Source organism: Triticum urartu, chromosome 2 (assembly GCF_003073215.2).
Source record: "Triticum urartu cultivar G1812 chromosome 2, Tu2.1, whole genome shotgun sequence".
In the NCBI taxonomy this organism is placed as follows: Eukaryota; Viridiplantae; Streptophyta; class Magnoliopsida; order Poales; family Poaceae; genus Triticum; species Triticum urartu.
Window position 1 is genome coordinate 3,285,070 of NC_053023.1, and position 72,089 is coordinate 3,357,158.

At 44.2% G+C, this 72,089-nt stretch overlaps 1 protein-coding gene and 2 pseudogenes across 1 annotated transcript; 2 read left to right on the top strand and 1 right to left on the bottom strand.

Annotated features, from left to right (window-relative positions):
* Window positions 1–16,644: 16,644 nt before the first annotated feature.
* Window positions 16,645–19,947, top strand: LOC125534520 (annotated as a pseudogene).
* Window positions 19,948–33,376: 13,429 nt separating this feature from the next.
* On the bottom strand, window positions 33,377–34,278 carry LOC125534538 (annotated as a pseudogene).
* A 34,368-nt stretch (window positions 34,279–68,646) lies between these two features.
* Window positions 68,647–70,547, top strand: LOC125534964 (oryzalexin E synthase-like). Its single transcript, XM_048698024.1, has 2 exons — window positions 68,647–69,573; window positions 69,655–70,547. The coding sequence occupies exons 1-2, from the start codon at window positions 69,220–69,222 to the stop codon at window positions 69,880–69,882; spliced, it is 582 nt and encodes a 193-aa protein (XP_048553981.1). The 5' UTR covers window positions 68,647–69,219; the 3' UTR covers window positions 69,883–70,547.
* Window positions 70,548–72,089: the final 1,542 nt, after the last annotated feature.

Consider the following 72,089-nt stretch of genomic DNA (forward strand, 5'->3'; position numbering starts at 1 on the left):
CGCATTGGAGAAGTCTACCGCAAGGATCTCAAAGATACTATCTACCAGATTTGTGGGCGCCGAGATGAACACTGGGAGATGATCAGCACCAGGAATGATAGATCAATCGCAGCTTTTATCCAGGAATTAAACCAGCACATTCGACGCCAGGAGAACCAGATGTGTGCCGACATGATAGATCTGAAGAAGGCTAAGACTAGAATCAAGGAACTGGAGGAAGAACTCAAGGCTACACGTGAAGATTATGAAGAAGAAATTGAAGTATTGGTGGAGAAGAATGACGACCTGATCAAGAAGATTGGAATATTTATGGGAGGCCCGACACCAGTAGATGAAGACGAAGAACCCAAGGAAATTAACCCAGAAGACTACATCATCATCGATGGCACCGACTCGGAACCAGACAGTAGCGATGATGACTATGTTGATGAAGCTGGAGCAGATATCATGGAGTCAACGACCGAAGAATATTTCTAGTAGACCACCTCCTCAGTAGTAGTAGTCCACCATGTAAATAAAGTAGCCCGAGCACTTTTGCGATAGTTAGATCGATTGTATGCCCTTTGTTTGATTGAATGAAGTGAATTGTTTGCTTTGGCCTCATGTGCATATGGGTAGTGTTTTCTCTTTAGACCCCCTCTATTCTTACATCTCATCTTTTCTAAACCCTCAGATGCCTCTGAGACATGACCCCGGATTTGCATTTCCACCGGAGCTCACCCAGTTGATCCAGCAGCAGAACACATTGATGCAGTTGCTAGTCCAGAATCAGAATCAGGGGAACAACAACAACAACCCACCACCACCACCACCACCTGTTGACCACTTAGCCCGTTTTCTTAGGCTGAATCCGCCGGTGTTTTCCAGTAGCACCGAGCCGATAGTAGCAGATGATTGGCTCCGCAAGACAACTAGGGAGTTGACCACAACAGGATGCACAGATGCGGAGAAGGTGAAGTTTGTCGCACATCATCTAGAAGGACCCGCAGCATCATGGTGGGAGAATTTCACAGCCACTTTCCCAGTCGACACTGTCACATGGGACCAGTTTCAGCAGGCTTTCCGTACTGCCCATGTTTCAGCAGGAGCTATGGCCATGAAGAAGCGTGAGTTTCGTAACTTGTGCCAAGGAGGACGGACAGTTGGCCAGTATGTGGAGGAATTTAGTAAGTTAGCACGTTATGCCCCAGATGACGTCGCTACGGATGCAGCTAAGCAAGAGAAGTTTCTAGAAGGACTGAATGATGAGTTGAGCATGCAGTTGATGGTAGCCACCTTCAACAACTACCAGGAGTTGGTAGATCATGCTCTTATGATTGAAGGGAAGCAGTAGCAAATTGAGAATCGCAAGAGGAAGTATGGACAAGGAAAGTACAATTCAGGAGCTCAGCAGAAGCCACGTTTTACCCCTAGACCAGGAGGACATTTTCAGCATACCCATGGAGGAGGTAGCTCGCACAATCACAATGGCACCAAGAATGGTAATGGCAATGGAGGAAGCAACGGCCAGAACCGCACAAACCCCTCAACCCCAGGCAAAAAGGACCTAAGCCAAGTCACTTGCTATAAGTGTTCGAAGACCGGACATTATGCCAATGAATGTCCTGAAGGCCAAAATGGCAATGGAAGTTCTGGGAAGAAGATGAACCCTTTCAACAAGGGACAGGTGAACCACGTTAGCGTGGAGGAGGTTGAAGCTCAGCCCGATGCAGTAATAGGTAAGTTTTTGGTTAATTCATTTACTGCACTAGTTCTTTTGTGGATAAGTATAACCTATCAACCCAAGCCCTTAGGTCACCCATGTTAGTAACCTCGCCCGGAGCAGAGTATGTGGCTAGTCTATGGTGTGATCGGTTACCATTAAGGATTGGTAACTATGTTTTTCCCTCAGACCTAATAGTATTGGAATCTCAAGGATTGGATGTGATATTAGGCATGGATTGGTTATCAAAGTATGAAGGGAATATTGAGTGTGCTAGTAAGTCAATTTTGCTTACTACCCTAGAAGGGAGAAGGATCAAGTATGTATCCCGGCATGTACCAAATAGGACTCAAGTAAATTGCCTAACAGGAGTTGTGCAGGAGGAAGTACCAGTGGTAAGAGATTTCCCTGATGTATTTCCAGAAGAGTTGCCAGGCATGCCACCGGATAGAGATATTGAGTTTTTGATTGAGCTATTGCCAGGCACAGGGCCAATATCAAAGAGACCATATAGGATGCCAGCAAAAGATTTGGTGGAAATTAAGAAGCAGATTAAGGAATTACTGGATAAGGGATATATTCGCCCAGGTTCTTCACCTTGGGGATCGCCAGTGCTTCTAGTGGAGAAGAAGGATGGATCATTAAGGATGGTTGTTGATTATCGAGGATTGAATGAAGTAACGATCAAGAACAAGTACCCACTACCAATTATCAACGATCTGTTTGATCGATGGCAAGGAGCTAAGGTATTTTCCAAGATCGATCTGCGATCAGGATACCACCAGTTGAAGATTCGATAACAGGATATTCCGAAGACAGATTTTACTACCAGATATGGGCTGTATGAGTATACCGTTATGTCATTTGGACTGACTAACGCACCTGCCTATTTTATGAACATGATGAACAAAGTGTTTATGGAGTTCTTGGATAAGTTTGTCGTAGTGTTCATTGATGATATCCTGGTTTATTCGAAGAATGAAGAGGAACATAAGGAGCATTTGCGTTTGGTACTTGGAAAACTCAAAGAACATCAACTATATGCCAAGTTCAGCAAATGTGAGTTTTGGTTAAAGGAAGTAGGATTCCTCGGACATGTTATATCTGGTGAAGGTATAGCAGTAGATCCCGCTAAAGTTGAAACCGTGACCACGTGGGAAGCCCCAACAACAGTTGGAGAGATCCGGAGTTTTCTTGGACTCGCAGGATACTACCGGAGATTTATTGAGAATTTCTCAAAGATTGCAAAGCCTATGAATGAGTTGTTGAAGAAGGATACCAAGTTCATATGGACAGAGGAGTGTGAGGCTAGTTTCCAGGAGTTGAAGAAACGTTTGGTTACCTCACCAGTGTTGATTTTGCCAGACCAGACCAAAGATTATGAGGTGTACTGCGATGCTTCACGTCGAGGACTTGGAGCAGTGCTTATGCAGGAAGGGAGAGTTGTTTCATATGCCTCAAGACAACTGAAGCCTCATGAGTTGAATTATGCCACACATGATTTGGAGTTAGCAGCCATAGTGCATGCGTTGAAAACATGGAGACATTTTCTCATTGGTAATCATTGTGAGGTGTACACGGATCATAAGAGTTTGAAGTACATTTTCACCAGAAGGAGTTGAATCTCAGACAAAGGAGATGGTTGGAGCTTATCAAGGATTATGATATGAAATTGCATTATCACCCCGGAAAGGCTAATGTAGTAGCTGACGCATTAAGCCGCAAGAGCCATGTCAATACATTAATGACGGGAGAAATACCCAAGGAGTTAGCAGAAAATCTTCGTGAACTATGTTTGGAAATAGTTCCGAGAGGCTATGTAGCAGCATTGGAGATTCAGTCAACTTTGATGGATAGAATCAGAGAAGCTCAGAAAGCTGACAAAGAGATTGCCGCTATAAAGGAGAAACTGAGCAAAGGAAAAGCTAAAGGATTTCGTGAGGATGAGCACGACACCCTATGGTTTGAAGACCGTGTTTACGTGCCCAATGACCCGGAGATCAGGAAGTTGATCTGCAAGAGGCACATGATCACCATATTCGATTCACCCAGGAAATACCAAGATGTATTTGGATTTGAAGGATATTTTCTGGTGGACCGGAATGAAGAAAGGATATTGCGGAGTATGTAGCAGTTTGTGATGTATGCCAGAGAGTAAAGGCAGAGCATCAGAAGCCAGCAGGATTGTTACAACCATTGCCGATACCCGAATGGAAGTGGGATAAGCTAGGCATGGATTTTATCACGGGATTGCCCAGGACTCGTTCAGGCTATGACTCAATTTGGGTTGTAGTTGATCGATTGACGAAAGTAGCTCATTTCATCCCAGTAAAGACCACTTACACTAGTGCTAAGTTGGCAAAGATATACATGACCAGGATCGTATGTCTGCATGGAGTTCCAAGGAGTATCGTATCAGATAGAGGAACCCAGTTTACCTCAAAGTTCTGGAAGTAGTTGCACGAAACTTTGGGTACCAGGCTAGAGTTCAGTACAGTTTTTCATCCACAGACAAATGGACAGACCGAGAGGGTAAATCAGATTTTGGAGGATGTGCTTAGAGCTTGTGCGCTAGATTATGGATCAAGTTGGGACGACAATTTTCCATATGCAGAGTTCTCTTACAACAACAGTTACCAAACCAGTTTAAAGATGGCCCCTTTCGAAGCCTTGTACGGAAGGAGGTGCAGGACACCGTTGTCATGGGACGAAGTTGGAGACCGTCAGTTGTTTGGTCCTGACTTGATTAAAGAGTCTGAACAGAAGGTGAAGTTGATTCGCGATAGGCTCAAGGTAGCCCAGTTCAGACAGAAGAGTTATGCGGATACTAAACGCAAGGAGATAGTTTATGAAGTTGGAGATAGAGCTTATCTTCGAGTATCTCCACTTCGAGGAACAAAGCGTTTTGGAGTTAAAGGGGAGTTAGCACCACGATTTGTAGGACCATATCGAGTATTGGAACATATGGGGGAAGTAGCCTACAAGTTGGAATTGCCCGAAGGATTGTCAGGAGTTCATGATGTGTTCCACGTTTCTCAGCTGAAGAAGTGTCACGCAGAGATGGCTGACATACCATTGAGAGATACAGTGCCTTTGGAAACTATTCAGTTGGATAACGATTTGACCTACGAGGAGAAGCCAGTTAGGATCCTCGAGTTTGCCAACCGAGTTACTGGCAGCAAGGTTATCAAGTTTTGCAAAGTTCAGTGGAGCCACCACTCAGAGGATGAAGCCACCTGGGAGCGAGAGGAAGATTTGTTCAAGGACCACCCTCACCTATTTTCTAGCCAACCCGAATCTCGAGGGCGAGATTCATCTTAAGGGGGGTAGGTTTGTAACATCCCAAATTTTCAATTTGGAATGTTATACATTAGATCATCAATACATATCATATTTCTTTTGCATTTTGGTTGATCCTAGAAATTCTACGCAACTCAATGACCCACGGAGAGAGTTGGGGATTTCGATATTTTCATATTTGAGTTCTCTCAAATTTTGAGAATAGGATCACTTGATTTTATTTATTTCATCATCAATTATTTCTATTACAAAAATATGAGAGAGGGAATAAAATGACTTTCCCAAAATAAAGAAATATTGAGGATTTAATAATAAAATCAAATAAGATTTTATTTCGGAGTTTTTCGGTGTTTTATTTGAAATTAGGAAATATGCGGTATTTTTTCAAAATTGCATTTAGGTCCCAAATAAATGTTCACCTTGTGAGGCTTGATTTTAAAAGCCCGTGAAAATTTATTTCGGAAATTTTGGAGTCCGTTTAGTATTTTCTTTTTCTTTTCTTCCGAGCGGAATTTAAAAAAAATGCGCCGCGCCCCGATTGGGCCAAGGCCCAGCCGACGGCCCACCCCGCCGCCTGCGTCTCCCTCCAGGAGACCGGAGCCGCGCCGCCGCCCAAGCCCGGCTCGGGGCCGCCGCCGTGCCCCCTCCCTCATGGCAGCACCCCCTCCCTCTCGTAAATACCGAGCCGCCCCGCCGCCCCTCACCTCACCCCGCCCCGCCGCCCACCAAGCCGCACGCCGCCGCCGCCGCTCTCGCCATTGCCGCTGCTGCGCTGCCCCGCCACCCCGCATAGCCGCCGCTGGAGCCCCGCCCCGCCCGCCGGAGTACCTCGCCGGAGGTATAGCCGCCGCCATTCGTCGTTCGGTTTTTTTTAAAAAACCGCCTCGGTTTTTTTTTCGAAACCCTAGATCGGTTTAATTTTTTTCACTGGTTTATTTAACTAGTGAACGTTCACCGATTCGTTCGTTTTAACGAACGCGTTCATCGTTTAGTTTCAGATAACGAACGTTCTTTCGTTAATCTGTTCTACGTTTTTCTTTTCTCGGATTAAATCCGCGATTTTTCTGATCGCGATTTCTGATCCGATTTTCGTTTTAGTTTAACTTTTTGCTCGTTTATCGGAATCAGGCGATTCAAGCGCCTAGGGATTCGTCTCGAAACCCTCTATCCGTTTAACCAACCTAAACAAGATTTTTCTACTGTAAAATTTGCCCTAGATCCAGATTGCTAGAACGAAGTTGTTTTCTTTCGCCATTTGTCTTTCGTTGCTTCGTTCGATTTGATTCTTTTGCCAACCGGAGTTCTTAAGTTGAACCTTCTGGTTAGATCTCTTATTTGAGTTTTACCTATGCATTAGAGGAGTACTTATTGTATGCTCGTTTGTTTTTTGCGATAGAATATCCGGAGTGCGCCGCCTGTTACTTCGAATCGCTAGGTTTCCCGGATCATCAGCAAGGCAAGTAACACTTTGATCATACCTTCTCTACTACCCAGTTTTATTGCATTAGATCAATCCACACACATTGCATGATTAGGATCTAATTAAATTGTGGGATGGGAAGTAGATGAGGTAGTACCTATTACCAGTTTATTTTCAAACCTTTGGGAGTTACTTCTACGTTTGCTTATCATGCCATGCTATGCTAGTAGACGTGGATTGGGTGAGTGAAATCCATTGACAGGTGTGAGATTGTTAATTAGTGGATTATCTAAGGTGGCAACTTAACACACATCTGGGTAGATTGAGGCACCTGGGTATTCCAGGACTTGCCTGTTTTTTTTGGACCGCCACCCAGGCTCAAAGGGATCATAAGACTATTCATACTAGAAACTTCCATGTGCAGCCAGAAGCTATTATGGGATCTAACATAGTTGACTAAGTTGTGTGAACTCTTACAGTGGTAGACTAGCAGATGTAGGGGATGTAGGTGGTATGGTCTACCCGATCGTAAGGTGCTAGCGCTTCTGAAAGACTATGTCTCGGTCATCCGTCTTCTTAAACACCCTGTAGTGCGAGAAACCAAACGGAGGCGATCGAGTCTTGTGGAGAAAAGTGCGCAAACCTCTACAGAGTGTAACAAACTAATCATGATTAGTCGTGTCCTTGGTTATGGACATCTTGAGTATCTAGTACTTGGATTATCATGTGAATCTCAACATTTTACTCTAAATTAATTTTGTTGGGTTATGTTTAATGATGATGCTTAATTGGGATTGAGAATGCTGTCAACCATTCTCAATGTTTAACAACTACCATGATAGTTAAATAAAATTATTCCTTTGAAGTAGGGAAAAATTGGCTTTACGCAAAAACTGTAACCATAGAGCTTTCCACCAGCCAAATATGCATATAGTATAGCTGTTGCATTCCATTACTCTCTATGTGTTACCTTGCCAGCATATTCCATGTGCTGACCCATTTTCGGGCTGCAATGTTAATGTTGCAGACTTTTCAGACGATGATTAAGGAGTTTTAGGTCGTGGTTATATACTCAGTGATGCCGTTGGAGTTGATGGACTCACTTATCTTCCAAGCCTTCCGCTGTTATTGTTATTAGATGGCCTTAAGCCATATTTATTGTAATAAGTTCTCTTTTGAGACACTTGATGTAATAAGTGTGTGATTGCTACTCTGCTATAAATCCTCCGAGTACTGTGTGGTGTCAGCATTACTGATGCAGGGATGACACTGTGGCACAGAGATCAGACTGTTTGAGATTTGGTCGCTACACTTATCCGCTATTTTAAACCAAGCTGTAAACTAGCGTTAAGTTTGTAAGTAAATGCATAATTAATAATTAGTCAAAGATTATTTCGCAACACAAACACGACCACACCCATCTAGTACCCATCAGAAGCTCGTTTTCTATTCTCAACCATAAAGTTGACCAAGGAAAATTTCGAATACATTCCAATCGATGACGCATTGCCGTGTGAGTTAGTAGAAAATCGTATGTTTGCTCCTTGTGCGAGCTAATTAGCCATCACTATATTATACTCCCCCCATTCCACAATGTAGTGCTTCCTCTATCCACGTGCTCCAACTTTGACCGTAAATTTAACTACCAAGACGGATTGCGGCGGGAGCAAAAATTATATCAGTAAATTCGTATTCGAAAGAAGTTTTCAATTATATAATTTTTTTCTCCCGCCGCAGTTGGTCTCGTTGGTTAAATTTATGATCAAAGTTGGACCTCACGAAGCGCGGGCGCACTATATTTTGGAATGGAGGGAGTATGTTATATGGCTGCTGCTAATAGCCGCCCCTACGTCATATAATATAAAACATTTGTTCTGAGGATTGCCAACAAGAGTCACTATGTTATATGTTATAAGGCGGCTAATAGCCGCCGCTATGTTATATATTAACAGGGACCATTATGTTATATGTTATAAGACGTCTAGTAGCCACCCCGATGTTATATTTTATAATGGTCAATTTGCACATGTTGATCATTTCTTGTTTGACCGTTGTTGAGAAAAAATTTACACTAGAACTTCTCCCTGGGTTTGTTGGGGGAGATTTTAGGATGGCTACGCTATAGGGGTGATCAGAAAATTGTTTCCCTGCAGTATGGGGTGGCAGCAATTTGGTAGACTCTTTGAAATATCAGGATTAAGTTGATATTTCACAAGTGTTACATCGCCCCAAAGATATTGTTTCTATGGAACAACAATGGATTGTATTATGGGATCATAGTACTAAACAACTCTTTGAAGCTTTCATGAGGCAATGTAAGCATGTGTTGAGGCATTTGAAGTACCAGCCACTATAGAAAAAAAATTCAATTTTTTGCCTAGTGTACAACTATTTACCAGTTGTTTTCCAGGGGTCCCCAGCAAAGTTGCCGAGTACCATATAAAAACACACGGCAAATAACAAAGACATGGTTGTTGGGGAACGTAGTAATTTCAAAAAAATTCCTACGCACACGCAAGATCATGGTGATGCATAGCAACAAGAGGGAAGAGTATCGTCCACGTACCCTCGTAGACCGTAAGCGGAAGCGTTATGAGAACGCGGTTGATGTAGTCGAACGTCTTCATGATCCGACCGATCCAAGTACCGAATGCACGGCACCTCCGAGTTCAGCACACGTTCAACTCGATGACGTCCCACGAACTCCGATCCAGCAGAGCTTCACCGGAGAGTTCCGTCAGCACGATGGCGTGATGACGGTGATGATGTTGCTACCGACGCAGGGCTTCGCCTAAGCACCGCTACGATATGATCGAGGTGGATTATGGTGGAGAGGGCACCGCACACGGCTAAGGGATCAATGATCAACTTGTGTGTCTTTGGGGTGCCCCCTCCCTTTCCTATTCCAAGAAGGAGAAGGGTGAAGGAGGAGGTGGAGAGAAGGAAGGAGAGGGGGGCCGCCGCCCCTTCCCATTGTCCAATTCGGATTGCGGCAAGGGGGGCCATGCGCCACCTCCTGGCTGCCTTCTATCTTCTCCACTAAGGCCCATAAGGCGCAATAGCTTCCCGGGGGGGAGGGGGTTTCCGGTAACCCCCGGTACTCCGGTATATGCCCGAAACCTCCCGAAACCCTTCCGGTGTCCAAACATAGTCATCCATATCGATCTTTACGTCTCGACCATTTCGAGACTCCTCGTCATGTCCGTGATCATATCTAGGACTCTAAACTACCTTCGGTACATCAAAACACAAAAACTCATAATACCGATCATCACGAAACTTGAAGCGTGCGGACCCTACGGGTTCGACAACTATGTAGACATGACTGATACACGTCTCCAGTCAATAACCAATAGTGGAACCTGGATGTTTATATTGGCTCCCACATATTCTACGAAGATCTTTATCGGTCAAACCGCATAACAACATACGTTGTTCCCTTTGTCATCGGTATGTTACTTGCCCGATATTCGATCGTCGGTATCTCAATACCTAGTTCAATCTCATTACCGGCAAGTCTCTTTACTTGTTCCGTAATACATCATTCTGTAACTAAATCATTAGTTACAATGATTGCAAGGCTTATAGTGATGTGTATTACCGAGTGGGCCCAGAGATACCTCTCCGACAATCGGAATGACAAATCCTAATCTTGATCTATGCCAACTCAACAAGTACCATCAGAGACACCTGTAGAGCATCTTTATAATCATCCAGTTACGTTGTGACGTTTGGTGGCACACAAAGTGTTCCTCCGGTAATCGGGAGTTGCATAATCTCATAGTCATAGGAACATGTATAAGTCATGAAGAAAGCAATAGCAGTAAACTAAAACGATCAAGGGCTAAGCTAATGAAATGGGTCGAGTCAATCACATCATTCTCCTAATGATGTGATCCCGTTAATCAAATGACAACTCATGTCTATGGTTAGGAAACTTAACGATCTTTGATTAATGAGCTAGTCAATTAGAGGCATACTAGTGACACTCTATTTGTCTATGTATTCACACATGTACTAAGTTTCCGGTTAATACAATTCTAGCATGAATAATAAACATTTATCATGATATGAGGAAATAAATAATAACTTTATTATTGCCTCTAGGGCATATTTCCTTCAGTCACCCACTTGCACTAGAGTCAATAATCCAGATTACACAGTAATGATTCTAACACCCATGGAGCCTTGGTGCTGATCATGTTTTGCTCGTAAGAGAGGCTTAGTCAACGGGTCTGCAACATTCAGATCCGTATGTATGTTGCAAATCTCTATGTCTCCCACCTGGACTTGGTCGTGGATGGAATTGAAGCATTTCTTGATGTGCTTGGTTCCCTTGTGAAATCTGGATTCCTTTGCCAAGGCAATTGCACCAGTATTGTCATAAAAGATTTTCATTGGACCCAATGCACTAGGTATGACACCTAGATCGGATATGAACTCCTTCATCCAGACTCCTTCATCCGCTGCTTCCGAAGCAGCAATGTACTCCGTTTCACACGTAGATCCCGCCACGACGCTTTGTTTAGAACTGCTCCAACTGACAGCTCCACCGTTCAATATAAACACGTATCTGGTTTGCGATTTAGAATCGTCCAGATCAGTGTCAAAGCTTGCATCAACGTAACCATTTACGATGAGCTCTTTGTCACCTCCATAAACGAGAAACATATCCTTAGTCCTTTTCAGGTATTTCAGGATGTTCTTGACCGCTGTCCAGTGATCCACTCCTGGATTACTTTGATACCTCCCTACTAAACTAATAGCAAGGCACACATCAGGTCTAGTACACGGTATTGCGTACATGATAGAGCCTATGGCTGAAGCATAGGGAACATCTTTCATTTTCTCTATCTTCTGCAGTGGTCGGGCATTGATTTTTTTACTCAACTTCACACCTTCTAACACAGGCAAGAATCCTTTGTTTGCCTGATCCATTTTGAACTTCTTCAAAACTTTGTCAAGGTATGTGCTTTGTGAAAGTCCAATTAAGCATCTTGATCTATCTCTATAGATCTTGATGCCCAATATGTAAGCAGCTTCACCGATGTCTTTCATTGAAAAACTCTTATTCAAATATCCTTTTATGCTATCCAGAAATTCTATATCATTTCCAATCAACAATATGTCATCCACATATAATATTAGAAATGCTACAGAGCTCCCACTCACTTTCTTGTAAATACAGACTTCTCCAAAAGTCTGTATAAAACCATATGTTTTGATCACACTATCAAAACGTTTATTCCAACTCCGAGAGGCTTCCACCAGTCCATAAATGGATCGCTAGAGCTTGCACACTTTGTTAGCACCCTTTGGATCGATAAAACCTTCAGGTTGCATCATATACAACTCTTCTTCCAGAAATCCATTCAGGAATGCAGTCTTTACATCCATCTGCCAAATTTCATAAACATAAAAATGCGGCAATAGCTAACATGATTCGGACGGACTTAAGCATCGCTATGGGTGAGAAGGTCTCATCGTAGTCAACTCCTTGAACTTGTCGAAAACCTTTCGCAACAAGTCGAGCTTTGTAGACAGTAACGTTACCATCAGCGTCTGTCTTCTTCTTGAAGATCCATTTATTCTCGATGGCTTGCCGATCATCGGGCAAGTCAACCAAAGTCCACACTTTGTTCTCATACATGGATCCCATCTCAGATTTCATGGCCTTGAGCCATTTTACGGAATCTGGGCTCATCATCGCTTCCTCATAGTTCGTAGGTTCGTCATGGTCTAGTAACATGACCTCCAAAACAGGATTACCGTACCACTCTGGTGCGGATCTTACTCTGATTGACCTACGAGGTTCGGTAGTAACTTGATCTGAAGTTTCATGATCATCATCATTAGCTTCCTCACTAATTGGTGTAGATGTCACAGGAACTGGTTTCTGTGATGAACTACTTTCCAACAAGGGAGCAGGTACAGTTACCTCATCAAATTCTACTTTCCTCCCACTCACTTCTTTCGAGAGAAACTCCTTCTCTAGAAAGGATCCATTCTTAGCAACAAAAGTCTTGCCTTCGGATCTGTGATAGAAGGTGTACCCAATTGTCTCTTTTGGGTATCCTATGAAGACACATTTCTCCGATTTGGGTTCGAGCTTATCAGGTCGAAGTTTTTTCACATAAGCATCGCAACCCCAAACTTTAATAAACGACAACTTTGGTTTCTTGCCAAACAACAGTTCATAAGGAGTCGTCTCAACGAATTTAGATGGTGCCCTATTTAACATGAATGCAGCCGACTCTAAAGCATAACCCCAAAACGATAGCGCTAAATCTGTAAGAGACATCATAGATTGCACCATATCTAGTAAAGTGCGATTACGACGTTCGGACACACCATTACGCTGTGGTGTTCCAGGTGGCGTGAGTTGCGAAACTATTCCGCATTGTTTTAAATGAAGACTAAACTCGTAACTCAAATATTCTCCTCCACGACCAGATCGTAGAAACTTTATTTTCTTGTTATGATGATTTTCCACTTCCCTCTGAAATTCTTTGAACTTTTCAAATGTTTCAGACTTATGTTTCATCAAGTAGATATACCCATGCATATCTGCTTAAATCATCTGTGAAGGTGAGAAAATAACGATATCCGCCGCGAGCCTCAATATTCATCGGGCCACATACATCAGTATGTATGATTTCCAACAAATCTGTTGCTCGCTCCATAGTTCGGAGAACGGCGTTTTAGTCATCTTGCCCATGAGGCATGGTTCGCAAGTACCAAGTGATTCATAATCAAGTGATTCCAAAAGTCCATCAGAATGGAGTTTCTTCATGCGCTTTATACCAATATGACCTAAACGACAGTGCCACAAATAAGTTGCACTATCATTATCAACTCTGCATCTTTTAGCTTCAATACTATGAATATGTGTATCTCCACTATCGAGATTCAAAAAGAATAGACCAGTCTTTTAAGGGTGCATGACCATAAAAGATATTACTCATATAAATAGAACAACCATTATTCTCTGATTTAAACGAATAACCGTCTCGCATCAAACAAGATCCATATATAATGTTCATGCTCAACGCTGGCACCAAATAACAATTATTCAGGTCTAATACTAATCCCAAAGTTAGATGTAGAGGTAGCGTGCCGACTGCGATCACATCGACTTTGGAACCATTTCCCAGGAGCATCGTCACCTCGTCCTTTGCAAATCTTCGCTTAATCCGTAGTCCATGTTTTGACTTGCAAATATTAGCAACAGAACTAGTATCAAATACACAGGCACTACCGTGAAGCTCTCCCGTGATCAAGAGTTCCGGCTTCACGGGAGGAGGAGAGGGCCGGCCAGGTGAGAGGCGCGCCCAAGGGGGGGGGCAATCCTACTCCAAGTAGGTTTGCCCCCTCCCTTTCCTATTCCAAGTAGGTTTGTCCAATTCGGATTGGGGCAAGGGGGGCTGCCCGCCACCTCCTGGCTGCCCTTTGTCTTCTCCACTAAGGCCCATAAGGCCCAATAGCTTCCCGGGGGGGGGGGGGGGTCCGGTAACCCCCGGTACTCCGGTATATGCCTGAAACCTCCCGGAACCCTTCCGATGTCCAAAGATAGTCATCCAATATATCGATCTTTACGTCTCGACCATTTCGAGACTCCTCGTCATGTCCGTGATCATATCCGAGACTCCGAACTACCTTCGGTACATCAAAACACAAAAACTCATAATACCGATCGTCACCAAACTTTAAGCGTGCGGACCCTACGAGTTCAAGAACTATGTAGACATGACCGAGACACGTCTCCGGTCAATAACCAATAGCGGAACCTGAATGTTCATATTGGCTCCCACATATTCTACGAAGATCTTTATCAGTCAAACCACGTAACAACATACGTTGTTCCCTTTGTCATCGGTATGTTACTTGCCCGATATTCGATCATCGGTATCTCAATACCTAGTTCAATCTCGTTACCGGCAAGTCTCTTTATTCGTTCCGTAATACATCTTCCCACAACTAACTCATTAGTTACAATGCTTGCAAGGCTTATAGTGATGTGTATTACCGAGTAGGCCTAGAGATACCTCTCCGACAATCGGAGTGACAAATCCTAATCTCGATCTATGACTCAATAAGTACCATCGGAGACACCTGTAGAGCACCTTTATAATCACCCAGTTACGTTGTGATGTTTGGTAGCAGACAAAGTGTTCCTCCGGTAATCGGGAGTTGCATAATGTCATAGTCATATGAACATGTATAAGTCATGAAGAAAGCAATAGCAGTAAACTAAAATGATCAAGTGCTAAGCTAACGAAATGGTTCAAGTCAATCACATCATTCTCCTAATGATGTGATCCCGTTAATCAAATGACAACACATGTCTATGGTTAGGAAACTTAACCATCTTTGATTAATGAGCTAGTCAAGTAGAGGCATACTAGTGACACTCTGTTTGTCTATGTATTCACACATGCACTAAGTTTCCGGTTAATACAATTCTAGCATGAATAATAAACATTTATCATGATATGAGGAAATAAATAATAACTTTATTATTGCCTCTAGGGCATATTTCCTTCAATGGTATAGCTCTATCTTTGTTGAGGGCCAACAAAAATAACTCGACAAACGCACCACACTCGGCAACATTGGAATAAGGCACTCATCAATCACAAGGTGCTTGTCAAACAGGTTGCCACTTGTCCAACCTCGATACACTTGACAGAGCCGTTATGGCGGGGCCTGTTTGCCGAGTTCCCTGGGTTAGGTATGATATTCTCTTGGACATGTTCTTTGGTTATCTGGTTTTTTTTCTTGGATATGATATTGTGTGAGATATGATTTTGTGGTGTTTCTAGTTTTGGGGTGTTTCTGGTAAGAATGATAACACGCAGTATTCCTGCTGTCAGGGTAATAACATATGAGGCTATTGATCCTACAATACTTCAGCATGACAACAATATAACCGACAGACTAATTAAGGCATAGCCTAGTGGTGGAAAGGGCCTGATGCATTCCCACTCTCTCATATGGGCATCCCTTACAGTCTTTCTGTAAAAAAAAGACTGCAATGCAACCGAATCAAGCATGTCATAGGGGTAAAAGAAAAGACCCGGTGGTTGCTGACAATGCGAAGATAACAGGAAGTGCCACGATGGAGGCATGGTGATACTGAGATAGCTTGCTACATGGTTACACCTTCAAGCGAACACAGGGTTTTAAAGTGGAATTGTACTGCATGAAGTTATTTGCACAAAAATACAACTGGATAAAGAACACCAACTTTCCAGAGGCTTTATCATCATCTATTTATTCTGAGGGAACTAATTTAACTTGTCTGGAGCTACCTAGCTAGGCGGGGGAATGAGTGACCTAATGATCTTAGCTTGGCCCTGTAATTAGCTAATTGTATCCCATATTAAACGCTTAAGCAGCCGGCCTTCATTTGACTTGGTGGTCAATCCATGTACGTACACCTACTCCACGTGATATAATACCATCACGTAATCAATGGCATCATCACTATCTAACATATGGTTTCACTCTCACCAAAAGGTGGCATCATATATAAAATAGTACTCCCTCCGTTGCAAAATAAGTGGCTCAACTTTGTATTAACTTTAGGGAGTACATATAATATAAATAAAATAACAAAGATAAATTAAGACAACCCTATCTGTTGTGTTCACCCCTACACATTGGTTGGTCCATATAGATTCATAGCCAACTGCAGCATGGTCTCCAGCGATCTTTGAGAGTGTGGTCTGCAGCAATCTTCGAAAGAGAATATGGCGAGCGAAGTATTAATATTGTAGTATATGATTATCTATTGACGAAATAGCAATGAGATAGATTTAGCAGAACCATAATCTAAAGAGGCATGCACAGAATAAATTTAAGCATCATGATTTGAACTCTAGCGTGTCAAATCATGCACCCACAATTTCGCCATTGCACCCAGAGCAATCTTCTTCAGCCATAGTATGTCACCATCCATGACTAGTCTTCCATTGTCCTTTTTTCTCCAGGAGTAGAAAAAAATTGTGGGCATTGTAATCTAGTCTCTGGGCAAGGTGGTTTTGCAAAGTCGTACTTGTGCATGTTTACTAGCCGAGCATTAAAAAAACAATTCATGTTGTTTGAATATATTTGTGCTGCTCTGAGCCCTGCACTGATCCCTTCACGTGCTTTCACTATATAAAGAATGGGATCAGTACATTCATAGCCATAGACCCAGTGACAAATCCTAGCCGTGCAAATGGCAACCAAAAACTCTATACCTCCTCTGGTACAGGACGACGTGCACAAGCCCCGGCCTTACCCGGCAAGCCAATGGGGCGATTTCTTCCTCGACTACAAGCCATGTACCCCACAACAGGTAAGAGTTCCATACCACATGTATTTCCTAAAGACACTCCGCAACAACCTATGTCCTTTTCATCTCATCAATCAGCAATGTGTCTCTGCAGTATCGGTCCATGGAGGGCACGGCTGAAGCTAAAAAGGAAGAGGTGAGGCAAATCATAATAGACACTGCCAAATGCTCTGACCTACCTCAGAAGCTGGAGCTTGTCGACATGTTGCAGCGTATTGGGGTTGACTATCACTATGGAAAAGAGATTAATGAACTTTTGTCTGATATACATGATGGAAATATTGAACTTTTGGACCTCCGTACAGCTTCCCTGCAGTTTTACTTGCTCAGGAAACATGGTTACTGTGTATCTTCTGGTACGTACACTTCTACGGGTAAATGTTGTGGTACAAAAAAAATTATATTTGCAGATATGAGTTATGGTATTACGAATTGAACTCGTGCAATGGTAAATATATTGTTTGCAAACATCTATTATTTATTTATTTACCTGAATATCTGGATGTAAATATATATGCAGATGTGTTTTCCAAGTTTATAGACGACGATGGAAATATTGGAAGCACTGATGCTACATCTTTGTTGGGCCTCTACAATGCTGCATATCTCAGAACCCATGGAGAAAAGATACTTGGCGTTGCCATGAGTTCCACAAAGAAGATCCTAAAATCATTGTTAACAATTTGGACCTGACCATTGCAGAAGAAATTAGACACAGCCTGGAAACTCCACTTTTCAGGGGGACTAACAGAGTTGAAACAAAGCGCTACATCTCGGCCTACGAAAAAAATTCTACAAGAAATGAGACCATACTTGAGTTTGCAAAGCTGGACTACAACCTCGTGCAAGGTCTGTACTGCGACGAGCTGAAAGATCTTACCATGTAAGGATCTCCAGTACTTTTAACACCTTTAGATATTATGAATTAACTATTATTAGTTGGAGACATATTCACATGTTCTTTTACAGACGGTGGAACGGATTTGACATCCAAACTCATCTAACTTGGGCGCGCAATCGAATGGTTGAGATTCACTTTTGGATGATGGGAGTTCTCTTTGAGCCTCGTTATTCATACCCAAGAATCGTGCTAACAAAGCTGTTTACGCTTGTCTCAATTTTTGACGACTTCTATGACAATTATAGCACCACAGAAGAAAGCAACATGTTCACTGCAGCAATAAACAGGTTGACTTTTGCCACGACACTTTCCATTCTATTTTCATTAGATCACTTGTAACTAATTTTAAGCACACCATATGTAAGCATATATGTACTGTAATTGGCTTCAAAACAACAGGTGGGACGAGCATGCAGTTGAGAAAGCCCCAGCATACATGAGGCCTTTCTACAAGGGTACAGTTGCTTCCATAAATCAGATTGAAGAGGATCTGAAGCTTCAGAAAAACAAACATGCTGAATTGGTGAAAAACTGGTAATTACATATCATATCTCTAGTATACTTGACTAAAATTTTATGTGAGAAAAAATTAGTAAATATCTTCCACAATTAAAATCTAGCCATCAATAAAAAAATCGCATCTCAAGAATACTATGTTTCAAGCAAGTACAAACTGTTAGTCATGTTGGTCATTATTGATGGGGAAATAATATTGATGAGGCAATGAATTGCACATGCTAGATCTTCACCTCCACTTAGGATGCATACCTTATGAACTACTCAACTCAAGCCACTTCCCAAAAGAAAAGAAAAAAGCAATCCCTTTCCTCCTCATTACCACATTCTCTTCCTAAATTGTACTACACCCATATTCAGCAACGACATGCAGGCCCCACAAACCCACTGGCCAGCTGTTGTCTGGTTCCTAACCTCTCACCACTTTCACTTTCCATAGTCCCAACAAGTCCCCCAACCAGTGGTGCTTGGGGCCAACCAGATTCGAACAACTATGGAGGTTGTGCCGGATGTCGCTGAGCTCTTGGGCCTTGGGCCTGTTGTCTGTAGCAACGCGTAGGAGGAGCTGGCCTTGTCAGAGAAGTTGCTAACCAGCATGGATCGATGTCTCTTTTGGAGTCCGATAGAGGGATTAATGTGTCAATGGCAACTTTTGAATGTTGCAGTTGTCCGTTTTCTTTTTGTTGTGATCAGATGTGGATGATTCTCATGAGATTATTTTGCTGCCTTTTTGTTGGATGCCATAAATGGTTTTGGTTCTTACAAGTACAGAATGAAATTATGTGAGATCATAAGTCATGCATATACCCATAAGTTACACATTTTTGCATTAATCTATCCATGCAAACCATGTCACCTCATGATGTCATGCACATTAGTCAAATAGTTACATTTTTTCATTAAGTTTTTTGTGGTCATGATCGGTATATGTGTTGGACGCTTGCAAAAAATATATGTAAGTCATGTTTCAATTTTTTGTTCAAAGATTGTTCACATTAAGTTCAATTTATGATTCAACATAAGAAAAAAAAATGTTAGAGTTGTGGTATCGACTGGCGTGGGAAAGACCATAAAAGGATATTAAAGATAACTGAAATACATACTGAGATTAGAATTTTCTGTGGATTTTTGTAGTTTATTGATGCGGCAAACTGCTACCACGCGGAGGTGAAATGGCGGGATGAGAAGTATGTTCCAGCGAACCTCGAAGAGCACCTAAAAATCTCTGCGCCAAGCACTATATGTATGCAAATATCAAACACTGCGTTCCTATTAATGGGAGACATCACGTCAAGTGAGACTATACAATGGGTTTGGGCATACCCAACAATCATCAGAGCCGTCTGCATCATCGCCCGTGTGATGAATGACATTGTGTCCCACGAGGTAAATAATTTCTCTGGCAAACGTGATAGCAGTTTTGCACTATAAATATAATATTTGACCTTACAAAAAATTATTTTCTATCATTAAAGCGGGAACAAGCTTCGCAGCATATGGTATCCACCGTGCAGACCTGCATGAATGAAAACGGGTGCACGGTAGAGGAGGCAAATGAAAAGCTTAATGAAGTAGTGGAGCAAGCTTGGATGGACATATGTGAGAGCTGCATCCAGCCGATGGTTTATCCATTGGCATTCTTGTCAAGAGTGGCCAATCTCGCCCGGGTGACGGATTTCCTATACAAGCACGATGACGGATACACCCTCGGCTATTCAGTCAAAGGGACATTGGATTCAGTAGTATATGTGTACCCAATGGATGCTTGATTAATTCAAACATATATGGTAGCAGATTATCGTGGCCTTTAACTCTTTATATATAAACAATACATGATACTCTATATATTACCATATGTAGTGTTTGTATCATAGCAATAATGCACTGTTTGATGATTGTGTGTAATGCCTGTAAGCACTAAGCTATTTCTATGGTGTTTTCAAATAAATGTTATGTTGTGACTTAAGATTTGTGGGAATGGGCATTACTATACTATAATAAGTGCAAGGAATAAACGGTGAAGAGTGAAACAAGGATAAATTTGGAATGGATGTGTGGGCTTTGGGAGAGCCCTTTTATATACACCTCCATCCCTAGCCGCCGCCATCATCATCATATCCAATCATCACTAGTAGAAAACGGGCCTATTGTCCCCGTTCGTAAGGGCCTTTTGTCCCGGTTCCTGAACCGGGACTAAAGGGTCGGTACTAATGCCCTGTCCCTTTAGTCCTGGTTCAATCCAGAACCGGGACAGATGGGCCTCCACGTGGGCTGTGCGCGGAGCCCAGGCAGGAGGGCCTTTGGTCCCGGTTGGTGGCACCAACCGGGACCAATAGGCATCCACGCGTCAGCATTTCTGTGGCTGGGGTTTTTTTTGAAGGGGGGGGGGGTTGGGGGTTTAGGAGGGTTAATTTAGGTGTTTGATATATTGTGTTAGCTAGCTATAATTAATAGAGAGAAGTGTCCTCTCTTATATCCGTGCTTGGTCGACGCTACGTACTATACATATGTCCTCTCTTATAGAGAGGACTAGACACGCTAGCTAGCTAGTAAGCAAGCGAAGAAAACAGAAGATCGTCATGAACATATATGCATACAGAGAGAAGTGATATCGACCATCTCTCCTTCACCGAGAGATTGGTCAAACAACAAGTTCTCGTATATCTATCCGACACTACCGGCTACATATATACAATAATTATCTCTTACAAATATAATCTCCTAACATACGGACGCATGGTCCACATAGTATTCTCCGTCTTCAGCGATCACGTGGTCAAGAAAGAATGCCGCTAATTCCTCTTGAATTGCTCGCATGCGAGCTGGTGCTAGGAGTTCATCCCGCTTCCGAAACATCTAATTTGAAGAAGGGGGTCAATACATATATATATGAATGAATGAAACTCAACACAAATGATGGTAATAAAATAAAATTGTGAATGTTGTTATTTACGCACTTCATATTGTTCGTCAGAGTAGCCCCGCTCACAGGTCGTGTGGCGGATGGACTCGCAAACGTAGTATCCACAAAAATCATTCCCTTGTTCCTGCCACAACCACTTTACAAGAAATAGAGGTCAATCAAACTGATAAGCAAGAATGCCAAATGGTATTGATGAAACTAGCGCTTGAATCATTAGGAGATGCGCGGAACATGATACTATAGTACTTACTTTCGGGTGTCTAAATTGAAGCTTCTTCGGCAGTCCCGGAGCTTTTTTGGTGAATTTTCTCCAAACCCTACCAGACAAAGAAAACAATTACTTGATATATCAGGAAATGAACAAAGTTGCTGATATGGCGGATAATGATCGATTTAACTTACTTCTCGAGCATTTGAGTCATGTCCGCATAGTCCTGGGGATCTTTTCGTCTCGAGTCTAAGACGGTTACTAGTTCCTGCTCAAGCTTAATCTCTAGGAGAATATAGTGGAAACTCCACAGGCATGCATAACTCATCAATTACATTATTATAACCTTGACTAATATATGAGGGAAACCGAATATGCACAAGACAGTAACACTCACTTGAATTTGTAAGGAAATAGTATTATATCTTTGTTTTCATTTATTACCAATGATCGTAGCAAGTTGGCCTTGGTATCTGCGGCATGAAATTTAACCTGAGTTGCATCTATGAGATTTGTGTTAATGAACCCAATATCACCGATTTGTCTTTTCTTCAATTCAACGATCTTCAATCTGCATAATATAGTGAGGATAATTATAAATACATGCAATGAAAGAGCTGAGCTATATAGAGAGACTTAATGACAGAAGTAGTACTATTTACAGACAGTAGCAGGTGACCGTTGCTTTATCGAGGGCCAATTGATTGAAAAACTGAAAGAACTCCTTAGGGAAACCGAATATGCACAAGACAGTAACACTCACTTGAATTTGTAAGGAAATAGTATTATATCTTTGTTTTCATTTATTACCAATGATCGTAGCAAGTTGGCCTTGGTATCTGCGGCATGAAATTTAACCTGAGTTGCATCTATGAGATTTGTGTTAATGAACCCAATATCACCGATTTGTCTTTTCTTCAATTCAACGATCTTCAATCTGCATAATATAGTGAGGATAATTATAAATACATGCAATGAAAGAGCTGAGCTATATAGAGAGACTTAATGACAGAAGTAGTACTATTTACAGACAGTAGCAGGTGACCGTTGCTTTATCGAGGGCCAATTGATTGAAAAACTGAAAGAACTCCTTAAATGGAACAGGCAACAGTTCAATTCCAACGAGGTCATGCTCCTTTTTAACTCTCACATACAAAATCTTTCTTCTCCTCTTTTTTTTCTTCTTCCTCTTCTTTTTTTATCCTCTTCTTCCTCTCATGTTCGACGACCCTCAACGACCCTCGTTTCCGATAAAAAAAGAGGAGGAAGAAGAAAAAAAAAAGAGGAGAAGAAAGAATAGAGGAGAAGAATCTCTTCTTTTTTATCCTCTTCTTCCTCTCATGCTCGACGACCCTCGACCCCTCGGCGACCCTAGACCCCCTCTCGACCCTCGACCCTCGGCGACCGTCAACCCCCTCTCGACCCTCATATATAAAACCTTTTCTTCCTTCTTCTTCCTTCTATTCCTTCTTCCTAAATATATAAAACTTTTTTTAAATGAAACTAACCTAAAATGTATATATAGATAAAACTTTTCTAATTAAAAATCTAACTTTTGCATATATGTATTTTTAAAACATCATTACAATTGAAAAAATACATACATATATACATATATGAACATACATAAAAAAACATATATGAACACACATAAAAAAACATATATCTAAAAAATACATACATACATATATATATGAAAATCTAAAAACATGTAAAAAGCATGTATAATTAAAAAAATGCACGACGGCGGCGGGGGCGGCAGACGCGCGGTGCTCACAGAGGCGGCGACGCGTCGGGGCAGGGGACAGCCGGCCAGGCGCGGGCGACGGCCGGCGAGGGCGCGGGCGACGGCCGGCGAGGGCGCGGGCAACGGCGACGACGGGCGCGGGCGACGGCCGGCGAGGGCGCGGGCGACGGCGACGACGGGCGCGGGCGACGAGGGCGCGGGCGAGGGCGCGGGCGACGGCGACGACGGGCGCGGGCGACGGCGACGAACGGGCGCGGGCGACGGCGACGACGGGCGCGGGCAACGGCGACGGCGGTTGCGGCGGTTGGCGTCGGGGCAGCCTGGCGGCGTCGAGGAGGTCGGCGTCGTCGGGGGTAACTGGCGAGGGAAATCTGAAAATTTTCCCAAGTGTTGCTTATATAGCAAAGGCATTGGTCCCGGTTCGTGGCTCAAACCGGGACCAATGCCCCCTTTAGTCCCGGTTGGTGCCACCAACCGGGACCAAAGGCCTTGTGCTGCCCCGCGCCAAAACTTTAGTCCCACCTCGCTACCTGAGAGAGCTCGAGAGTGGTTTATAAGCGCTACTGCGCCTTCCCTCTCGAGCTCCTCTCAAATGCATGCTTTTGGGCCTAACCCTGCGATGTGTGCCTGTGGGCCTACTGGGCCTCCTGCGGGCCTGAATCCTGGCCCATGGTAGGGTTTCTAGTCATATTCAGGCCGTGGGGGCCAGTAGGTGGCACTTTTTTTTTCTTTGTTGCTTTATTGATTTTATTTTGTTTCTACTTACAACAAAATACTTATTGTTGCTATTTTTCAGTTTTTTTGTTTTGTTTTCTACATTATTTATTTTCTTTTGTTTTTTGCTTTATTTTTTAATTCTTTTTTGCTTTTAGTTTTAGAAAAATTATGAACTTTCTGTTAGTGCCATTAGTTTTCAAATTTGAAACACTTTTTTTCTTTTTTTTCTTTGTTGCTTTATTTATTTTATTTTATTTCTACTTACAAAAAAATACTTATTGTTGCTATTTTTCCAGTTTTTTTTGTTTTGTTTTATGCATTATTTATTTTCTTTTGTTTTTTGCTTTATTTTTTAATTCTTTTTGCTTTTAGTTTTAGAAAAAATATAAACTTTCCGTTAGTGCCATTAGTTTTCAAATTTGAAAACATTTTTTTAGTTTTTTTGTTTTCTTTGTTGCTTTATTTATTTTATTTTGTTTCTATTTACAAAAAAAATACTTATTGTTGCTATTTTTATTTTTTTTCCAGATTTTTTGTTTTGTTCTCTGCATTATTTATTTTCTTTTGTTTTTTCCTTTATTTTTTATTTCTTTTTGCTTTTATGTCAGCAAAATTATAAACTTTCTGCTAGTGCCATTAGTTTTAGAAAAATTATAAACTTTCTGTTAGTGCCATTGGTTTTCAAATTTGAATTCTTTGAAATTTTTGTGAATCACAAGTTTGTGATTAACTTTACTAAAAAAATGAACATAGATGCACCTATAGAGAAAATTCGACCTAAATTCATAGTTTTCAAATGAACTCTGAAAAAGTTGGCATAGCATACTCGTGTGTTACAAAGTTGGCATGGTATCATCATAATAGTTGCGGGAGAAAGTCTTCACTTTTTCTTCGCTTGTTTCATTTGCTTATTGCGCCGTAACCATGGATAATCTTCGTCGTTTATCAGGATGCTTGGGTCAGCTTGGGCATTGAAGGGAGGAATTTCATGAAACTTTTCATAATCTTTAGACATGTCTGTCTTGCCCTCCACTCCCAGGATGTCCCTTTTTCCTGAAAGAACTATGTGGCGCTTTGGCTCATCATATGATGTATTCGCTTCCTTATTTTTTCTTTTTCTCGGTTTGGTAGACATGTCCTTCACATAGATAACCTGTGCCACATCATTGGCTAGGGCGAACGGTTCGTCAGTGTACCCAAGATTTTTCAGATCCACTGTTGTCATTCCGTACTGTGGGTCTACCTGTACCCCGCCTCCTGACAGATTGACCCATTTGCACTTAAACAAAGGGACCTTAAAATCATGTCCGTAGTCAAGTTCTCATATGTCCACTATGTAACCATAATATGTGTCCTTTCCGCTCTCGGTTGCTGCATCAAAGCGGACACCGCTGTTTTGGTTGGTGCTCTTTTGATCTTGGGCGATCATGTAAAATGTATTCCCATTTATCTCGTATCCTTTGTAAGTCAATACAGTCAAAGATGGTCCCCTGGACAACACGTACAGCTCATCACAAACAATGTTGTCACCTTTGAGACGTGTTTCCAACCAACTGCTGAAAGTCCTGATGTGTTCACATGTAATCCAGTCGTCGCACTGCTCCGGGTGTTTGGAGCGCAGGCTGTTCTTGTGTTCATCGACATACGGGGTCACCAAGGTAGAGTTCTGTAGAACTGTGTAGTGTGCTTGAGACCAAGAATATCCGTCCCTGCATATTATTGAGTCACTTCCAAAAGTGCCTTTTCCAGTCAGTCTCCCCTCATACCGCGATTTAGGGAGACCTATCTTCTTAAGGCCGGGAATGAAGTCAACACAAAACCCGATAACATCCTCTGTTTGATGGCCCATGAAGATGCTTCCTTCTGGCCTAGCGCGGTTACGGACATATTTTTTTAGGACTCCCATGAACCACTCAAAGGGGAACATATTGTGTAGAAATATGGGCCCCAGAATGACAATCTCGTCGACTAGATGAACTAGGACGTGCGTCATGATATTGAAGAAGGATGGTGGGAACACCAGCTCGAAACTGACAAGACATTGCGCCACATCACTCCTTAGCCTTGGTACGATTTCTGGATCGATCACCTTCTGAGTGATTGCATTGAGGAATGCACATAGCTTCACAATGGCTAATCGGACGTTTTCCGGTAGAAGCCCCCTCAATGCAACCGGAAGCAGTTGCGTCATAATCACGTGGCAATCATGAGACTTTAGGTTCTGAAACTTTTTCTCTGGCATATTTATTATTTCCTTTATATTCGACGAGAAGCCAGTCGTGACCTTCATACTGAGCATGCATTCAAAGAAGATTTCTTTCTCTTCTTTCGTAAGAGCGTAGCTGGCAGGACCTTTATACTGCTTCGGAGGCATGCCGTCTTTTTCGTGCAAACGTTGCAGGTCCTCCCGTGCCTCAGGTGTATCTTTTGTCTTCTCATACACGCCCAAGAAGCCTAGCAGGTTCACGCAAAGGTTCTTCGTCACGTGCATCACGTCGATTGAAGAGCGGACCTCTAGGTCTTTCCAGTAGGGTAGGTCCCAAAATATAGATTTCTTCTTCCACATGGGTGTGTGTCCCTCAGCGTCATTCGGAACAGCTAGTCCGCCGGGATCCTTTCCAAAGATTACGTGTAAATCATTGACCATAGCAAGTACGTGATCACCGGTACGCATGGTGGGCTTCTTCCGGTGATCTGCCTCGCCTTTGGTATGCTTGCCTTTCTTTCGACATTGATGGTTGGTCGGAAGAAATCGACGATGGCCCAGGTACACATTCTTCCTGCATTTGTTTAGGTATATACTTTCAGTGTCATCTAAACAGTGCGTGCATGCGTGGTATCCTTTGTTTGTCTGTCCTGAAAGGTTACTAAGAGCGGCCCAATCGTTGATGGTCACGAACAACAACGCCTTTAGGTTAAATTCCTCCTGTCTGTGCTCATCCCACGTACGTACACCGTTTTCATTCCACAGCTGTAAAAGTTCTTCAACTAATGGCCTTAGGTACACATCAATGTCGTTGCCGGATTGCTTAGGGCCTTGGATGAGAACTGGCATCATAATGAACTTCCGCTTCATGCACATCCAAGGAGGAAGGTTATACATACATAGAGTCACGGGCCAGGTGCTGTGATTGCTGCTCTGCTCCCCGAAAGGGTTAATGCCATCCGCGCTTAAAGCAAACCATACGTTCCTTGGGTCCTTTCCAAACTCATCCCAGTACTTTCTCTCGATTTTTCTCCACTGCGACCCGTCAGCGGGTGCTCTCAACTTCCCGTCTTTCTTACGGTCCTCACTGTGCCATCGCATCAACTTGGCATGCTCTTCGTTTCTGAACAGACGTTTCAACCGTGGTATTATAGGAGCATACCACATTACCTTTGCAGGAACCCTCTTCCTGGGGGGCTCGCCGTCAACATCACCAGGGTCATCTTGTCTGATATTATACCGCAATGCACTGCATACCGGGCATGCGTTCAGATCCTTGTATGCACCGTGGTAGAGGATGCAGTCATTGGGGCATGCATGTATCTTCTCCACCTCCAATCCTAGAGGGCATACGACCTTCTTTGCTGCGTATGTACTGTCGGGCAATTCGTTATTTTCAGTAACTTCTCAAATCCTTTGTCAGGCACAGCATTCTCTACCTTCCACTGCAGCAATTCCAGTACGGTACCGAGCTTTGTGTTGCCATCTTCGCAAATGGGGTACAACCCTTTTTTTGTGATCCTCTAACATGCGATCAAACTTCAGCTTCTTCTTTTGACTTTCGCATTGCGTCCTTGCATCGACAATGACCCGGTGGAGATCATAATCATCGGGCACATCGTCTGGTTCCTCTTGATCTTCAGCAGCTTCACCCATTGCAGCATTATTGGGCACATCGTCTGGTTCCTCTTAATCTTCACCAGCTCCCCCCGTTGCAGCATCACCATATTCAGGGGGCACATAGTTGTCATCGTACTCTTCTTCTTCGTCGTCTTCCATCATAACCCCTATTTCTCTGTGCCTCATCCAAACATTATAGTGTGGCATGAAACCCTTGTAAAGCAGGTGGGAGTGAAGGATTTTCTGGTTAGAGTAAGACCTCGTATTCCCACATTCAGTGCATGGACAACACATAAAACCATTCTGCTTGTTTGCCTCAGCCGCATCGAGAAACTCATGCACGCCCTTAATGTACTCGGAGGTGTGTCTGTCACCGTACATCCATTGCCGGTTCATCTGCGTGCATTATATATAATTAAGTGTCCAAATTAATAGAAGTTCATCATCACATTAAAACCAAAATACATACATAGTTCTCATCTAACAACATATAGCTCTCCAGAGCATCTAATTAATTAAACCATACATTGAAACTATGTAAAACATTTCAATGCGAAAACAAATGCGATCATAATCGCAACCGAGGTAACAATTGATCCAACGGCATAATGATACCAAGCCTCGGTATGAATGGCATATTTTCTAATCTTTCTAATCTTCAAGCGCATTGCATCCATCTTGATCTTGTGATCATCGACGACATCCGCAACATGCAACTCCAATATCATCTTCTCCTCCTCAATTATTTTTATTTTTTCCTTCAACAAATTGTTTTCTTCTTCAACTTAATTTAACCTCTCGACAATAGGGTCGGGTGGAATTTCCGATTCACATACATCCTACATAAATAAAATCTATGTCACGTTGGTCGGCATAATTTTCATAAACAATAAATGAAGCAATAGTTATAAAGATAATATATATACCACATCCGAATCATAGACAGGACGAGGGCCGACGGGGGCGGATACCAAAACCATCGCACTATATAAGATGCAATAAGAAAAGTAAGAAAATAATACAAGTATCTATATAAACATACAAGTAAGAATATTTTTTCCTTTCAGAAAGAAGATAAGAACAAGAGGCTCACCACGGTGGTGCCGGCGATGAGCTCGGCGCGGGTGATCGACGGCGGTGAAGACGGGGACGGGGCGTGACGGACCGCTAAACCTAGACAAATATTGAGGAAAATGGAGTTTGGAGGTCGAGTTTGGAGAGGAGAAAGCTTAAGTAGTGTGGCTCGGGCATTCCATCGAACACTTTGTGTGCATAGGAGGTGAGCTAGAGCACCACCAACCCTCTCCCCCTCGGCCAGAAAAAATAGAGCAGTGTGCTCTGCTCTTACGCGAGGGGGTATATATAGGCACCTCATTGGTCCCGGTTGGTGGCATGAACCGGGACCAAAGGGGAGCCTTTGGTCCCGGTTCAAGCCACCAACCGGGACCAATGGTGGTGGGCCAGGAGCGAGGCCCATTGGTCCTGATTCGTCCCACCAACAGGGACCAAAAGGTCCAGACGAACCGAGACCAATGGCCCACGTGGCCCGGCCGGCCCCCTGGGCTTACGAACCGGGTCCAATGCCCCCATTGGTTCCGGTTCTGGACTGAACCAGGACTAATGGGCTGACCCGGCCTGAACCTTTGCCCCCTTTTCTACTAGTGCATTCACAATCCATCTCTCCATCTCCAGCCACGGTCCATACCAAGATGCACCTGGGGGTTGTAAAGCCCCACCTCTATCGTTCCAACCTTGAAGAAAGGCCGGGAAGGAAGCCACCGGGGGAGCAACCCTCGCCTGTGGATGTCCATGGGCCACCGCCTCTACTGCCGCACCATCACCAACATCGCCGCCATCACCACCACTGTCGATGAGGTCCCATGTCACATCTCCGATAGGAAGATTCAGGGTGATCCATTCGATATGATTTATATGAAGTTGCAACCTGTTCATACTTGAACAAGATTGGATTGTATTCACGTTGGGAGAAGTAAAAAAAATTGCCGGACTCACAGGGTGAAGGAATGAATGCACGACAAGAAGAGGAAACAACCACATTGATGCATGGCTGCAGGAACCAGTAAAAGACGATGAATTAAATATTTGTCAAACTAACTTGCAGCAAAATAATGGGGAGCACAAAGAACAACACCCGCCTCCCACTCCCAATAGTAATCTTTTGCACACAATTAGTAAGTAGAAGACCATATAGTTATGGCACATCAAGATGAGATCTGGGTTCGCATTTGTAACGACACTGCAAATAAAGTTTGCAGAACACTTACAAATTTCGTGTGGAAGATCACATAGTTATACATTTCTCTGAATGCAACGAAGAAATCCAAGAAAATAGCACCACCTTTGGCAGATGTAGAAGATGACATAGTTACATGCTTATCTGGATGCAAAGAAATAAAGAAATCTCCAGCCAACCTTTGCATCATGGAAACGAATTAAGCTCTGTTCCTGAAATAGAAATTAAGCTCTGTTTTCCGGTGGAGTAACAACACTCAGGAAAACAAATAGTTTAAAGAACAGTAGCGGAGACCTTGGGCGGATGTTCAACTGGTATGACTGAAAAGCAGAAGCATTTGTGAAACAGCAAGTGGCTTCCCACATGCCCTCAATGATCTTCTCATCACCTCTTACGAATCATCCAGGATTATGATGACTCTGTGGTGAAGGAAGAATGAGTAAGTGAACAAAATTTATGTCCTGCCAGTCTATATCTTGGGCACAGCGGACACGGGGCCTCACAAAGCACCAGTAAACGAAATGTAATCCCTCTCAGGGTCAGAATACTATGCAATAGACTAATATTGAATGGAACAAAATACTAACCATCTGCCTAACTAGAAGCAGGATACACTTTTGCTAGCCTTAGGATGGATCCAGCAACCATATCGCATATGTATCTGCATAACCATTGCCCAGTGAACTTGTTGCAAGGCAATTCGTCGCCCGCACTTACCACCTCAATTATGAAACATTTTCAAGTCAGTTAACCTAAATTCTGAAACGTTTTCAAGCAAGCAAGCTACTGTAGCTCGGCCTACTCACCTCAAGTGAAATGAACCTTGTGCCCTGTTTTAGGCACACCAATTGCTGGAGTCATTGAGTAAGTGTATGACAGTCCCTGCGTGTTGTTCTTGGCGGCAACCATGAGTAACATGTTCCTTTCGGTACCCTCAGTTGATCAGCATCATCTAAACCTTCTCCAATCACTCACATATGCAAAATTCGACCACGTATTCCAATTATACATGATGTATCTCTACTCAGGCAGACAAGCATAGTCCCCTTACCCTGCTTGCATCATGACCTACACGGAGTAGTTGCTTATTAGTCAATGCAAAAAGGCATCATCTTTCCATCCAGTTAAAATTAACCAGATCTGAATATTTAGACCGAGAGTGGTTTTTTTACACCCCAGCTCGGTGCCTTCAAGGAGATTCGTCTACAAAATGGAGCAACATCATAGTTGAAATTGGCTACCAAGCATGTCTGCCTGAAATAGGTAAAATCCAATCAAAGCGAGACGTACTTACAGTTGCATCACTAGTTAGGCAACTTTCGCATCTAAACAGTTGGGGACACCAAGAACAAAGTAGTGCTCGATAAATGGAGGCTTTCTGAATATCTTAAGATGCATTGCGTATGGTTGGTGACCAAAAACACAATCCGACAGTGTTTACTAGACCAACGATAGCAAACAAACAGAATCAGACAGTATGTGTCTATCTAAAGAAGGAGATCAAAAAGATTGAGCACTGAAAACTGTTGCGGCTCAAAAACATGTCTTTTCTCACTTTATTACTTTTATTCAATAAGGAGACAAACTGTTTAAGAGACGATACAACATGGCTAACTAACTCATGCATGCAATACAACGACGTAAACATGATCGACTTGGCCGCATGCAATGTGGACTCAGCATGCTTCTGGACGTACGTACAGATAATGAAATACTCCCTTCGTTCCTAAATATAAGTCTTTTTAGAGATTCCACTATGGACTACATACGGAGCAAAACGAGTGAATCTACACTCTAAAATATGTCTATATACATCCGTATATAGTTTGCTTTGGACACGCCAGAGAAGAACAAGAAACCTACAAGCAGCTATTTGGCTGTGAAATAGGCACACTACCCTTCACGTACCTAGGGATTCCGATTCATCACCGTAAGCTCACAAATAAAGAATGGAAATGTATCGAGGATCGGTTTGAAAAGAGGCTAAGTTGCTGGAAGGGCAAACTTTTGTCTTATGGAGGAAGATTGGTGCTTATTAATTTTGTACTCACAAATATGCCCATGTTCCTCCTCTCTTTCTTTGAAGTACCGGTTGGGGTACGGAAAAGATTGGACTTTTATCGATCTAGATTCTTCTGGCAAATTGATGAGAACAAAAATAAGTATCATTTGGCAAAGTGGGATGTAATTTGTAGACCAAAGGACCAGGGAGGATTGGGAATTGAAAACTTAGAGGTGAAAAATAGGTGCTTACTAAGCAAATGGCTGTACCGATTATGCACAGAAAGTGACGGAGTTTGGGCTCAGTTATTGCGTAACAAATATCTCTATGCCAAAACACTAGCCCAGGTTACGGCAAAAGCGACTGACTCACCATTCTGGAAAGGGATTATGAGGACGAAAGTGGTGTTCTTTAACAGGATTAAATTTATCATCGGGAATGGACGGGATACTCGATTTTGGGAGGATACTTGGTTAGGAGATTCACCGCTGGCCTTACAGTATCCTTCCCTTTACAACATTGCGCAACGGAAATCTCTTTCCGTTGCTACAGTGCTGGGTACTATCCCGCTTAACATACAGTTTAGACGGTCTGTTATTGGCAACCGTTGGACTAGGTGGATACATCTTGTGCGTAGGTTAATGGAGGTTAACCATTCAGATGTACCAGACACTTTGCAATGGAAGCTTTCCAGCTCAGGGGTCTTCTCGGTTAAATCCATGTACATGGATTTGATTAATACCGGGACCATCCCGAGGACGGTTCATATTTGGAAAGTTAAGGTGCCCTTGAAGATAAAAGTTTTTATGTGGTTTGTGCATAAGGGTGTCCTCCACCTCGCACGACATCACATTTGTTTGATAACTGGTTGACTGGAGTGGAGCCAAAGTCCGCGGCACATATCCGAGTGGGAGCATGTGCATTACTTTGGTCTTTATGGAATTCTCGCAATGACGTTACATTTAACAGACAAACCATTACCAACTTTTTGCAGGTCATCTTCAGAGCGTCTACTTGGATCCGTACGTGGTCATTACTCAGACGTGCGGACCACAGGGAGCATATGGATATTGGGTGCAGCCGATGGGAGATGGTTGAACGGGATACTTACAACCGGTTTGGATGGCGGTTCAATAATAGGATAGACGTTTAGTCTCCTAGTCTTTCTGGCGCCGGTTGGGATTTTCATTTTTGGCCGCTTGTGGCTTTTCTTGGCTTAGTACGACCTTTGTTTATTTTTGAGACCTCTGTTTGGAACCTTTGAGATACTTTTTAATAAATGGCTGTGTGCATCAAGAGATGCAGAGGCCGGGGGTATACCTCCTTTTCAAAGAAAAAAATCCGTATGTAGTTTGTAGTGAAATCTCTAAAAAGACCTGTATTCGGGAACAGAGGAAGTACAGATCATGCCACCCAGCCGGCCGGTGGTAGAAGCTATGAAAACAGCAGTGAAAGAAACACGCATGGCACGATATGGAGAGGAATTCAAAGCGAAAAAACAAAACACCAATGGTCTTGGCCTCACTCCTCTAGTCCGGCTCCTGCAGAAGGAGAAGCAGTAGGACGAGGTGTTCCTGTCAGCAGGAAGGCCTTGTACGTCACCTTGCGGACAAGCTCCGGCCCTCCCCATTCTTCCTCTGGCTCCTTGACCACGCGTTCGTCCAGCAGGTCCACGCCATCCTGCTGCCTGGCTCTCGCCACCGCCCCGGTGGACCTAAGCATGCCGATGAGCCCCGCGAATGACTTCTCCTGCTCCATGTCGAAGCCGGCCGGCTGGCCCTATCTCCCGAGGCCGATGTGCGCGAATGGGAACGGCAGGTTCCGGTACCCTTCGATGAGGTACCATGATCTGGGATCCCGGTAAGGCAGGGTGGTACGGAAGAAGCGCGACAGCATGTCCTCCACGGGGATCACGTGGTAGTTGTAGCCCCGTGGTAGATGCCACGGCGTAAAACGCCGGGAGATCGAACCAGTGCACCGCCTGAGCCACTGTGATGAGGTCCACGCTACCCTCGCCCCCGAGGGCAGCCACGAGCTCCTCCTCCGGCGTTGTGTCGGCCGTGTGGGGGTACCGGACCTTGGGATGTGGAACGGCGTGCCGCAGCTGGTCCGCGCTCGCGTCCGTCGCTAGAACCCTGTCATAGTGCTCTGCAACCTGCGAGACATGCATGCATGCATCGCCCTAATTTGTCACCCTAGTCTAGACATGCATCAACATGATAGCTAGTGGCGTCTACCAAATGGCGATAGTAGCACACAGAGAATTAGCTTACACCGATGGCGGCCTGGCCATTGCCAGTGCCAACATCCCAGGCGAAGCGGTGACCATCGGTGAGAGCCGCGAGCTTGGCAAACAGATCCTTAGGGTAGACCGGCTCTGCCGCAGCGTAGACGGCAGCCTGCTCGCTGAACAACTCAGCCATCAGATCTCCACCAACCGACTTGTTCTAGCTGATCTGCGAGATCTAATAAGGATATATAGGTGGATATATAGGAGCAATAATTAGTTTGGTGATAATTAAGCAGGATAGGCCAAGGCTAACTGACCGGATCCCATGGGGAACTTTGCACTACAGGAAAATCAGTGTTTATCGACTGCGAGTACCGTTTCACGGGCTCACGACACACCATCCCTTTGCCGAGAACTGAACTCGCAATAGCGCGCATTCGATAGAAACTTCCTTTCGCCGAGAGCTGTAAAAACAGTAGTCGGTAAAAAGTAAAACACTCGGGTAATACATTGTTTGCCGATCGAGAGCCCGTCCCATGGATGCGCTTCAGAAAGATACATCAACAACTAGGGAGGGAAGAAACGCATTGGATACTCTGGTCTCGAGTAGTAGTTGGCTCATTGCTAGTACTCTCATCGAGCTGGGCCGGATGCATTGATTGACTGTGATGATCGTTGAGTGTTTGCGGGCTACAGCATTACACGGCCGGGCCGGGGCGCAGGGAAGATGCTATATACTGACTGGGATGGAAAATCCGAATATGTGCCTAGCGTGTGAGGCGACTAGGGGCGGGCCGCCTCTCCTATCCGGCGATGGCCGGCAAGTTGGAGGCAGGTTCTGGGCATTGGCGGACGCCGAGGAGGAGGATGCGGACGGGGATGCGGACGGCGATCCGCCATCGCCGCCGACGCCAACTCCCTCCGACCACCTTAATGACTGGTTCAATGCCGGTTATTTGGAAGAGGAGGTAGCATCATCCATCCGCGGAGTCTTGCCCCTTCATGATCCGGCAAGGAACGGGCTTCTCGAGGGCGACGAACGGGAGATGGTTCGACGCATAGTTCATCGGAGATTGTCGACGGCGGCGATCAAACCTTGGACGGGTCGTTTGCCGAAGGTTAGTCTCCCTGATCTCACTGTTTTCGATCTTATTAGGCCGGAGTCTTGGATCGTGGTTAATCGCAAGAAAAAAAGTCACCGGAATCCAGCCAGATCAGCACCGGCGGTGCGTGCGGCCGTCCCGCCGGTTCCTCCGGGTCTCGGGATCGCTGCATCCCGTAAACAGCGTTTGAACTCGATCTTAGGCCGTGAGGGGCCGAGCGAGTGCGAGCTTGGGCTGAGTTCGGTTGGGCCGGAGTTAGCTGGGTATGAGGCCCATGCTAACCCGGTGCCAAATCAGCAGGAGCTGGGTGGCGATCTGGGCATCACGGCTGGGCTGGTCGGGCTAGTCTCACCTGGGTATGTGGCCCAGGTGGAGCCGGTTTTGACTGTGGCTGTGGACGACGGGGCGACGGTTCCATCCTTTCGTCGTCCCTCGACTCTGCCGGCTAGGGTTCTGCGTCGACGTAGCCAGAACCTGCGTGCGGCAGGGAGTGGGAGAGCGCGGCGCATTCCGCCGCTCGGGCTGATGACGGGTCGCGGGGGAGCTCCGCCGCCAGGGAAAAACGCTGAGGCCGGCCGGGTCCAATCCGCGACGCCGCAGGGGGCCGGTGCTGGCCGTGGTGCCGTGCCGTCGCCAGCCTCCGGGGTTGGGATTGGCCGGGGGCTGCCACCTGCTCCCAACCTTCCTGCTGGCAGAGGGGTACCTGCGAGTGGCTCGGCTTAGGGCCGGAGTGGAGGGGGCACCGGAGCCCGACCACCGATCCCGGTCCCTGCAGGGTCGCGGCCCCCGGCGCCGGCTGCGGCTGGGGTGGCCATGGCGGGCCGTGGCGGTCAGGTTCCTCGGCCGCCCACCCCGGTTCCTGTGGGTCTCCGGCCTCCCGCGCCGGGGGCTGTTGGCCGTGGCGGTGCGGTGCCGAGGACACCTGCAACCGGGCTATCAATCGGGCAGATACCTAGGCCGGCTCTGCCGCCTCACGTCATTGCAAAGCCACCGCCGAATAGGGTCGGGCTGGTGCAAACGCAACAACCTCCGCCGCCTCAAGCTTCTGCCGCGCCCGAGGGACAGTGGGGTGATGATGGTTTCGATGCATATGGCGCTGGTAAACACCGTGGATCCTTGTCCGCGGGCGGTGGTCGGGGCTACGCTTGGCAGAGCGACGGCCGAGCGACCGTTCTTGGGGCCCCCAGGAGGCTTTGTTGAGGGGGCATCTGGCCCGAGTCACCAACAACGGGGTGGATATCGTGGCCATCGAGGTGGCCAGCGGGGCCGGGGTGGTCGGTACCGTCCACGACGGCCACCGCCGCCTGCTACTGACCAGATGGTGGTTGACGAGGTCGTTGAGGTGTCGGTTCTGTCTGGGCACGCTATGGAGGTGGTTTCGGCGCTCGCCTTGGCTGAGATTCCTGGAAAGGAGTCCGGGTCGACAGAGATAGTGGAGGGGTCTGACAAGACTGAGTCTGAGAGGGCGGCCAAGTGGGCGCGTAAGAAAGAGCATATGTTGTGCTATAGATGTGGTGGCAAGGGACATTTTATAGCGGAGTGTGTGGTTGAGCTGTGTGGCACTTGTGGTAAACCGGCGCACGAATTGGGGGACTGCCCGATGTTGAGGGATCAGGCACCATCACTCATGATGTATGGAGTGTACTGTGCGGAGCTTACTTTTTTTGAGTCTCCAACGGAGATGGACGCTCCTGATGAGTCTTTGAGTTTGACGATTGGGTTGGTCAAAATTGCCAGAGGTGAGGTGTCGGAGGCACAGATTGTTCAAAGGCTCAAAGAGTTAGCTCCTGGGGATTTCCAGTGGGAGTTGGTTACCATGGAGGATAAACTATTTCGGGTTGAGTTCCCATCCGTTGACGATCTTCAGAGGCTTCTGAGCTTCAGGATGTGCAAGGTGCCGGGTACTGAGGGGGTGCTTGAGTTTCACGAGTGGAAGAGGATTGAGCCTACGGGCATACCTCTGACTCAGGTGTGGTTGCGGTTTTCTGGGGCTCCCTCCAAGCCGTTGCAGGATGCCCGGGTCGTGGCCAGCTTGGGTATTATGGTGGGCAGACCGGTGAGAGTGGATATGGACTTCACCAGGGCCCACGGGGTTGCCCGTATTCTGGTTAGTGTGCTGAACATCGAGTATGTGCCTGAGGTGGTAAAGTGGGCATATCGAGGTCACATCTATAACCTTGTCATTGAGTTCGAGGATGAGAGTCTGTTTGCTGAGGTGGCCACCGGGACGGACACTGATATGCACGAGGGGGATGATGGTTCTGCTCTAAAGGAGGCACCAGCAGCTGACAGTGGGCAAGAGTTGTCCAAAGCGTCAGGTGTTGACTCTCAGACATCTGCGGATGGTGTTGCACCAAATTCCGCGGTACCTATGACTGCTCTTAGATTCGGGTCTTTCGAGCCGGCATCTGCACATGTGTTCGAGCACATGTTACCGACTCTAGAGTACGAGGAATCTGTGGTTCCTTTTCTGGGTGCGTCGCCGATCTCGGCCAGGGCTGGGGCGGAGGAGGTTGCTCTCGCTGGCGGGGGTCCGGAGATGGTGATTTCGGAGTCCTACACTGCGGTCGTCGTACCTCCGGTTCAGCAGGCGGTGCGTTCTGTCGATGGGGGTGTGGGGCAGGCGGCCTCGGCCCTCCCATCGGGCCTTGCAGATGACGAGTTTTGGGCGGTGCAGCTTGATACTTCGGGAGGGAGGCCGAGGTTGCTAGCCACGACTCCTTCCTCCCCTTTTACCGGGCTGGTTTCGGTGGCACCGGTGTCGCTTTACGGAGAGGGCTCGGGGCAGGTGGTCCTGGGGCCTTCTTCTCCAGGAGCGCCTACGGAGGCCTGCTTGCCTTCGGCGCCGGTCACATTGCCTGGCCGGTGGGACGGGGTGGATGGAGAGCTAGGGCAGGAGGCCCTGGTTCAACCTTCCTCTGGCTTGGTGGTCTCAAGTGCTGCTACTCGGGAGGAGGTGATTGCGTTCGGGGGCATTCCGGATCCGGTCTCCGAGGGGCGGCGATTGAGTAGCCGCCTCCAGGACCATCCGGAAGTGGACGACATTCAGCAGCGGTGCGCTATGAGGGCGGCCAAGCTTCGTGACGTGGAGGTCACTACTGGTATGTCTGTCAATACCTCTAATTCTATTTTGCATTTTACCAATGATGAGATTATTAATAATGCAAATCAACTAGGTATTTCACTAGGTAGTAATGATAGTGATATCTCAACCTCGGTTAATGATATGCTGGATTTAGAGGCCGAACGGGCGCTTGAGATGATTCGTAACTTAGCGGCGGTAAAACCTATGAATGATTCTGAGATCGACACTCTAGGGGTCAGGGCGCTCGATAATCTTTGTGCGGATCTGACTCAACCGTCTCCTGAGCCTGAGGAGGAGGTTGAGCGGGTAGATAATGTGGAAATGCGGACCTCTGTGGCTGGTTGTGAGGACCAACTACAGAGTTTTAATGCTCCTAAACGCAAATGGAAGCGGAAGATTTACCCAGATTCCGCAGTGCGTAGGAGTGCTCGGATCCGAACAGCTAAAAAATTGGAACAGCAGAGGTCTGAAAGACTTGGCTAAAAGAAGGTTTCTTGCTGAGGCTTCTATTGAGCATAAGTTGGACTTTATCGCTTTGTCGGAAACGGGTAGAGCCAACTTCTCGCCACAATTTCTTAATACTCTTTCGAGGGGTATTGATTTTGACTGGCATTGTCTACCTCCGCGAGGAAGATCGGGTGGGATTTTACTCGGGGTTAGATGTGACTCGTTAGAAGTCCGAAGCGTGGTCATGGGAGATTTCGCTGTTAAGTTTAGGGTGCGGTCGAAGTCAGATGGGTTTAATTGGGCTTTGGTAGCGGTTTATGGTGCCGCACAGCCTGAGCATAAACCGGATTTCTTGGCTGATCTGGTTAGGATTTGTGGTTCTGAACAACTTCCTATCCTGGTAGGGGGTGATTTTAATATCATCAGAAGGAGTGATGAGAAGAATACTGACAATTTTGACGGCCGATGGTCCTTCATGTTTAACACAATCATTGAAAGCCTAGATCTGCGTGAGATAGAGCTTTCGGGCAGAAAGTTTACCTGGGCTAACGCCTTGCCAAATCCGACGTTTGAAAAGCTGGATCGAGTCCTGTCTAGCGTCGAATGGGAGCAGAAATTTCCATATGTTACGGTCCAGGCGCTTACTCGTGATATTTCTGATCACACGCCTTTATTACTTGATTCTGGAGAGGCTACCCATTTGGGAAATAAAAATGTTTTCTCCTTCGAGCTTGCTTGGTTTGAGAGAGAAGGCTTCTTGGATCTCGTAGCCAGAGAATGGGCTAAGGATGCAGGAGGTCGGTCTGCGCTTGAGCGCTGGCAGAATAAAATTAGGCATTTGAGAAGTTTCCTACGTGGGTGGGCTAAGCATCTCAGTGGGATTTATAAGGCCAAAAAGGAACAGCTCCTTTTGCTTATTCAGTCCCTTGATGTAAAGGCCGAGACCACGATTCTGCCAGCCTCGGAGCTTCATGCAAAGCTAGAGGCGGAAATGAGGCTGAAAGAGATCCTTAGTGAGGAAGAACTAAAGTGGGCGCTTCGGGCTAAGTTCACTAGAGTTGTTCAGGGGGATGCGAACACACAATTTTTTCACCTGATCGCCAATGGTAAGCATAGAAAAAAGAGGATCTTTCATCTTGAACAAGACAAGGGAACGATTCTTGGTCAGGAAAACTTAAAGCAATATATCACTGACTTCTACAAGCAGCTGTTTGGGCCTCCAGAGGACAACTATGTGCCGCTGGATGAGTCTAGGATTGAGGATGTGCCTCAACTTACGGCTGTTGAGAATGATATTTTAGTCGCTCCTTTTTCTGAGAAAGAGGTATTTGAGGCCATTTCCCAGATGAAGAATAATAAGGCTCCTGGCCCGGATGGTTTCCCGGCAGAGTTCTATAAGAAGTGTTGGCATATTATTAAAGGAGATCTCTTGCCTTTGTTCAACGATTTATTCTTGGGCCAGCTTCATCTTTTTAAGCTGAATTTTGGAACTATAACCTTACTTCCAAAGAAGACAGAGGCTGTGTGGATTGAGCAATTCCGGCCTATCTGTCTGCTTAATGTTAGTTTCAAAATTTTTACCAAGGTCGGGATGAATAGGCTCACACAGATTGCGCATACTGTGGTGCAGCCTACTCAGTCTGCTTTCATGCCGGATAGGAACATCCTCGAAGGAGTTGTGGTCCTGCATGAAACACTCCATGAGATCCACACAAAAAAATTTGATGGTGTTGTTTTCAAAGTGGATTTCGAGAAAGCGTACGACAAAGTCAAATGGCCTTTCCTACAACAGGCACTCCGAATGAAGGGTTTTGATGAAGCTTGGAGAAGACAAGTGGAATCCTTCACGTAAAAAGGGAGTGTTGGAATTAAAGTGAATGACGATATAGGCCATTATTTCCAGACACACAAGGGCCTGAGACAAGGTGATCCAATGTCTCCTATTCTCTTCAATATTGTCGCGGACATGTTGGCAATCCTGATAGGTAGGGCAAAGGAGGCCGGTCAAGTAGGTGGCTTGGTGCCGCATCTTGTTGATGGTGGCGTGTCCATCCTGCAGTACACTGATGATACAATTATCTTTATGGAGCATGACTTGGCAAAAGCAAGAAATATGAAGCTGGTGTTGTGCTTTTTCGAGCAATTGACTGGCCTGAAGATTAACTTCCATAAGAGTGAGTTGTTCTGTTTTGGGAGAGCCAAAGAGGAACAAGATGCTTATAAGCAATTGTTTGGTTGCGAAGTGGGAGCACTTCCGTTCACTTACCTGGGTATCCCCATTCATCATCGTAAGCTAACAAATAGCGAATGGAAATGTATTGAGGATCGGTTTGAGAAGAAACTGAGCTGCTGGAAGGGAAAACTCATGTCGTATGGAGGCCGACTGATTCTCATTAATTCGGTGCTCACGAGTCTGCCTATGTTCCTTTTGTCCTTTTTTGAAGTTCCAGTTGGAGTCAGGAAAAGACTGGACTTCTACCGGTCCCGTTTCTTCTGGCAGAGTGATGAACTTAAGAGGAAGTACGGTTTAGCCAAATGGGACGTCATCTGCCGACCGAAAGACCAAGGGGGTCTGGGTGTTGAGAATCTTGAGGTTAAGAACAGATGCCTCCTCAATAAGTGGCTTTATAAGTTAGCAGCTGAGACGGATGCAACTTGGGCGCAGATTCTGCGTAATAAGTATCTGCACTCAAAGACTTTGTCGCAGGTGACAGTCAGGCCGACTGACTCGCCGTTCTGGAAAGGGCTAATGAGAGTCAAAGCTACTTTCTTTAATAGAACAAGGTTTATTGTTGGTGATGGTAATAGTACTCGCTTCTGGGAGGATACTTGGCTGGGGGAAGCGCCGCTGGCGCTTCAGTATCCCTCGTTATATCGTATTGTGCAGCGACGCGATGCTCTGGTTGCAACGAGTTTGCAGTCCATCCCCCTTAATGTTCAGTTTAGGAGGGTGCTTGTTGGAGTACGGTGGGAAGCTTGGCTTCATCTGGTGAGTAGACTGATGGAGGTTCAGCTTACTCACCAGCCCGATCAGTTGTGCTGGACGCTTACTACTTGTGGGGAATTCACAGTCAAGTCGATGTACCTTGACGTCATCAATTCTAGTGTTATTCCTAGTTCCATACATGTTTGGAAAGTTAAGGTTCCGCTAAAAATCAAAGTGTTTATGTGGTTTGTACATAAACAAGTTATCTTAACGAAAGATAATTTGGTTAAGCGCAACTGGACAAGCTCTACTAGGTGTAGTTTCTGTGATCGGGATGAAAATATCAAGCACCTCTTCTTTGATTGCCCGTTGGCGAGGGTTCTGTGGTGCTCGGTGCAAGTTGCCTTTAACATTACTCCTCCGAGTTCGGTCGGGTCGTTATTTGGAACGTGGCTTGTTGGGATAGAGTCCGAAACAGCTAGACAAATTCGCGTAGGAGTATGTGCGTTGTTATGGGCAATTTGGAACTGCAGAAATGATTTGGCTTTTAATAGAACATCAACTATTCAATTGGCACCACCTGTTGGTCCAAGTGTGGAAACTGCTCATGGCTTTGGGGATGAGATTCCTGTGGAAACTTCACAGCTCTTCGGAAATGGGCCATCTGAGGTTCCTAATGCTGATACCCTGGTTAATGATGGAAATAGCTCTGCAAGTACCCTTGGTGGAGAGGGGCCAAATTCTGCTGACACAATACGCAAAGGGAAGCTTGCCATTCCCGTGTCATCTGTTTCTCTTTGTCGTAGTGCCAGGTCCAACAAATACGACGGTTTCAAAGTCCCAGCCATTACTGACAGCAAACCAAGATCTTCTAAGGTCAAGCCCAGGATCAATCCGTCAGCTCTACAGTCCAGGGCTCGTTCTGAAGAAGATGACAGTTCTGCTGTTCCACCGCCCACCCCGATAGCCACGCTACAACTTGTTGGCACAGTCAAATGTGTTATTCCTGCTGTCGAGCTCTCTGAAGAGGTGCTCAATGAAGTTACGGAGGATGCTCTTTCATCCTCATCCAGTGCTTAATCCTCTCTCCTTTATCCATGGTACTTTTGGTGAACTGGAATGTTCTCTGTTGGAACGTCCGTGGTTTAAATTCTGAACCTAAGCAACTTGCTCTGTTTAATGCCACTACGGCTAGTGGTTGTGCTGTGGTTTGTCTGCAGGAAACTAAGAAGCACTCATTTGATAATAAGTTTATTAAGTCTTGCTGTCCGCGACGTTTTGATAAATTTGAATTTATTCTGGCCCGGGGTGCTTCGGGTGGAATTGCAACAATTTGGAATAGTTCAATTTTCTCTGCCACTGTTGTGGCCTCCAGGGACTTTGCATTAGTGATCCGCTTCCAATCCACTCAATCAGCACAGTATTGGACCCTTGTGAATGTGTACGGCCCCTGTCAGGGTGATGAACGTAGGGACTTCATACAGTGGCTGCTAGACCTTAATATCCCTCACAATGAAGATTGGCTCCTTATAGGGGATTTTAATTTCATACGTGGCCCAGACAATCGTAATAAGCCAGGGGGAAATTTTGGGGATATGATCACCTTCAACGACTTTATCAGGAGCCAAAATCTAGTGGAACTGCCTATCAAAGGTCGAGCTTACACCTGGAGTAATATGCAGGTGGACCCCCTTTTAGAACAAATTGACTGGTTTTTTACGAGCACCAACTGGACTACTACTTACCCTAAAACCCTAGTAAAGCCTCTTGGCCGGCAGTTTCCGATCACATCCCTTGTGTGGTATGCATTGAGACAACCATTCCTCGCTCCAAGATTTTCAGGTTCGAATCGTATTGGGTACATCACCCTGGATTTATGGACACGGTTTCTAATTCTTGGTCCAAACCAATTCCCTCGACCAACATGGCCACTGTTATCTCCCGCAAGTTTAAACACCTGAGGCGTGATTTGAAAATTTGGAGTAAAGGTATTTCTAAACTGTCTATTGCCATTGAAAACTCCAACAGGGCTCTCTTCGAACTTGATGAACATGAAAATAAAAGGCGTCTCACCACTCCAGAAACAAATTTTCGCCGCATACTCAAACACCATATTCTGAGGCTTCTTAATTATCAGAAAGAGTATTGGAGGAAGAGATGTACTATTAGATGGGTCAAATTTGGCGATGAGCAACCAAATTTTTTTCAAGCGATGGCCTCAAAAAGATATAGGAGAAATAACATTGCTTCTCTTACCACGGATGATGGATATTGTGTTGAAGATCATGCGGGCAAAGAATCTGTTATATTTCAAGCTTTCAAAAACGGCTTGGGTCTTCTCAGCAACATGAGATGAAGTTTGATTTAGCCAGAATGATCAAGAAGGTTGAAGATTTGGACCAATTAACTGTGCCTTTCACTCACCAGGAAATTGACGATGTGATTAAATACATGCCTGCGGATAGGGCTCCGGGTCCAGATGGTTTCACTGGACACTTTCTCAAATCTTGTTGGCACGTGATTAAAGAAGACTTCTACCTTCTATGCAATCAATTCCATGAGGGCAACTTAAATCTGGAGAGTATTAATGAGGGCTTCATTACTCTGATCCCAAAAATCAATGCACCTACTTCAGTCAATGATTACAGGACAATCACGCTACTCAACTGTTGTCTTAAGATCATTACGAAACTTCTTGCCAACCGTCTCCAAAAGATCATCCTAAAAATCGTGCATCGAAATCAATATGGATTTTTGAAGGGCAAATCTATACAGGATTGTTTGGCGTGGGCGTTTGAGTACATTTACCAATGTCAAACATCAAAGAAACCAATTGTCCTCCTTAAACTTGATTTCGCTAAGGCATTTGACACTATTGAGCATGAGCCAATGTTGGAGATTATGCGACACATGGGATTTAACGATAAATGGCTAAACTGGATCAAAGCTATTTTGGCCTCAGGTAAATCTTCGGTCCTTTTAAATGGAGTACTAGGGAGACAATTCCATTGCAAAACTGGGGTTCGACAAGGAGACCCATTATCTCCCTTGATTTTCGTGCTGGCCGCCGACCTCCTTCAAGCTGTCATTAATGATGCTTTTGCTCAGGGTCATATTCAGCTTCCTTTCCCATGTGCAACCCAAAAAGATTACCCGGTCATTCAATATGCCGATGACACAATTCTGATACTCCCGGCTTGTGAAACACAAGCGGCCACGATCAAGCAGATTTTGTCGGATTATGCAACTTCCATTGGCCTTAAAATAAACTTCCAAAAATCCACTCTCATCCCAATCAACTGTGATGAGTCTCTCAGTAACAGCATTGCACAAATCTTCGGTTGCATGACTGGCAAAATGCCATTCACTTACCTTGGGTTGCCTTTGGGGACCACACGACCATCTGTTCAGTATTTAACGCCTTTGGTTTGCAAAGTGGAGCGCCGCCTAACAGCTACTATAAACATGATTTCGTATGGAGCAAAGCTTTCTCTAGTAAATTCAGTGATCACTTCGCTCACAATCTTTGCTCTATGCACACTCAAGCTTCCCATCTCCATTATTGAGCTCTTAGACAAGATCAGAAGGAAATGTCTCTGGACTAAAAAGACGGAACAGGGGGAATCATGTCACTCTCTGGCTGCTTGGAGCATGATTTGTAAACCTAAGGATTGTGGTGGAATGGGTATTTTGGGGACACAGAGTGATGCCCTGTTGCTTAAATATCTTCACAAGTTCTACAATCATTGGGATCTACCATAGGTGGAATTAATCTGGAACACATATTACACCTCGAAAATCCCACATGCAACGGATGCATGTGGTTCCTTCTGGTGGAGAGACATCACAAAGCTCATGCCAGTTTATAGAGGCATCACCAAAGTCACAATTCAGGATGGTTGCACCACTTTACTTTGGAAAGATCTTTGGATGGATGATATTCTGGCCTCTAGCCACCCCAGGGCCTTTTTGTTCACTAAAAATGAAGATATCTCTGTCCATGCACTATTAACGGCTGACACATTAGGGGAAGTCTTCCATCTTCCCCTTTCTGCGCAGGCACATGCAGAGTTGATGGACCTTCAGCAATTGCTGACTCCGATTACCTTGGCCCACGGAGAAGACAAATATACATGCATTTGGGCTAAAAGAGATTACGCTGCGAGCCAATATTACTCCTATTACTTCAGAGAAATAAGAGCTGACCAAACATACAAGTGGCTGTGGAAATCTAAGGTCACCATGAAAAATAAAGTGTTCGGCTGGCTACTCCTCTCCGATAGATTAAACACACGAAACATGCTCAAGAGGAGACATTACAACATTGGGGACAACCACACTTGTCTGTTGTGTACTTCACCTATTGAAGAAACTTTGGAGCACCTTTTCTTCACCTGTCCATTTAGCCAAGAGTGCTGGTCACATATTAATATTAACTGGATAACACATGGTACAAGACTTCAATGGATTAAGCAAGCAAAAACTACGTGGAATAGCCCGATGTTCATGGACATCTTCCTACAGGCTGCTTGGAGCATATGGAAAGAGAGAAACAACAAACACTTCAGAGGGATTTCACCTTCGAAATCATCCTGGCTGGCTAGGTTGAGAGATGACCTTTCCCTTCTTCGTTACAGAGTGGGAGAAAAACTTCAACCCTTTTGTCCTCTTTTGTAAATAGTATTTAACTTTACTCTTTTGTTCCCTCTTTCTAGTGTTTAGCCCTCCCCAATAGTTTCACCATGGCTATGGATGTAAGGTTATGACTTTGTAAGACTTTTTGTCACTTAATTTAATACATACAGTAGGAGCCTCTCCTACTGTTTCAAGTGTCAAAAAAAACTATCCATTTTTTGCAGGTTTTATTCCGGGCTACTGCGCTAATCCGTATGTGGTCCTTACTCACTCCGATGGAGGCCAGGGAGCGTTTGGTTACTGGATCTCTCCGGTGGGAGATGGTAGCGCGGATATCTTCAACCGGTTTGGATGGCGGTCATGTAATAGGATAGGCGATTAGTCTACCTATCTATATTTTGCCAGCCGGTTGTGGCTTTTGGGCCTTTTCTGTCTTTGTTTCTGTTGCTCTCTGTGAGCCAGCTTATCATCTTGTTGCAGACTGCAAGACATTGTTGAACTACTTTTTTTAATAATAATTGTGACCGTATGCATCGTTCTGATGCAGAGGCCGGGAAGTCCCCTCTTTTTGAAAAAAAATTACTGACTGGGATGTTCAATATAGTCGTTGACAGCGTGAGCCAGGGAGGATGATGATGCCAGTGGACACTACCCACTAGAACCCCAAACAAAGCTCGTGCGTGGTTGCTCACCATAGCACAACGTAGTACACAACTACTGGAGCAACCACGTAGTTGAAAGCACATGCACGGCGCTAGGTCCGTCCCAGTGGAAGAGAACGTCACGGGCATAAGCACAAGCACATGGCGCGCAGGCAGGTGGATGAAAGCTGACCTGACCTGGTGGCACTGCGCTCTCTTTCGGTTCCAGCCCAGCAGGCGGAGGAGTGGGCGGGCTGGCGACCACGCCAGCCGGCCGGGGAGACAGAGCAGCCGGCGGGAGAAAGAGCTTCCTCGTCGCCCTCCATTCTTCTCATCGCCATCGCCGTCGCCGCCGGGCTTGTCGGAGCAGAGCAGAGGAGGAATGAATGGGGTGGGTTGAAGGGTTGGGCGATGGTGGACTCATGGGCCTCACCGGCTGGCCCCATTCTTTTTTCTTCTGTGAATTGATGTTGCATGTAACTTATACTCTTTAGACACTTATTTTGGCATAGAGGGGGTATTACTCAAGTAGTGTCCAAAATACAGTCTGCATTACAAAGTTCAACTACCTCCTGTAGGCCAGAGCCCAACCAAACGACAGTTCTATATATGTTCAGTTCTAGCAAAATTTGCCAAAAAAATCATTAACTTGATTCTGGCTATGCGAGACATGAGTAACACAAGTTGTGCGAAGATTCCTCAAAATGCTTGATCTCAGCGACCAAAGAAGCATAAAATCATTGGTCATGTTTACCGCTGATAAAGAGTCCATCTCCACACAAATAAGAAGATCAGTTCACGCCCGCAATTCAGACTCCAAGGAATCTCTGCCAGAGAAGAAGAGTAAATGATGTTCCCTTGTCCAGCCCCCGCTCGTCCATCTTTAGTCCGAGAATCATAAGTGTTCAGCTTCGCCCAACCCTCCATTGGAGGACAAACCACCTAACAGGAGGAGTGGAAGCCGATATTTTTTTGCAAATGAAAACTTTGTATTACTCAACCACGTAGTCCTTACAATCACCATGAGCTAGAACCATAGAAACATCCGGGTCGGACATTAACCGTGTCATAGTTCCGCCCTCAACTCTAGCGAATTTAGCCAAGATATCGCTAACTTTATTTTGAGTTAGATTAATATGAGTGATGCTAGCTCCATGTGAACCCATGAGGTGCCTAATTTCCTTCTGATAGAAGCATAGATCGGTCTATCTTCTTCCCGAGCTTGCATCAACTTAACAGCAACTATAGTGTCCATTCCCATCATGATTGGGAAGTCACTTCTTTGAATGGCAAAAGAGGGCCCCTCCATGCAACCATATAACTCGGCTTCAATAGCATCACGGCAAGGAAAGAGAGCCCTGCGGGATGGAAGATGACACTGCCTTTGTCATCCCTAAGGACCATACCTCACAAGCATCCCCATCATCAGCAAAGCTCCATCAGAATTGCGCTTTAGCCAACCACTCTTAGGTGGGATCCACTTGTGCTGCGCCTTCTGTGTTATTATTACATGTGAGACTTTCATTGTTTTCTCATAAGTGATGATAGCCTTGGCTTTTCTAGGATCCGAAGATAGCTCAGTTTTAAGGCCAATCAAGAAATCAAGATAACTAATAAGAAAGTTCTGGAGGGTTTTGGCAAAATGGCATCCCTGATTTATTAGTAGCAAAGCTAGGCTAGAAATTCATTACATTTAGGGCAAGAGAATTGCACAGATCCGCAACATGCAAACACGTCGCATAATGACTACCCAAATTACAGAGTTAAGTTTAGTAGTCCCTAATAAAATTGATTCAAATCCCGAGAACAAACATACACCCACCTTGATAATGCCCCAAAACTTCTAGCAGAAGGTGACCGAAAAAGCTATCCGGGACAGGGGCGAATTAGCCTTCAACTCCATTGGCACAGAGGGGATATTACTCAAGTAGTGTTCAAAATACAGTCTGCATTACAAAGTTCAACTACCTCCTGTAGGCCAGAGCCCAACCAAACGACAGTTCTATATATGTTCAGTTCTAGCAAAATTTGCCAAAAAAATCATTAACTTGATTCTGGCTACGCGAGACATGAGTAACACAAGTTGTGCCAAGATTCCTCAAAATGTTTGATCTCAGCGACCAAAGAAGCATAAACTGATCTGTCACGTGTTCTTCTCATTGGTCATGTTAACCGTTGATACTGAGTCCATCTCCACACAAATAAGAAGATCAGTTCACGCCCACAATTCAGACTCCAAGGCATCTCTGCAAGAGAAGAAGAGTAAATGATGTTCCCCTGACTGTCCCGGAGAACCATATCTGCCCCCGCTCATCCATTTTAATCCGACAATCATCAGTGTTCCGCTTCGCCCGGCCCTCCGTTGGAGGAGAGACCACCTAACGGGAGGAGTGGAAGCCGATATTGTTTTGCGAGTGAAAACTTTGTATTACTCAACCGCGTAGTCCTTACAATCATCATGATCTAGAACCATAGAAACATCCGGGTCGGACATTAACCATGTCATAGTTCCGCCCTCAACTCTAGCGAATTTAGCCAAGCTATCGCTAACTTTATTTTGAGTTAGATTAATATGAGTAATACAAGTTTCATGTAAACCCATGAGGTGCCTAATTTACTTATGATAGAAGCATAGATTGGTCTATCTTCTTCCCAAGCCTGCATCAACTTAACAGCAACTATAGAGTCCATTTCCATCATGATTGGGAAGTCACTTCTTTGAAATGGCAAAAGAGGGGCCCTCCATGCAACCACATAACTCGGCTTCAATAGCATCACGGCAAGGAAAGAGAGACCTGCAAGACGGAAGATGACACTGCCTTTGTCATCTCTAAGGACCATACTTCACAAGCATTCCCATCATCAGCAAAAGCTCCATTGAACTGCGCTTTAGCCAGCCACTCTTAGGTGGGATCCACTTGGGTTGCGCCTTCTCTGTTATTATCACATATGAGAATTTCATTGCTTTTTCATAAGTGATGATAGCCTTGCCTTTTCTAGGATCCAAACATAGTTCAGTTTTAACGCCAATCAAGGAATGAAGTTAACTAATAAGAATGTTCTGGAGGTATGGGTTTTGGCAAAATGGTGTCCCTTATTTATTAGTAGCAAAGCTAGGCTACAAATTACATTTAGGACAAGAGAATAGCACACATCTGCAACATGCAAACACATCGCATAATGACTACCCAAATTACAAAGTTAAGTTTGGTAGTCCCTAATCACATTGATTCATATCCCGAGAACAAACATACACCCACCTTGATAATGTCCCAAAACTTCTAACACAAGGTGACCGGAGAAGCTATCCTAGATGGGGGCCTAATTATCCTTCAACTCCATTGTCACCCGGCCAACCCCCATTGTGGGATAAAGGGAGCGTGGGGTCCACATTCTCCACGACCAACATTTTACATGCCAGTGATCCAAGCCCGACATAACCTCAGAGCAGGGTTGTGCTGTTGGGTTTCGTAGTAATTTCAAAAAAAATCCTACGCACACGCAAGATCATGGTGATGCATAGCAACGAGAGGGGGAGAGTGTGATCTACGTACCCTTGTAGATCGACAACGGAAGCGTTAACTTGGTTGATGTAGTCGTACGTCTCCACGGCCCGACCGATCAAGCACCGAAACTACGGCACCTCCGAGTTCTAGCACACGTTCAGCTCGATGACGATCCCCAGACTCCGATCCAGCAAAGTGTCGGGGAAGAGTTCCGTCAGCACGACAGCGTGGTGACGATCTTGATGTTCTACTGTCGCAGGGCTTCGCCTAAGCACCGCTACAATATTATCGAGGACTATGGTGGAAGGGAGCACCGCACAGGGCTAAGAATATGATCACGTGGATCAACTTGTGTCTATGGGGTGCCTCTTGCCTCCGTATATAAAGGATCCAAGGGAGGGTGCGGCCGGCCCTAGTAGGAGGTGCGCAGGAGGAGTCCTACTCCTACCGGGAGTAGGACTCCCCTCCCTTTCCTTGTCCAAGTAGGAGAGGGGGAAGGAAGGGAGAGAGGAGAGGGGGGCGCCGCCCCTCCCTCCTTGTCCAATTCGGACTAGTGGGAGAGGGGGCGTGCGGCCTGCCCTGGCAGCCCCTCCTCTTCTCCACTTTAGGCCCATGAGGCCCATTAACCCCCCGGGGGGTTCCGGTAACCCCCCGGTGCTCCGGTTTTACCCGAAACTTCCCCGGAACACTTCCGGTGTCCGAATATAGCCGTCCAATATATCAATCTTTATGTCTCGACCATTTCGAGACTCCTCGTCATGTCCGTGATCACATCCGGGACTCCGAACTAACTTCGGTACATCAAAACTCATAAACTCATAATATAACTGTCATCGAAACCTTAAGCGTGCGGACCCTACGGGTTCGAGAACAATGTAGACATGACCGAGACACGTCTCCGGTCAATAACCAATAGCGGAACCTGGATGCTCATATTGGCTCCTACATATTCTACGAAGATCTTTATCGGTCAGACCGCATAACAACATACGTTGTTCCCTTTGTCATCGATATGTTACTTGCCCGAGATTCGATCGTCGGTATCTCAATACCTAGTTCAATCTCGTTACCGGCAAGTCTCTTTACTCGTTCCATAATACATCATCTCGCAACTAACTCATTAGTTGCAATGCTTGCAAGGCTTATGTGATGTGTATTACCGAGAGGGCCCAGAGATACCTCTCCGACAATCGGAGTGACAAATCCTAATCTCGAAATACGCCAACCCAACATGTACCTTTGGAGACACCTGTAGAGTACCTTTATAATCACCCATTTACGTTGTGACGTTTGGTAGCACACAAAGTGTTCCTCCGGCAAATGGGAGTTGCATAATCTCATAGTCATAGGAACATGTATAAGTCATGAAGAAAGCAATAGCAACATACTAAACGATCGGGTGCTAAGCTAATGGAATGGGTCATGTCAATCAGATCATTCGCCTAATGATGTGATCCCGTTAATCAAATAACAACTCTTTGTTCATGGTTAGGAAACATAACCATCTTTGATTAACGAGCTAGTCAAGTAGAGGCATACTAGTGACACTCCGTTTGTCTATGTATTCACACATGTATTATGTTTCCGTTTAATACAATTCTAGTATGAATAATAAATGTTTATCATGATATAAGGAAATAAATAATAACTTTATTATTGCCTCTAGGGCATATTTCCTTCAGTCTCCCACTTGCACTAGAGTTAATAATCTAGATTACACAGTAATGATTCTAACACCCATGGAGCCTTGGTGTTGATCATGTTTTGCTCATGGAAGAGGCTTAGTCAACGGGTCTGCAACATTCAGATCCATGTGTATCTTGCAAATCTCTATGTCTCCCACCTGGACTAGATCCCGGATGGAATTGAAGCGTCTCTTGATGTGCTTGGTTCTCTTGTGAAATCTGGATTCCTTTGCCAAGGCAATTGCACCGGTATTGTCACAAAAGACTTTCATTGGACCTGATGCACTAGGTATGACACCTAGATCGGATATGAACTCCTTCATCCAGACTCCTTCATTTGCTGCTTCCGAAGCAACTATGTACTCCGCTTCACATGTAGATCCCGCCACAACGCTTTGTTTAGAACTGCACCAACTAACAGCTCCACCGTTTAATGTAAACACGTATCCGGTTTGCGATTTAGAATCGTCCGAATCAGTGTCAAAGCTTGCATCAACGTAACCTTTTACGATGAGCTCTTTGTCACCTCCATATATGAGAAACATATCCTTAGTCCTTTTCAGGTATTTCAGGATGTTCTTGACCGCTGTCCAATGATCCACTCCTGGATCACTTTGGTACCTCCCTGCTAGACTTATAGCAAGGCACACATCAGGTCTGGTACAAAGCATTGCATACATGATAGAGCCTATGGTTGAAGCATAGGGAACATCTTTCATTTTCTCTCTATCTTCTGCAGTGGTCGGGCATTGAGTCTTACTCAACTTCACACCTTGTAACACAGGCAAGAACCCTTTCTTTGCTTGATCCATTTTGAACTTCTTCAAAACTTTGTCAAGGTATGTGCTTTGTGAAAGTCCAATTAAGCGTCTTGATCTATCTCTATAGATCTTAATGCCTAATATGTAAGCAGCTTCACCGAGGTATTTCATCGAAAAACTCTTATTCAAGTATCCCTTTATGCTATCCAGAAATTCTATATCATTTCCAATTACTAATATGTCATCCACATATAATATCAGAAATGCTACAGAGCTCCCACTCACTTTCTTGTAAATACAGGCTTCTCCAAAAGTCTGTATAAAACCAAATGCTTTGATCACACTATCAAACCGTTTATTCCAACTCCGAGAGGCTTGCACCAGTCCATAAATGGATCGCTGGAGCTTGCACACTTTGTTAGCTCCCTTTGGATCGACAAAACCTTCTGGTTGCATCATATACAACTCTTCTTCCAGAAATCCATTCAGGAATGCAGTTTTGACATCCATCTGCCAAATTTCATAATCATAAAATGCGGTAATTGCTAACATGATTCGGACAGACTTAAGCATCGCTACGGGTGAGAAGGTCTCATCGTAGTCAATCCCTTGAACTTGTCGAAAACCTTTTGCGACAAGTCGAGCTTTGTAGACAGTAATATTACCGTCAGCGTCAGTCTTCTTCTTGAATATCCATTTATTCTCAATTGCTTGCCGATCATCGGGCAAGTCAACCAAAGTCCATACTTTGTTCTCATACATGGATCCCATCTCAGATTTCATGGCTTCAAGCCATTTTGCGGAATCTGGGCTCACCATCGCTTCTTCATAGTTTGTAGGTTCATCATGATCTAGTAGCATGACTTCTAGAACAGGATTACCGTACCACTCTGGCGTGGATCTTACTCTGGTTGATCTACGAGGTTCAGTAGTATCTTGTTCTGAAGTTTCATGATCATCATCTTCCTCACTAACTGGTGTAGGTGTCACAGAAACAGTTTTCTGTGATGCACTACTTTCCAATAAGGGAGCAGGTACAGTTACCTCGTCAAGTTCTACTTTCCTCCCACTCACTTCTTTCGAGAGAAACTCCTTCTCCAGAAAGTTTCCAAACTTAGCAACAAAAGTCTTGCCTTCGGATCTGTGATAGAAGGTGTATCCAATAGTCTCCTTTGGATATCCTATGAAGACACATTTCTCCGATTTGGGTTCAAGCTTATCAGGTTGAAGCTTTTTCACATAAGCATCGCAGCCCCAAACTTTCAGAAATGACAACTTTGGTTTCTTGCCAAACCATAGTTCATAAGGCGTCGTCTCAACGGATTTTGATGGTGCCCTATTTAACGTGAATGCGGCCATCTCCAAAGCATAACCCCAAAATGATAGCGGTAAATCAGTAAGAGACATCATAGATCGCACCATATCTAGTAAAGTACGATTACGACGTTCGGACACACCATTACGCTGTGGTGTTCCGGGTGGCGTGAGTTGCGAAACTATTCCGCATTGTTTCAAATGTACACCAAACTCGTAACTCAAATATTCTTCTCCACGATCAGATCGTAGAAACTTTATTTTCTTGTTACGATGATTTTCAACTTCACTCTGAAATTCTTTGAACTTTTCAAACGTTTCAGACTTATGTTTCATTAAGTAGATATGCCCATATCTGCTTAAGTCATCTGTGAAGGTGAGAAAATAACGATATCCGCCACGAGTCTCAATATTCATCGGACCACATACATCTGTATGTATGATTTCCAACAAATCTGTTGCTCTCTCCATAGCACCGGAGAACGGTGTTTTAGTCATCTTGCCCATGAGGCACGGTTCGCAAGTACCAAGTGATTCATAATCAAGTGGTTCCAAAAGTCCATCAGTATGGAGTTTCTTCATGCGCTTTACACCGATATGACCTAAACGGCAGTGCCACAAATAAGTTGCACTATCATTATCAACTCTGCATCTTTTGGCTTCAACACTATGAATATGTGTGTCACCACTATCGAGATTTAATAAAAATAGACCACTCTTTAAGGGTGCATGACCATAAAAGATATTACTCATATAAATAGAACAACCATTATTCTCAGATTTAAATGAATAATCGTCTCGCATCAAACAAGATCCAGATATAATGTTTATGCTTAACGCTGGCACCAAATAACAATTATTTAGGTCTAATATTAATCTCGAAGGTAGATGTAGAGGTAGCGTGCCGACTGCGATCACATCGACTTTGGAACCGTTTCCCACGCGCATCGTCACCTCGTCCTTAGCCAATCTTCGCTTAATCCGTAGTCCCTGTTTCGAGTTGCAAATATTAGCAACATAACCAGTATCAAATACCCAAGTGCTACTGCGAGCATTAGTAAGGTACACATCAATAACATGTATATCACATATACCTTTGTTCACCTTGCCATCCTTCTTATACGCCAAAACTTGGGGCAGTTCCGCTTCCAGTGACTAGTCTGCTTGCAGTAGAAGCACTCAGTTTCAGGCTTAGGTCCAGGTTTGGGTTTCTTCTCTTGAGTAGCAACTTGCTTGCTGTTCTTTTTGAAGTTCCCCTTCTTCTTCCCTTTGCCCTTTTTCTTGAAACTAGTGGTCTTGTTGACCATCAACACTTGATGCTCCTTCTTGATTTCTACCTCCGCAACTTTCAGCATTGCGAAGAGCTCGGGAATAGTCTTATTCATCCCTTGCATATTATAGTTCATCACGAAGCTCTTGTAGCTTGGTGGCAGTGATTGGAGAATTCTGTCAATGACGCAATCATCCGGAAGATTAACTCCCAATTGAATCAAGTGATTATTATACCCAGACATTTTGAGTATATGCTCACTGACAGAACTGTTCTCCTCCATCTTGCAGCTATAGAACTTATTGGAGACTTCATATCTCTCAATCCGGGCATTTGCTTGAAATATTAACTTCAACTCCTGGAACATCTCATATGCTCCATGACGTTCAAAACGTCGTTGAAGTCCCGATTCTAAGCCGTAAAGCATGGCACACTGAACTATCGAGTAGTCATCAGCTTTGCTCTGCCAGACGTTCATAACATCTGGTGTTGCTCCAGGCAGCAGGCCTGGCACCCAGCGGTGCTTCCAGGACGTAATTCTTCTGTGCAGCAATGAGGATAATCCTCAAGTTACGGACCCAGTCCGTGTAATTGCTACCATCATCTTTCAACTTTGCTTTCTCAAGGAACGCATTAAAATTCAACGGAACAACAGCACGAGCCATCTATCTACAATCAAGCATAAACAAGCAAGATACTATCAGGTACTAAGTTTCATGATAAATTTAGTTCAATTAATTTACTTAAAGAACTCCCACTTAGATAGACATCCCTCTAATCCTCTAAGTGATTACGTGATCCAAATCAACTAAACCATGTCCGATCATCACGTGAGATGGAGTAGTTTCATTGGTGAACATCACTATGTTGATCATATCTACTATATGATTCACGCTCGACCTTTCGGTCTCCGTGTTCGAGGCCATATCTGTATATGCTTGGCTCGTCAAGTATAACCTGAGTATTCCGCGTGTGCAACTGTTTTGCACCCGTTGTATTTGAACGTAGAGCCTATCACACCCGATCATCACGTGGTGTCTCAGCACGAAGAACTTTCGCAACGGTGCATACTCAGGGAGAACACTTCTTGATAATTAGTGAGAGATCATCTTATAATGCTACCGTCAATCAAAGCACAAGATAAGATGCATAAAAGATAAACATCACATGCAATCAATATAAGTGATATGATATGGCCATCATCATCTTGTGCTTGTGATCTCCATCTTCGAAGCACCGTCGTGATCACCATCGTCACCGGCGCGACACCTTGATCTCCATCGTAGCATCGTTGTCGTCTCGCCAATCTTATGCTTCCACGACTATCACTACCGCTTAGTGATAAAGTAAAGCATTACAGCGCGATTGCATTGCATACAATAAAGCGACAACCATATGGCTCCTGCCAGTTGCCGATAACTCGGTTACAAAACATGATCATCTCGTACAATAAAATTTAGCATCATGTCTTGACCATATCACATCACAACATGCCCTGCAAAAACAAGTTAGACGTCCTCTACTTTGTTGTTGCAAGTTTTACGTGGCTGCTACGGGCTTAAGCAAGAACTAATCTTACATACGCATCAAAACCACAACGATAGTTTGTCAAGTTGGTGCTGTTTTAACCTTCGCAAGGACCGGGCGTAGCCACACTCGGTTCAACTAAAGTTGGAGAAACTGTCACCCGCAAGCCACCTATGTGCAAAGCACGTCGGGAGAACCGGTCTCGCGTAAGCGTACGCGTAATGTCGGTCCGGGCCGCTTCGTCCAACAATACCGCCGAACCAAAGTATGACATGCTGGTAAGCAGTATGACTTATATCGCCCACAACTCACTTGTGTTCTACTCGTGCAAATAACATCAACATATAAAACCTAGGCTCGGATGCCACTGTTGGGTTTCGTAGTAATTTCAAAAAAATTCCTACGCACACGCAAGATCATGGTGATGCATAGCAACGAGAGGGGGAGAGTGTGATCTACGCACCCTTGTAGATCGACAATGGAAGCGTTAACTTGGTTGATGTAGTCGTACGTCTCCACGGCCCGACCGATCAAGCACTGAAACTACGGCACCTCCGAGTTCTAGCACACGTTCAGCTCGATGACGATCCCCGGACTCCGATCCAGCAAAGTGTCGGGGAAGAGTTCCGCCAGCACGACGGCGTGGTGACGATCTTGATGTTCTACTGTCGCAGGGCTTCGCCTAAGCACCGCTACAATATTATCGAGGACTATGGTGGAAGGGGGCACCGCACACGGCTAAGAATATGATCACGTGGATCAACTTGTGTCTATGGGGTGCCTCTTGCCTCCGTATATAAAGGATGCAAGGGGGGGTGCGGCCGGCCCTAGTAGGAGGCACGCAGGAGGAGTCCTACTCCTACCGGGAGTAGGACTCCCCTCCCTTTCCTTGTCCAAGTAGGAGAGGGGGAAGGAAGGGAGAGAGGAGAGGGGGGCGCCGCCCCTCCCTCCTTGTCCAATTCGGACTAGGGGGAGAGGGGGCGCGCGGCCTGCCCTGGCAGCCCCTCCTCTTCTCCACTTTAGGCCCATGAGGCCCATTAACCCCCGGGGGGTTCCGGTAACCCCCCGGTGCTCCGGTTTTACCCGAAACTTCCCCAGAACACTTCCGGTGTCCGAATATAGCCGTCCAATATATCAATCTTTATGTCTCGACCATTTCGAGACTCCTCGTCATGTCCGTGATCACATCCGGGACTCCGAACTAACTTCGGTACATCAAAACTCATAAACTCATAATATAACTGTCATCGAAACCTTAAGCGTGCGGACCCTACGGGTTCGAGAACAATGTAGACATGACCGAGACACGTCTCCGGTCAATAACCAATAGCGGAACCTGGATGCTCATATTGGCTCCTACATATTCTACGAAGATCTTTATCGGTCAGACCGCATAACAACATACGTTGTTCCCTTTGTCATCGGTATGTTACTTGCCCGAGATTCGATCGTCGGTATCTCAATACCTAGTTCAATCTCGTTACCGGCAAGTCTCTTTACTCGTTCCGTAATACATCATCTCGCAACTAACTCATTAGTTGCAATGCTTGCAAGGCTTATGTGATGTGTATTACCGAGAGGGCCCAGAGATACCTCTCCAACAATCGGAGTGACAAATCCTAATCTCGAAATACGCCAACCCAACATGTACCTTTGGAGACACCAGTAGAGTACCTTTATAATCACCCATTTACGTTGTGACGTTTGGTAGCACACAAAGTGTTCCTCCGGCAAACGGGAGTTGCATAATCTCATAGTCATAGGAACATGTATAAGTCATGAAGAAAGCAATAGCAACATACTAAACGATCGGGTGCTAAGCTAATGGAATGGGTCATGTCAATCAGATCATTCATCTAATGATGTGATCCCGTTAATCAAATAACATAACCATCTTTGATTAACGAGCTAGTCAAGTAGAGGCATACTAGTGACACTCCGTTTGTCTATGTATTCACACATGTATTATGTTTCCGTTTAATACAATTCTAGCATGAATAATAAACGTTTATCATGATATAAGGAAATAAATAATAACTTTATTATTGCCTCTAGGGCATATTTCCTTCATGTGCCATGAAGAGATCCTTCTAGAAGTAAGCACAAATATTAGTCACAATGCTTCAATACATTGTGGTGTCCATTGGCGGATTTGAGCTTATCTTGCTCAACTTGTGATGTTGGTCCATTGGAAATTGCATCTCATTGCAATATGTCATGCAGCACTTGTCCAATCACTTGACCCCATAAGCTAAATTGACATAGGGAAATTTTCTGGAGCTTTGGTTCACTTCAGCACCTAAGTAATAGCTACTGACCCCAGATTGCTCATGCTAAACTTCTTCTTAACTTGCGGCTTGAAACCTTCAATTTCTTACGTGATATCTGATATGTCTCCGTCGTATCTATAATTTTTGATTGCTCCATGCCAATATTCTACAACTTTCATATACTTTTGGCTACTTTTTATATTATTTTTGGGACTAACATATTGATCCAGTGCCCAGTGCCAGTTCCTGTTTGTTGCATGTTTTTTGTTTCGCAGTAAATCCATATCAAATGGAGTCCAGACGGGATAAAAACTCACGGAGATTTTTTTGGAATATATGTGATTTTTGGGAAGAAGAATCAACGCGAGACGATGCCCAAGGGGGCCACGAGGCAGGGGGCGCGCCCTGGGCCCTCGTGGCCACCCCGTAAGGCGGTTGGTGCCCTTCTTTCGCCACAAGAAAGCTAATATCCGGATAAAAATCCTGTCCAAAATTCAGCCCAATCGGAGTTACGGATCTCCAGGAATAAAAAAATTATGAAAGGGCAGAATCAGGGACGCAGAAACAAAAAGAGACAGATCCAATCTCGGAGGGGCTCTCGCCCCTCCGCCACCATGGAGGCCATGGACCAGAGGGGAAACCCTTCTCCCATATAGGGAGAAGGTCAAGGAAGAAGAAGAAGAAGGGGGGCTCTCTCCCCCTCTCTTCCGGTGGCGCCGGAACGCCGCCAGGGCCATCATCGTCACCGCAATCTACACCAGGAACTTCACCGTCATCATCACCAACTCTTCCCCCCTCTATGCAGTGGTGTAACCTCTCTTTTACCCGATGTAATATCTACTTAAACATGGTGCTCAACGCTATATATTATTTCCCAATGATGTAAGGCTATCCTATGAAGTTTGAGTAGATCTGTTTTGTCCTATGGGTTAATTGATGATCGTGATTGGTTTGAGTTGCATGTTTTATTATTGTTGTTGTCCTATGGTGCTCTCCGTGTTGCGCAAGCGTGAGGGGTCCCCGCTGTAGGGTCTGCAATATGTTCATGATTTGCTTATGGTGGATGGCGTGAGTGATTGAAACACAGACCCGAGTAAGTAGGTTGTTTGCGTATGGGAATAAAGAGGACTTGATGCCTTATAATGCTATGGTTGGGTTTTACCTTAATGATCTTTAGTAGTTGCGGATGCTTTCTAAAGTTCAAATCATAAGTGCATATGATCCAAGAAGAGAAAGTATGTTAGCTTATGCCTCTCCCTCAAATAAAATTGCAATAATGATTACTGGTCTAGTTATCGATTGCCTAGGGACAAATAACTTTCTTGTGTGACAACAAGCTCTCTACTAAAACTAACTTCGTTGTGTCTTCATCTAAACAGCCCCTACTTTTTATTTACGTGCTCTTTATTATCTTGCAAACCTATCCAAAAACACCTACAAAGTACTTCTAGTTTCATACTTGTTCTAGGTAAAGCGAACGTTAAGCGTGCGTAGAGTTGTATAGGTGGTTAATAGAACTTGAGGGAATATTTGTTCTACCTTTAGCTCCTCGTTGGGTTTGACACTCTTACTTATCAAAAGAGGCTACGATTGATCCCCTATACTTGTGGGTTATCAATATCTCCGGTGATAATTAGATCATCGACATAAACTCCAACTAGCAGGTTTGAACCCGACCGAGACCAAACTTTGGTGTAACCTTGAGTTCCAAGCTTTTGGCGCTTTCTTCAGACAGTAAAGTGCCTTTTTGGGCTTTTAAACTTTCCTTTTTTGCCTTGCTTCTTATAGTCGAGGGGTCGTTTCATTTACACTTCCTCTGTGAGATCGCCATTGAGGAAAGAAGATTTAACATCCATATTATAATCCTTCCAATCATCTTGTGCTGCCAAAGCTAGGAACAGCCTCAATGTCTCGAGACGAGCAACCGGTGGAAACACATCCTCATAGGTAACTCATTGGCATTGTACGTAGTCCTCCGTGATGAGTCTTACCTTGTACTTCGCGATAGCACCCTTTGAGTCATTTTGGTTCAGAGATCGGGTTACCAAAGTCCACGTGTCATTGCTCTTAACTGCCTTCATCTCCTCATCCATGTCATGCTTCCAGCTAGGATTTCTTCTCGCCTCTACAAAGTCCCCCAACTCCTCAACTCCGAGCAAACATAGTCCAGAGTACTCGAGCTTAACTAGCTTCACGTACTTCTAAACTTTCTTGAGGGTGTTGAAGCGACAAGGCCCAGAGGAGTCAGTTGTGGCTTGCGAAGGAGACGACACAAATTGTGTTGGCATCGATGAACTTGAGGAAGACGACAGAGTCTCGGGCATGGTAGATGTTGGGTCGTCAGCATCCGCATCGTTGGCATAGTCATCATGACCATGACCATCATCTTGATTGTCATTATCACTATGCACCTCGTTGTCGATGTTGTCACCGAGATCTGTTGGCAAGGCAAGATCCCGGTTGTGATGGATCAAGGTTGAGGATAGAGAGCTTGTTCCGCATGCGATTTACATGCTCTAGCATGTATTAGAGGTTATCGAAGATCGTCATCACTCCATTCTCAATATCCACCTTGCATCCATTCTCCTCAAGTTTCCCAATGAGATGATGTTGTTGTGAAGCCGCGGGGTGTATTATACTCCAGTGAGTATGCGATCTTTGCCTATGATACCCTCAAAGAGGACAGAACCTTGCCCGCAAATCTACATAGTTGAACCATCACCGAATTTTGCCGAGCCTTCAAAATGATATTCCAGCTCGAGGAATTTCTCTTTGCACCCCGTCATGTGGTTACTGGCATCTTTGTGTACATACTACAATACCATAGGATTTCCGGATAACTTAGGTGTTACTTTCTTCTCATGAAGTAGCACCTTTCGATTGGTTCCACAACCACCGTTTGGACGGGATCATAAACTTTGGCCATCAGAAGACCTGGACGTTCATCTTCCCGGCCCGCTTCACCAAATTTGCCTCGACCTCCCTCTTGTTAGGCTCTGGACAATCCTTCACAAAGTGACCCATCTCTTTGCAATTATTTCACTAGACCTTGGACACATCCAACTCACGTGTTTTTCCTTTTCCTTTTCTGGTGTGTCTGCCGCGCTTTGTGTTGCTTGAGCCTTCACCACCATCACGCTTTCCTTTGCTACATGGGACCTCCCAATCTATGTGTGAGGACATGACTTCGTCACCACCTCCTCCCTTACATTCTCGATAGCCACGGGCATTTTCTCCCCATGTCTTTCCGCCTTTAGTATTGTCATCTCGTTGATGTAGTAAAGCTGCTCGAGTGTGCTAATGATGTACGTGAATTTATCATTCACCGAACTAAAAAAATTCTCCATGATCTCAACTTCCTCTTGCTTTACACCAAGCGTATTACTCCTACATGTCCGATCTGTATTGATGTAGCCTTTCAGGATGCTGACTCGAAACTCCCCTACATCCTTATGTGGACCAGGGGTAAAATTACATAGGTTCATGTCGGTTTCCATGGCTTGTAGCCTAAGTAAGTCTACCTAGATTGAAGACTTGGAGTACAAGTCGATAGCACCCTGATGGGTCGACTTACAGTCTGCAAGTGTGCCCCCGGTACATGGCACCTTCACCCTCCCTCACTCTAGTGTACACATGCTGGTGGTAGCCCGGCTGCTGTTGCTACCACCCTCCCTCTCACATGCCTATGGTAGCCGTCCCTCATCCCTCTCCTCGAAATCACTAATTAAGGGGCACCCCTTGTAAAGGTCACTCCCACCTCCTTTGGTGGTGACAAGTGGCACACCGCATGTGCAACACTTTTTGCAATTGGAGAGTTTTCATAGCATTTCTTCCCATGCGCGTGGCGAGGTGGGTTAGATATTTCTATTTCTTTTTCCGTACATTTGATTTACAAATCTCAAACCACATGTCCAAATCTTGAACTGTTTTCACCGCTGCAATCCTCGCGTCAACATTTTAAAACGTGATCCCATGTTGATAGGTTCAATGTATCTTTTGTGGGGAAAAAATATGTGCTCCAAAACCATAGTACTTGTGCTTCAAAACTGTATTAACCCGTGCTTCAAAAGTTATACTTACCGTGCTTCACTTTTAGGGGAAGAACAATTCTACTTTTTCACATAAAGGAGCACATTTGTGCTTTATATGGAAGCACATATGTGCTTTCACGCGAGGAGCACAACTATGGTTCACTTTTAGGGAAGCAGAAAAAGCATAGGTATGCTTCCATGTGAAAGCAGAACTGGACTTCACTTTTTGGGGAAACAAAATCATGCTTCACTATGTTGATGGGGAAGCACAACTGTGGTCCACATTTCAGAAAAAAAAAGAATAAACAAAAAACACCCGAAAAACAAGAAAAAAATAGACAAAATCCAAACAACTGTAAAAAATAAGAACATATATATTTCAAACTGGAATTTTTTGTCAGAATTTTTTGGATTTTTGAAATATGATTTTTGAATGTTTTTTTAAAAGGCTCCATGTAGCCTGAGCACGTTGCACTCAATTTAATTTGAACTAATATTTTCAATATGTATCGTTTTCAATGTTTCTACCCACATACGTGCCATAATGTAAAGTGGTGATCATACTTGCATGGACTAAAAAGTCATAACCTATAAGCTACTAACCGGAGTGAAGATGGCGGGATTCCTCTACACGTGGCCGGGCACCGGAGTGGAAGGCAGAGGGAAGGCGAATCTATGGGCTCGCCGGCGAACCCTGAATGGAGAGTTTGGCCTAGCCGCCAAGGAAAAGGGACGACGAAAAAGCTAAATATGTGATTGCACTAATATTTTCTCACTTTAGCTACATGTCAGCTGACTGAGTTTTAATTTTTGGGTCAGACAATTTGTTTAACTGTTGATTCCTGCTCCAAGATGCGTTCTAGTTGTTTTTTCCCTGTTGTGTGTGTTGTCATGTATTGGGCTGCATGTTTTCTGATTGTCCCTTATTTTGCGTCAGTCAATTTCTTGTTGTCTTGAAGCCTGTTAAGTGTTTTCTTATAAGGCTATGTGTGTGCATTTTTGCTTCTATTTTGTTGTAGTTTTTTATGGGTATATTTTGGATGTTGGGTTAAGATAAAATATATACGCGTAAGTAATTTATAATATGTGTATAAATTGTAATTCTGTGAAAAATGCACTATTATGAGCTTATTTCTTACATACTATTAAAACAGTGCAGTTTCATTATAATTGTATCTTTTGTGAAAATTCCACTACCATATGCATATTCTTGCATATTATTGAAAGCGCAATTTTTTGTATATATTGTCTGTAAATTTTGTTATTGTTTGATTACTTTATAATTTCTTTCTTCTTAAAGGGTAATATCAATGCAACTAAATCATTCTTGCTTAGAAAACTACCAAAGCAAAATCAAAAGAATGAAAAGAAGTAACTACAAAAGCAAAATCAAAATAATAATATTTTTCTAAGAAACAGTGTTTTAGCGCAAATTTCACAATTATATTCATATTCTTTCTTATTATAATATGTGCAATGTATGCATAAATTGTGTGTAAATTTCGTCATTGTTATCTTTCTTCTTAAATGGTAATTCCATTACTAGTAATTCAGTAATTCATTCTTTCTTACAAAACTTCATTATTTTGATTTGGAGAAATAGAGATGCCATGGATCAAATACACATGCTACTAAACATTCTTTCTTTTTAGAAACTTTGTTTTTTTGCACAAAATCACTATTATATGTTATTCTTGCATATTATAACAAAGCGTAATTCATGTGTAAATTGTGTGCAACTCCTGGATAAAAAATATTTTCACCAATTTTGTCTCCCTTACGAAACTTGATCATTTTAATATTTTTCTTTTTTTATTTCTTCTGGAAGGGTTGTACCAATGCCACTAATTTATTCTTTCTTAGAAAACATTATTCTTTTTATTTTTTATTCTTTTTTTCATTTTCGTTCTATTGAAAGGGTTATACGAATCCCACTTATTCATTATGTCGTAGAAAACTTTATTATTTTTATTTTATTTTAGTTTTTACTTCATTTCATTTCTTCTGAAAGTGTAATTCCAATTCCACTAATTTATTTTGTCTTAGAAAAAAATTATTGTCATTTTTTTCTTTAAGGGTCATATCAATGCCAATAATTCATTCCTGCTTAGAAAACTACTTTATGCAAAAATTCTACCATTATATGGTTACTCTTTCATAATATAAAAATACGCACTTCTTGTGTAAATCATATGCAAATTTTGTCACTATTTGATTTAATTTTACTAATGCCACTAATCTATTCTTTCTTCGAAAACTTTATTTTGGGAAACTTTCACTATTAAATTCTTGTTCTTGCATATTACGAAAAAGTGAATTTTCTGTGTAAAATTGTGTGCTATTTTTTCATCATTTTCTTAATTGTTTTATATATTCCTGATTTTTAAGTGTAATACTGATGCCACTAATTTCATTCTTCTTTAGATTTTTTGTTTTTCTTTATTTTATGTTTATTTATTAATCTCTAAGGTGACATCAGCAAAAGTATTAGAGTTTCAATCGACCGACCCCTTTTCTTCTTTTGATTATCGGGTTAGTATTTCATGATAATAAATAGTCTAGTAGTTCAGAAATATTGTGTTATTTTAAAAATATTTCGAAAATATTTATCAAACTGGATTTTAGTTATTTAAAGAAATTATAACCGAGCACTTTTTCAGCCATCTCAGACCATTAGCAATTTTAACCGTTGGATGCACTATTGCGGGAGTTCCTGTGCGTCAGATGCCCCTTGTGCTCCCGCCTGGGCTTTGTTACGCTGAGCACAAGGGCCGCTGCTCCGATAACTAATTTGGACGTTTGTCATCAATTTGGCCCAGATGGGCTAGATGTGATGCGTTAACCGTGGAAAGAAGTATTAACACATCTTTCGCAGCTCTTGCACCTCGCCTGGGGCCGAGCCCACGGTCGGGCGGAGAGTGGCTCGCCATGACACCACGCCTGCCGTACAACGAAACGGGGCCGTGGGGGAAACCAAGCATCGGCCACGATTGGAGTCGATTCGTCGGGAATTGAAGATGCAAATCATAATTGCTACAACCATTACTGGCAAGCGAAGCCATAATTGTAGGTCGGTTACTACCCCCGATTCATCTTCTTAATTTACTCGATCCAGATCCTCAAAAAAAAATTTACTCGACCCTCGATAATCCGCAATTCCGCATCGTGCAACTGCTCCTTCCCTGTTCCCCTGGTTACATCTGCAACTCCTCTGGAAGCCATGGTCGACGTGTTGGTCGCTAGTTTGTTTCCCCGTTGTGTCAGTCCTCCTCCACATGTGGACCAGGCCCCACATGTCATCCGCACTACAGCACCGTACAGTACTGCAGAGGATCTCAACCCCTCCTCCTCCACCACCACCTCCTCCTCTCTCTTTTGAATCCAGATGGCTCGTGATTCATGAAGTTTCTAATTTGTGTCAGTCTCTTTGCTGGACCGACAGATCAGAGAGACTTCCTCTATCTTAACTTATTTACATTATACTGGTGATAGAACAGTATGTATGCTCAATTTTGCATTATTCCTATGTGGTATTAGTAGCGTATATGGTACTTCTTTTAGCCGATGTTGAATTGACACATACGGAGAAGTGTCTTCATATTTCACATGCAGACATGCATACCTTTTACAACATCCCCAGGCTGTAAGTTCTATTTTCCTCTTTACTCATGTGTCAACCATGGAGGAGGAGTTGTTGAAGTTGAACTACTAATCAGGAGCTTCCTTCTCTAATTTAGGCTGTAATTTGCCTATGTGGTTGTGTCAATCGATTGAATAAGTTTATCTGATGAGATGATGTTTCAGGTTTCAACCCTTGGTCAGGGAAGAGACGTAAGATCATATCGAACATGTATGACCAGGGCGAGGGACCAATCCATTTGTGTTATCGTCCGAAAATAAGATGATCTGTATCTCATCAGAAATTTCTCCGGTATGATGATTTCAATTATTTTGTACCTAGGTGGCTAGGTGATTTTTGTGACTGCTTGCCTCAGATGGTCTCGCCTTACATGCTATTTAATTTTCTCTTCATGACTTCTGTTTTGTAACTTCAAATTATTGACGTGTATGATCACTGGTCCCATTTTCTGATGCACAAGTGGTAACTTTGCTAATATCACCCATCCTATGTGTATTTGGTCTGGTGAATTTACGGATTTGTTTTACTGCTAAAATTTGATAGCTTTGTGATTTATGGTGCTCAGTCTACTTGATCGAAGACAAGGGCTGCTGCGCATGGAAAATGATTAAAAAAATTGCGCTAGTAGTACCAATGTGTGGGCTTTCTCCATTCTTGCAGTAACTTTGTACTTTGGCTATGTGGTGGCATCTACATTATGAGCAATTGGGCACATTGGTTCTGTTTTTGGAAAATAAAATTGTACTAGAATGTGCTATTTAAAGATGAGGGTCTGCATAGCTATCTTCGTATTGGCAAACTTTCCTATAACTTGACGATTCAATGTTGATATTGTGAATTATATATCTTCATTTCTATAGGCGTAGTGAAACATTTATTCTTTCGAAATATCTAAACTTCTCCTGTGCAAAGGAATTAATACAAAATTGTAAGTTCGCCTAAAATGGTACATTGTTAATATTACTCTTGCACAAATGTTTCATGATAAGCACCTATGAAAAACTATTTTTATATGATACGATTCTTATTCTATATGATGTACTTATATCCTCTATGGCATGAATGTAGATGGAAGCATATCACTTAAATTGCAAAATTGTGCGAGAAAATCCAGTATACTACCTCCGTTCCAAAAATAAGTGGTTTCAATTCAAATTTAAACTAAAACCACGACACTTAACTTTTTGGTGGAGTTAGTAAACAAATGTATACAAGTTGCCTTATATTCCTAACAACTAAGTGTCAAAATAGACGGGCGCAGCAACGCGCACCATCAAAGATCTAACTGTAAAGATGCTCGGTAGCAATCTTTCTGTAAGTGGAGAACTTTTAGAGAAGCACCTCCCGCTAATCCTAAAAATATTAATTAAATTTAAATCAGCCTAGGGAGCTAGAGAACGACAGAGCAACCAGCTGCAATATATTAGATACACATCGACAGATATGAATATATCTGACCCGGCTCTCGAGCCGTCAGTGCGAATCAAATTTCAAATAGAAAAGAAATAAAAGACAATTGCACCACGGATTACCTTTTGTTACCGAATCATCAAAATTAAAATATGCGAAGCGTGGTTCACGTGGTGTGCCAACTTGTCAAAGTGCGTGATTGGCACGAGATAGGGAGCGGCGTGAAACGTGGTTAACGTGGTGCGCAGATCATCATGTATAAATACGTACTACACATGAGGGCACTCTCCACACAGCTAGCTAGCGCCAACAATGTGGTTCTCTGCGTTGCTGGCTACTATAGTAGCAACGACGGTGCTCGCCATTCATGTGGTGCACATCCTGCACAAACACACCCGAAAGAGAGTTTCTCCTACATGGCCACCCGGCCCTGCCGGACACCCCATCCTCGGCAACTTGGTCTATGTCATCGGGCCGCTCCGCAACAACCCACACACCGCGCTCGCCACCCTCGCCCAAACCTATGGACCCATCATGTCCCTCCGTCTTGGTCTGACCCGCAACATCGTCGTGGTGTCATCCGCTGCTGCGGCTCATGAGGCCCTTGCCAAGAATGACGCAGCGCTCGCGTCCCGGCTTGTGCCGGACACCGTCCGCTCCATGTCATACGGCGCGACATCCATGGTCTTCCTTCCAAGCTCGAACCCGCTGTGGAAGCAGGACCGTGCCATCATGGGCGCCCGCTTCTCATCCAGTCGGGGCTTGGACACGATCCGGCCCATCTTGGAATGCCATGCAGGGCGTCTCACCGAGTACTTGAGGGCATGCTCTGGCACCGGCATGCCGGTCATAATCAGGGAGGCCGTGAACCGCACGGTACTCAATGTCATATCCAACATCCTCTTCTCCGAGGATGTGGTGGACTTGCACGTACGCACCGGGGGCCCAACCTTTCAGGGGACTCATAGTGCCGGTACTAGAGGAGTGGTCAAAATCCAACGTCTCTGACGCCTTCCCATTCCTCGCACCAATTGACCACCTCCTCGGCTCGCGTCGCCGCATCTCCATAAATCTCGCCAAACTGTTCAACTTCTTTGACCAAGAGATCGTTCAGCGCCGATTAGCTAGAACTGGCAGTGGCAGTGGCAGTGAGAAGAACAACGACGTGCTGGACATTCTCCTCGAGCGGCACGCCATGTCCAAGCTCACTCGGCAAGAAATCATCACGTTCCTAACAGTACGTATGTTCATCGAGTACTTGTTTTGCTTACAAATATTGTATGTATGTGGAATGTTCATTTATTTTATTTCTGTACAGGATATGTTCATCGCTGCAAGTGACACGAGCACGGTGACAGTGCAGTGGGCTATGGCGCAACTACTGCGCCACCCAGAGAAGATGGATAAGGTGCGCAATGAGCTCGCAGCGTGCGTTGGAGTTAGGTCCAGTGACTTTGTGAAGGAGAGCGACCTCGACAACCGGGAAAGTATCTGGTGCACCGGTCCTTGTGGTGCTACCGGTGCACCGGACACCGTATCACGTTAGAAAATATTTCAAAAAAAACTGAAAAAAAATGCAATATATTGACATAACATTGGTCTATGTTGTTGCAAAATTTCAACTCAAAATTCGAAACATTGCATGAGATACAAAAATGATAAATTTGGCATCAATGTGATAATGGGCCAAATCTTAAAGCCCAACTTATGTTATGTACTATTTAGTGTCAACTTTGTGATCTTTTTACCTCAAGAAATATTTCGAATTTTGACTTGAAATTTTGCGACAATATAGATCGATGTTGTAAGAATGTGCTGATTTTTTTCAATTTTTTTCAAACAATTTTAAATGCAATATGATAGTCCGGTGCACCGGTAGCACCACAAGCCCCGGTGCACCGGATACTTTCCCCCTGATGGCATGGCGCCCGAGGATATTGACCTCGAGGACCGCTATGGCACTGTGCTGAATCTTGCTACGCCACTCCATGCCGTGCCAGTGTCCGCCGTGTGACGTGCATGGTTACTCCAAGACCATTATCTGCCGACATATTTCTTTTGAAAAAACATGTAATCTTTCCTATACTATTCCTAAATTATCTCCTGTAGAGGCTTCCTACCCTTTAAGTCTTGTAATCTACATATAGTTATATACTAGCCTGCGAGGCTCAGCAATACAACAAGCGATTCCACCAATTGTCTCCTCGCTAACCCTCTTACATAAAATATTGATACAGAAGAGAAACTCAATGTCCCGGATAGGGAAATCAATTATTCCATAAAATCAAGTAATTTTTTATCAATATCTTGTGGCCTTGTTTAATTATTGAGATGCTATTATCTGCCACATAGTTTTGTTGGAAAAAACTTATAAGGCTTGTAAAGTTCAACTAGTCCAACAAGAATATTGGCTTGGAAGAGAAAATTGAATATTTCCCAGGCAGGGAAATCAACTATTCCATAAAATTCGAGTACTTTTCTTAACTATTTCACCATCTTTTTCGATCATGTGGTGACAACGAGAGATGGATGATTCCGTACAGTTGGATTTTAACACAACGATAAGAAAAGTAAGAGATTCTTGGTGACAATAGTTCGGCAGATGAATAGATAGTGCATTACTTATTTCGGTGCAAGTTTGTTTACGTCCTGTGCAACGCCATTGGTATAGGCCATGTAGACGTTCAGTTTGGAGTTTGCTTTATTTCACGGGGAACATGTCTGTGCAAGTTTGGGTCATCTGGAACATGTGTGCTTCCCTATACCTGTCTTGGCTGCCAAAACAAGATCAGAACTAGATCAGATAAATTAGACAATTAGTATGCACATAACTTGAATTATTATTTTTGAACCGGGCATAACCCCTTTCCGTTACTTGCATAACAAATATACATCAGTTCATTTGACACCAAGGAAACCTAGAATGGGGAAAGCGAGTTCAATGCATCACTGGGAAACCCACGGTAAACATAACTTGAATATTAATCACCCCGCAAAAGGAACTTGAATATTAATATGTTAAAGAAAAAGATTATGATCACATCATTAACAGTAGCTACCTCATTAAATGTTACCTATGTAAGCTTCGTCAATTAGTAGTAGTTCCGTTGCTCTAGTTTTGTGGCCTGTTGGTGGCTTGTTAGCAGAGAGAAATTCTGTTGATATATGGGAAAATTTATTCTTAATGACGATACTGAAAACTTTCAGTAATCCCGATAGGGTGATGCGCAAGACCGGAAGTACAAGAGGGGATTGCATACACGACGTTTACCCAGGTTCGAGCCCTCGTAGTAGAGGTAACACCCTACTCCTGCTTTGGTTTGAGTCTTACCAGAGAGGTAACACCCTGCTCCTGCTTTGCTTTGAACCTTGCCGCCCCACGATCCACGCACGCATTCATCTCCATGAAACAGCATGAAAAATACACATGAAATAGCAGCATTGACCATTCCTAATTCTGCGACTTCCATTACCAAGCAAAAGGCCAAGAAGGTGCTAGATGTATGCTTAATCTCCCCATCGCAGATTGCATTGCAAATGTGCCAGGCAGACTTGCTGGTGCTCCTTGAGCATCTAGTTGTACACCTCAACGGTAGTTTCGTGGCCATGCATGACGTGGCACCATCGGTCGAGCGCGGCATCACCGGGCCAGGCGGTCTACCGGCACCCGCCCTTTCAGCACGGACATGACGAGACGGATCCTATATATTCATGTTGAGCTTGCCGACGCGAGCCGCACGAATGCAGCCGAGG

Coding starts and splice junctions, on each gene's coding strand:
- LOC125534964 (XM_048698024.1), top strand. CDS start 69,220: ATGTCATATCCAACATCCTCTTCTCCGAGGATGTGGTGGACTTGCACG. Junction 69,574..69,654: donor AAATCATCACGTTCCTAACA/GTACGTATGTTC, acceptor ATTTCTGTACAG/GATATGTTCATCGCTGCAAG.